This window comes from Centroberyx gerrardi, chromosome 5 (assembly GCF_048128805.1).
Source record: "Centroberyx gerrardi isolate f3 chromosome 5, fCenGer3.hap1.cur.20231027, whole genome shotgun sequence".
NCBI classification, from domain to species: domain Eukaryota; kingdom Metazoa; phylum Chordata; class Actinopteri; order Beryciformes; family Berycidae; genus Centroberyx; species Centroberyx gerrardi.
The window spans coordinates 35,205,342-35,277,430 of NC_136001.1; the positions used below are offsets into that span (position 1 = coordinate 35,205,342).

General features: G+C 42.4%; 1 protein-coding gene and 2 pseudogenes across 1 annotated transcript; 1 reads left to right on the forward strand and 2 right to left on the reverse strand.

Annotated features, from left to right (window-relative positions):
• The first annotated feature begins 12,249 nt into the window (after nt 1–12,249).
• Nucleotides 12,250–22,869, forward strand: LOC139931429 (myosin heavy chain, fast skeletal muscle-like; annotated as a pseudogene).
• A 9,942-nt stretch (nt 22,870–32,811) lies between these two features.
• LOC139931425 (general transcription factor II-I repeat domain-containing protein 2-like) lies at nt 32,812–33,985 on the reverse strand (annotated as a pseudogene).
• A 13,747-nt stretch (nt 33,986–47,732) lies between these two features.
• On the reverse strand, nt 47,733–60,405 carry LOC139931428 (myosin heavy chain, fast skeletal muscle-like). Its single transcript, XM_078283508.1, has 39 exons — nt 60,199–60,405; nt 59,969–60,112; nt 59,718–59,874; nt 59,594–59,621; nt 59,391–59,505; nt 59,187–59,279; nt 59,031–59,094; nt 58,851–58,949; nt 58,654–58,757; nt 58,386–58,524; nt 58,129–58,247; nt 57,577–57,726; nt 57,310–57,480; nt 56,918–57,218; nt 56,708–56,778; nt 56,503–56,590; nt 56,261–56,378; nt 56,058–56,181; nt 55,839–55,975; nt 55,501–55,756; nt 55,162–55,404; nt 54,901–55,077; nt 54,677–54,822; nt 54,502–54,592; nt 54,009–54,398; nt 53,785–53,911; nt 53,498–53,616; nt 53,214–53,410; nt 52,934–53,117; nt 52,670–52,835; nt 50,262–50,386; nt 49,797–50,105; nt 49,506–49,709; nt 49,273–49,398; nt 48,997–49,167; nt 48,364–48,468; nt 48,161–48,256; nt 47,935–48,066; nt 47,733–47,829 (listed from the first exon to the last, which is right to left on the reverse strand). The coding sequence occupies exons 1-39, from the start codon at nt 60,403–60,405 to the stop codon at nt 47,809–47,811; spliced, it is 5,814 nt and encodes a 1,937-aa protein (XP_078139634.1). The 3' UTR covers nt 47,733–47,808.
• Between the last annotated feature and the right edge of the window lie 11,684 nt (nt 60,406–72,089).

Below are 72,089 nucleotides of genomic sequence, written 5' to 3' on the forward strand. Positions count from 1 at the left end.
AGCCAGCAATCCTGATAAGCTGGAGGAAGTCGCAAGCCTGGTGAAGTCGTTGGCCCGCTCCCAAGCATGCAGAGATCAACAGATGGAGAAAGAGTCCACACGCCAAGAGCAGAGGTGGAGAAGCATGCAGCACCAGTTCCTCCAGATTCAAGCACAGATGAAAGAACTGAGAGAAGAACATGAGTATAGAACTGAGCGGCGTGACGGTGATGATGATGACGACAGGGAAGACCTGGGGGCGATGGCCAGCCAAGCCAGCCAGCAGAGTGAGCCACCACCACCACCGAGGGTGCCACACATCCACAGAGGCCCCAAGTTGATTCCACTCTCCCCTGATGATGACATTGAACACTATTTGACAACGTTTGAAAGAATGGCCATTGTCGGTCGTTGGCCAAAAGAGGAGTGGGCTATTCACCTTGTTCCCCTGCTCACAGGTAAGGCACGCAGTGCCTATGTTCTCATGGACATTTCTGATGCTGAAGACTATGAAAAGGTCAAAGAGGCTATTCTAGCTAAATATGAGATCACAGTAGACACCTACAGGAGAAGGTTTCGTTCACTGGGCATTAATCAGGGTGAAACCCCACGTGAACTGTATGTACGGTTGAAGGACACATTTAACAAATGGGTCAAACCAGAGAATGCCACGGTGAAAGACATTTCTGAGCTGCTGATTCTGGAGCAGTTTTTGAGGATGGTGGACCCGGAGCTGGAGGTCTGGATCCGTGAACGTGACCCGAAGTCTGCAGAAGATGCCGCCCGGCTTGCAGAGGTTTTCTTGTCCGCCAGAATCGGAAGCAGAAGAACCACCTTCGGCCATGACCGCTACTTCACCAGACGCAGTAAGTCCATTGGGGGTAAAAAGGGTGGTCAAGCTCAGGTTAGACCTCAGTCCAGTGCCAGGCAGTTCTCTCCTAGTAAACCCAACACCGGTAGAAAGTCCTAGGCAAGACACACGCTGCTATCAGTGTAATGAGATAGGTCACACTCAGTACACATGCCCTGCAACCAGACAGAGTAAACCTTCCTTGTTGTGTTCAGTCCCCAGACCCACTCACACAGTTCCTGTTCAGGAAGAGGTGCACACTGTACCAGTGTTAGTCAATGGTCAGCCGTGAGGAGGCCCTCTTAGACACTGGCAGTTTTCAGTCTGTGGTTCTGTCCAGCATAGTTCCGAGAGAACTGTGGAGTGAGACCACCACGGCCAACATTGGTTGTGTTCATGGTGATGTGAAAGTGTACCCCACAGCTGAGGTTTATCTTACTGTAGGTGGTCAGACTTATCTCCTGTCAGTAGCTTTAGTGCCCAGACTGCCATATTCAGTCATCCTTGGCAATGATGTCCCCACACTGCTAGACTTGATACAGCAGGCAAAAGGTAATAACCAGGTTACCAGTGAGGGAAATGTAGAGGGCACTGTTAAGGCACTAGTTGAGGTTGAGCAGCAGCAGCAGCAAGATCCCCAACCTGCAGTTACAACATGTAACATGGTCACAACTAGGGCTCAGAAGGCAAGAAATACTCTTGAGGAGTTACCTTTTTACCGTGCTGAGGTGGAGGTAGGTTCAGTCAAGCAGCCAAAGTCCAGAGCTCAGAGAAGGAGGGAAAAGGTTTTGGCTACGGCCAGGAAACCGTGTGAGGCAGCAGCAAAGCCCAGCCAGCCTTTAGACTTTCATATCCCCTCCGACATAGCAGCACTGCAGCAAGCCGATCCAACGCTAAAACCCTGGTTTGACAAGGTCTCAGAGGTTGAGGGTGAGAAGCAGGGCAAAGTAGACTGTGTAGCTGATGCTAGCTATGTGCTTAAGAGTGGTATTCTCTACCAGCGTCAGGGAAAGGTTGAAGCCTTAGCTTTGCCACAGAGCCTTACACAGAAGGTCATGGAGCTAGGTCACTCTATCCCTTGGGCAGGCCACCTAGCATTCCAAAAATCCCTCAACAGAATTGCCAGTAGGTTTGTTTGGCCAGGCATGTATACCCATGTTAAGGATTTTTGTGCTTCCTGTGTAACATGTCAGCTAACTTCACCTAGGGGAGTAGCCCGTGCCCAGCTTCAGCCGTTGCCAGTCATTGACACACCATTTGACAGGATAGGCATGGATGTAGTGGGGCCCCTTGAGAGAAGTTTCTCAGGCAATCGGTACATCTTGGTAATTTGTGATTATGCCACCCGTTACCCAGAAGCCTTCCCCCTCAGATCTATTAAGGCCAGACAGGTTGCCAATTGTCTTTTGCAACTGTTTTCAAGGGTAGGCATACCTAGAGAGGTCCTCACAGACTGTGGGACAAACTTCCTGTCCAAACTGCTGCAGCAAGTGTATCGGCTGTTAGGAGTCAGGGGCATTAAGACCACCCCATACCACCCCCAGACGGACAGGCTGGTGGAAAGGTTCAATCAGACTCTCAAGAACATGCTGCGGAAGTTTGTTTCCCACACAGGTTCTGATTGGGACCAATGGCTGCCATACCTGCTGTTTGCATACCGTGAGGTGCCACAGGCCTCAACAGGATTCTCTCCCTTCGAGCTTCTCTATGGTCGCCAGGTGAGGGGGCCACTGGACCTCCTGAAGGAGCACTGGGAGAATCCAGTTCCAGAGCAGGAGAATGTGGTTGCCTATGTGGTTAAAATGAGAGAGAGACTTGAACAGATGACGGCTCTTGCTCAGGAGCACATGAAGACTGTGCAAGCCAACCAGAAGACCTGGTATGACAGAAAGGCCAGGGACAGGTCTTTTCATCCAGGCCAGCAGGTGCTGCTGCTACTCCCAACCAGTGACAGTAAGCTGTTGGCCCAGTGGCAAGGGCCTTACCAAATCAGCAAGCGCCTGGGTAAGGTAACCTATGAACTGTACATGCCGGACAAATTGAAAAAACATCAGTGTTTTCATGTTAACCTGTTGAAGGAGTTTCAGGTGCCTTCACGGCCAGTCCAGCAGCAGCTCCTCATCCGTGCCCTTGACGGGGAGGAAGAGAGAGAGCAGTCGTTCCCCACCAACATCTCCGAGCCCAGTTCACTGGATGTGTCCCATCTCCAGCCTGTCCAGCAGGGGGAGATAAGAGCATTGCTGGATCCAGAGCTTTTCCAAGAAAAACCTGGCTTCACAACTCTGGTCCAGCACAAGGTCCATCTAAAGGAAGATGCCACTCCCCGCCGGAAGTGCTACAGGATCCCTGAACGTCTGGTGCCAAAGCTCAAGAAGGAGATTGAGTTGATGTTGCAGCTGGGGATAATTGAAACTTCAACCAGTGAGTGGTGCAGTCCCATCGTGTTGGTCCCCAAAAAGGATGGTTCGCTGAGGTTCTGCATTGATTTCAGGTACCTTAATGCAGTCTCGAAGTTTGACTGCTACCCAATGCCCCGCATCGATGAGTTGCTGGAGAGAGTGGGGAGGTCCACATTCATCACCACGCTTGACCTGAGCAAGGGGTACTGGCAGCTGGCCCTGGCACCTGAGGCCAAGGAGCTGACAGCATTCAGAAGACCCTATGGCTTGTATCAGTTCAAGGTGATGCCATTTGGTCTCCAGGGGGCGCCAGCAACTTTCCAACGGCTCATGGACCATGTGTTGAGGGAGGTGCCACAGTTTGCAGCCGCCTACTTGGATGATGTCGTCATTTTCAGCCAGACCTGGGAGGAACATGTTGCTCATCTTCGGCGGGTCCTCCACCTGATCAAGACAGCTGGGCTTACCATCAACCCACGCAAGTGTGCTTTTGCACAGAGACAGGTGGTGTATCTGGGCCATGTCGTCGGACAGGGGGTGGTCAAGCCTCGAGTGGGGAAGGTGGATGCCATCCACTCGTATCCTGTGCCCACGACCAAGAGGAAGGTGCGTGCCTTTCTGGGGCTGGTGGGATGGTACAGCAAGTTCATCTCCCACTGCTCCGACAGGGCAGCCGTCCTCACTGATCTCACCAAGGCCTCAGCTCCAAACAAAGTGAAGTGGAATGAAGAGTGTGACAGAGCCTTCAAGGATCTCAAGAGTGCCATCACAAGTGAGTCTGTTCTCCACAGTCCTGACTTCTCCTGACCATTTACACTGCAGACGGATGCCTCTGGTGTCGGCATTGGAGCAGTGCTTCTACAGGAGACGGAGGGGGAGAGACGTCCACTGCTGTTCCTGAGCCGCAAGCTCCTGGACCGGGAGACGAGGTACTCCACAGTGGAGAAGGAGTGCCTGGCCATGAAGTGGGCCATTGAGTCATTGAAGTACTACTTGTTGGGACGTCACTTCTTCCTTGAGACAGATCATCGGGCTCTGCAGTGGCTGAACAGGATGAAGAACTCCAACACAGGTCTCACAGGATGGTACCTGTCCCTGCAACCCTATGACTTCACTGTCCAGTACCGTGCAGGGAAAGCCAACCTGGTGGCAGACTGTCTCTCCCGGGTACATGAAAATTGAGGTACTGTACTCTTGGGAGAGGGGGGGAGGAAATGTAACGACGGGTCGCCGTTACTGGTTCCCCGAGTGAATAGTAAATACTATTGCTAGATTAAATAGGTTAATTGATGCACAGATTTGCAGATATTGGTACACAGGTTAAATAAACACACGTGGTATGGTAATAAATGTACTTATTTATTGATTGTTTGTATATTGCAGCTCGCATGAGTCGCGTGTTTCACAGCAGGGACGCTGGGCTGTTCCGCCTCGTCGTTCGCCTGTGAACATAAAATAAGGCGCATTGATTTGCAATTCAATTGTAGCGAGAAAGTTAAGGAGTATAATGCGACTCATGCGACGCTAAATAACAGTACAATGAAATGTATGGTCATGCACAAACTTACCTCTGCCTGTTCTCCTTCTCCCAGGGTGTTTGGGCAAAAGAATTCCCCGGGGACCCGCGCACCTATTATTAGTTCCGGGAGGGTTACAGCAAGCGGGGAAAGGGTAGAGGGGAGTTTGTTGAACTGTTTGAATGTATTTATTGATGTAGGTTATTTATTGGTATTTTTCGTATCTATTTTTGGGTATGTAAATATTTATTATAAATGTAAATATGTGTGGTAATAGTTTATGTAAATATTTATTGTCATTCATGTGTGTAGACATTTATGTGGGTTTAGATATCCCTGTGAATGGTATGTGCCAGCTCATTAGTAGAGCCAACACCCTTTATAAGGGAGGCAGTCTGTATGTGTCTGGTGGACTGGAAGGTGTATGCTGGCAGGTGTTGGGCAAGTGTGTTATTCACGGTGCAAGAAAAATAAATGTTTCTTGTTGGAACGCCAACCTGGTTTGATGCTCTCCTCATTTGCCTCCTTGACTGCTCGGGCAAACCTCACACTACTGTTGTGCCTAATCCTAGGCTGCTGACTTGACTGGGCTTCATTCTCACTGCTGGCAGTGGCTGTGGCTGGCTCTGAGTATTTTTTTTTTTCTTTTTAATGAAGAAGCTCTGTATATCTTGGCTTCTTTTCATTCTGGCTATTCTCTTAATATCTTAATATCCCTGGGGTTAGGGTTAATGTAGGTCTAATGCATTTCCTTTAATCAATCAATTCAATATAAAGCAATAGTTATAGCTAGCTAGCTATAATGTCCAGCAGGATCATTGTCATAATGGATTAGAATAGCTAACTGTATAGGCTAGCTCTACTGAACACAAACATCTGCAAAAATCTTGAAGACACCCTCAGTCTTCAATTAAGAAAACACATTTCATATTCCATGGCAGTGTCCAGATAACGGTAGCAAACAAAATGCAAACTGCTGGTTGGTTTGCAGTCAGGCTAGCAAGCTAGTACTACTGTGTAGTTTGCCTACATTTAGCGGCTGCTAAGTTTTCACGCATTCAGGCAGAAAGTCTACATTAAAAAATGAACATAAAAACATGAAATGACCATATCTCTTATTCTGCTTTCGCCTTCAATCGATTAGATGTCAGCTTTTGGCCATGATTCGTCGTCACCGGAGTCCTGAGTCCTGATGGCCAGCATGTGGATACAGCCGCAACTTGTGTGTCCCAGTCAGGTTCCAGTACTTTTCGTTTTCGAGACCTGCTTTTTTCTGGCTCATGGTCAAAATACTATAGTAGTTGGAAATGGAAAACTAGCCCCAATGATTGACCAGCGCTTGTCCCACCTTATTGAGTTGATGAACTTGACCAACTACCTATCAGATCTGGGGTGACCACTGGGATGGCCAATAAGATTTCAGAGGTGGCCGTGGCCACCCCAGGCCACCCCCTAAAATCGCCATTGCCCATATCATCTGCAGATTTAGCGCTTTTCATCAGACCGGCAGAATGTGTCTTTTTGCACTAAAATGGTTTCACTGGACCACCGCTCAATGCCAGATTATTCAAAATCAAGCTGCTTTCATGCAACACATTAAACTAAGGTTTATTTTTTACATTTTTTTATTTTAAGAGTGTAATATACTTGCAAATGCAACACTTTTATTTTCAATTTAATTTTCTCTTCTTGCAGCTGAGCCATGTCCTCCTCAGGATTTGTAAGATCCAGACCACCCAGAGAGCTGCTGCTGGATGGGACATCCTGCAGGACGAGAGGGAGGTCCTCTCAAGTGTGCGTGTCTGGAGATGTGCTGAAACAAGGGGTTGTTTTCAGTTTTAATTCGCCATCAAGAATTATAATTTCCATCCATTTTCTAGCCACTTATCCAGGTCAGGGTCGTGGTGGCAACAGGGCGAGCAGAGCAGCCCGGACATCCTTTTCCCCAGCAGCTTCCTCCAGCTCTCCCTGAGGGATCCCCAAGCACTCCCAGGCGTGCTGGAAGATCTAATCCCTCCAGCGTGTCCTGGGTCTACCCCAAGATCTCCTCCCAGTCGGTTTTGTGATTCCTAATCTCTTGTCAAAAACAAAACAAAATTCACCAAAAGCGTTAAAGCCTAGCTATTATGCTGCTCTGTGACCTTCAATAGTGCAATAGCGCAGCATCTTTGCCCTCTCCAATTCATGCAATGGTCACATTTGAGTGTCCCAGGTAGTTAAACACACAGTCTCCCATAGCACTAAGGGGTTTACGTGGCGGGCCACCAACAGAGAATACCCATCAGATGACAAAATAACCTTCTTTACAGAAAGCGTAACTGAAGTTAAGCTTACCTGTTTTTTCTGTTTCCCTGCAAAAGTTGGCTATCTCCACTCTGCATTTTGTCAGAATGGTGTACCTACATTTCTCACACTCAGGAGTTTTTTACTGCAAAATGAAAGGTGCTGTTTATCATATCAGAGATGGCTCTCCACGTTGTAGGGCTCCAGTGCTGATGGTCCGGGGCTCAGAGACAAGCTTGCCCATCCACACGTACTGCTTCCTGTCTGTCAGGAAGTCAGTGATCCACCTGCAGGTGGGCTCAGGCACGTTCAGCTGGGATAGTTTGTCCTGGAGAAGAGCTGGGGCGATGGTATTGAATGCGGAGCTGAAGTCCACAAACAGGATCCTGGCGTAGGTGCCGGGGGAGTCTAGGTGCTGGAGGATGAAGTGGAGTCCCATGTTGACTGCGTCGTCTACAGACCTGTTGGCTCTGTAGGCAAATTGCAGTGGGTCGAGGAGGGGGTCGGTGATGGCCTTGAGGTGGTCTTCATTACCACAGAGGTCAGGACTACTGGTCTGTAGTCATTAAGGCCTGTGATCCTCGGCTTTTTGGGAACGGGGATGATGGTTGATGTTTTGAAGCAGGCAGGTACCATGCATTTGTCGAGTGAGGTGTTAAAGATGTCCGTTAACACTGGAGACAGCTGGTCTGCACAGTGCTTCAGTGTGGAGGGTGAGACAGCGTCCGGTCCAGCTGCCTTTCCATTCTACCTTAGGTTCTTGAATGACATGGACATTGGCTTTGTGAACTGTGACTTAGTGTTAATGAGTGTGAAAAGGTGCTTATATTCCCATAAAATGAACGTCACTGTGTCCAAGGATAGGAGACTCGCCAAGTCTTGAGACACTTGGTCACATGAGGGCACTATTCTCTGCAAGCTCACATGAATAGTAAGGTTTCTCATCTTTGGACAATTTAGCACATTGTGCTTGGACCCTGTTCATGCCGCATGTGGCTATATTAACATGTTGTGTTTATAAAGGCTAGAACCCGAAAATGGATTGATATAAAGTAAAAATGGTAAAGTGACACAACTGTTCTCAGTGTTCTCTCAAAGTAATTGGCGAGTTATCTTGCAGAACACCAACCTTTCATGGGCCTATGTGTTTGGGAGTATTATTAAACCATAATAAAAACAGTGCCAGAGTTGACTGACAGTATTATTATTATACTTATGATGTCTACATTATAGCAAAAACAAGACATATCTAAACTTGGAAAACAAACAAAACTACACAATGTTGACAGTCATAAAATTGGTTTGTTATTTAATGTTGTCTTGTTTTGTCTGCAAATGCCTTGTCACAAAAGGAAAAAAACAAAACAAAACATACAACAACAAACATACATTCACTACACGGTTCTTCTCATATTGTAAAAACATGCTGAGACAAATTCTTAAGACCAACTCCAACTCATTACTCAGAGTTGGGGAGAGACATTGGATAACTAACTTTTAGCTCCTACTCTGAGCAGTGAGTGAATTTGTTCACACTCATACATTTAACGAGATTCCTTGGAGTAATGCTAAGATGTTTGCTAACTACGGGCCCAGGTCAGACTCTGGATCTCAATCCTGTAGAAAATATTGCCTATCTATCCCTTGCAAATTGACTGGACTTGAACTGTTTTGAAGAATAATGATAGAAAATTCAGATGTGTCAAATCTATTAATATAAGACCTGAATAAATATTTGAATAAATATTGTATTGCTCAGTTGTCTTCTTTCTCTCATAATGTCATTCATTATAATGAATGCATTTTTAAAGATGAAACATATTAAATGTGTCCCTAAATCTACTGTCAACCCTGTTACTTCAATGACATTCCCCTTCACAATAAAGGACTTTTTCACAAGTCATATGATTTTCAGTGACACCATTTTCATGGAGGACAAACAACAGTGAAAAGGCAAATAAGTTTCCCAGCTTTCCAGCTATCCCAATTTTTTTTTTTTTTTTTTTTAAATGTTCAACTGATAACAATCAAACACATGAACCCTGTTACTCTGTATTTCAAAGGATATACAATTAATTTTATTTGAAAAGTTATTTTAAAATAATTTTAAAAGTTATTTGATAAAAGCATGTAACCCCTCACTACATGCATGCCATGTGTTTCCATGTCCTTCATCACATGGGGAGTAATGACCAATATATGCTTGAAATGTCAACCTTGTTACCATCAACAAGGTTACTTTGCACAAGGTAACAGGGTTTCCATACAGTTACAGGATTGACATTTTGTTAGAAAATAGTCTGTAAACCATTTTATTAATTAAAATTTGTGAATAAATATCAAAGATTTAAGCCATATAGTCGTATGACTCAAACAGGTCAAAAAATATAAGCAAATATGATGTTAACCCTGAATCACACAAAAAATGGCAGCCTCACAAGTAATTCACATTTTGTACTCATGAATGCATGAATGGAGTTTGAATTGTGAAATGAGCCAAGACAATATATGTAATAGATTTACCTGTGAAAAGAAAATAAGTAACATACTTATTTGATTTACCTGTGAAAAGAAAATGAGTAATATACTGTACATACCTGCTATACCTGTGAAAAGAAAACGAGTGACATACTTACCTGATTTATGTGTGAAAAGTAAATCAGATACAAATTTACTTGTGAAAAGAAAATGAATAATATAATTGGCGGCCACCTACATAATTCATACATTAATTAATACATTAATCTACATATTCGTCAGTATTAATGTGCTCTGTTTCTGACTGGTTTGTTTTTATTGTTTAAATTAGGTCACAACTATTTTTCTTATTTCAAGAATGAAAACTAATTCCTTGACTTGCTACAAGGAAATGTTGTTTTACTGTGGCAGAACATTATTTTAAAATGCTGCTCCCCCTAATGAAATGTATGATTTGTCAGTTTTTATTGTTTGTGTTAGCTTCCAGATGGTTGTGCTCAAAAAGCTGCTGTTAAGCAGTTTAAACTGTTTAAATGAAGTTCAGCAAGGACTCACACTTTTTGAAGTTCATTATGTTATAAACATATTTTTGCACCCTTCTTCTGTCAGTTACTTGGGTCCCTGCTTTGGGAGTGAGAGTGAGAGTAATATATCAGTTGAAGGGTGATTCTTTTAAATTAACATCTTCTATCCCGTCAACCCTGTTACTGTCGTCAACCCTGTTACTTTGATATATCTTGTAATACTAATAATAATATCATAACCTCACCAGATGTGAACATATGTTAGGTAGGGGAAGAGGAGACCAATTATATATCCTAAAATAATGGGAAAATTCTTTCAATAATGGCATTTTTTTTTTAAAGGAAATCAACACTTTAAGCTGCTCAACACAAATGTAATGACTTCAATGAAGTAAAAAGGCATTTTATTAAATAACTATTGTTGAATAAGGGACAATTAATATATAATAAAATTGAAAACATAAAAAAAAAAATGTAGAAATTGAAATTACTTTCAAATAATTGTGTGACATAATTGCATGACAGTAACAAGGTTGACATATGCTATGGTCTGTCAAAAATTTGCTCAAAATCCACAGCAATTAGCTGCCTAAGTTGGACCAATATGTTTTTCTGCAAGTCAAACTTGTCCTCTTTCTGACAGAATGTTAAAGATGGAAAAAGGATGGAAAATGGATACTTTAAAAAAATAGACATCACTGTGTCCAAAAGGCACCCATTTCAAGGAATGACTCACAAGGATTTAAAATCAAGGTGTGTAGGTGAAGAAATCAGTTGAGACCATACTACAGTATAGGTTTGCCTTCATAAATGTCACATTCACACATTAAATACCTCATTAGACCTCATTATGCATGCTCTACTTTTGTTTACAGCATTTAACTTAAACTGTAGCACAGCAAAGCTTACCCTTGTTAATGGCGATGAAGGAAAGTAATATTATTTTCATTAGAAAATAGGTTGATAAAATCAAAACGTTCTAATGGAAAAGTAATCCAAACAAATTATAAATACATGCAACACAACACCCACTGTAGAGTTGCTAGTCCTCTATTGAATCTTATCCTCTGGCATGAAATCCTAAAAGTTTATAAGCACTACGCATGACAAAAAAGGCTTGCCAGTTATGGTTGCAATGTTGCAAGCACAAGTGTTAAAGTTTGACCTGATTTATTTATAGATGTGTCTTTTTAATTTGTCAAATCAAATTAATTCATACCACAAAAAAATGAATAGAATGGTCAAATTAAAATATTTATTTGCAATACTAAAATCTGAAATTGAGTTAAGAGTTGTATTCAGTGCAAACATTATACATGTAGAATTGTTTGTTATCAGTGTAACTGTTTAATGTTGAATCTGTTAGATTTTAGGCTTAACTGGTTCACATATGTTACAGTGTCAGTTAAGAGTTCACTTATAACACATGAAATATATGGACAGAAAATGATTTCTCATCTTGTATTACATGAGACAGTTAGATGGCACATTATTTTGCCATACAAGATGGGGGCCAATGAAGAGTCAAATTCAAATGAAAATGCATTAGAGCCTTTTGAAGACATCCCCATATTTAGTTTCTGCTTGGCCTGCAGAATGACATTAATATAAGGAGGCTCATGATGAGATGGACAGACTGCAGGGGATTTCAGAGACTACGAACTGCTGGTAAGTGAGACTGATGTTTCAGCTGCCATTAATAACAAAGAAGTTGTAGATGCTTAGTGCTTGACAAAATTGTTTAATTAATAGAGTTAACAGTTTAATGTTTATTCAGATAAAGGCATGATAATGTGAAATAGGATAAGGACATCATTGGGAAGAAAGAATATTGCAAATAAGTAAGCTAGGAGTCAAGGGTAAAAATCTGGTTGTGTGACTATAATTTAAATGTAGCAAATATAAATGAGTAATATTATACTAATCTGTATTTGGTTATAATATACTAATCTGTAATCTCTATACTACCTGTATCACTACTTGAAACTCAAAGAATAACTCATAAACATCACAAAAAACTCTTTGTTCATTTAGGGGTTGTGAAAAGTTACTCTGTGATTGGGTGGTAGAAAAAGGTGAGAGTTACCTTTTCTCTATTTAAACTACAGAATATAAAGAATCCTTGTATCATACAGTGTTCAGTCTCCAAAGCAAACAATGCACACATCAGATAAGAGGAAAGTTAATTTCTGTTTGTCAATCTACAGAAAGCCGCCAACATGAGTACTGACGCTGAGATGGCCGTTTATGGCAAGGCCGCCATTTATCTCCGTAAGCCAGAGAAGGAGAGGATTGAGGCTCAAACCGCACCCTTTGATGCCAAATCTGCTGCCTATGTGGCTGATGTTAAGGAGCTGTACCTTAAATGTACAATCCTGAAGAAAGACGGTGGCAAAGTCACCGTGAAAGTTCTTACCAACCAGGAGGTAGGTTGAAGTTTCATGAAACTCACAGCAGTGTAACTTACAGTTGGAATTTCAACACAAGCTGAAATTGTGTTTCAATATTTCAGGAGAGGACGGTTAAGGAGGATGATGTCACCCCTATGAACCCTCCCAAGTATGACAAAATTGAGGACATGGCCATGATGACCCATCTCAATGAAGCCGCTGTGCTGTATAACCTCAAAGAGCGTTATGCAGCATGGATGATCTACGTAAGCTCTTCTGCCTATGGAGTAAAGTATAATATTGCACATGGACTCATATACAACATACTGTGAGTGGTCATATCTCTCTCATCCCCTTCAGACCTACTCTGGGCTGTTCTGTGCAACTGTGAATCCCTACAAGTGGCTCCCAGTGTACGATGCTCAGGTTGTAGCTGCTTACAGAGGCAAAAAGCGCATGGAGGCTCCACCCCACCTCTTCTCTGTCTCTGACAATGCCTACCAGTTCATGGCTACTGGTATGTTCTTGTCAAGAAAATGTATAAACTATCAATAAACTCAATAACTTATGTTACATAGATAAGAAATATATTTCTTCATTTTTCCTTTTGCAGATAGGGAGAACCAGTCTGTCTTGATCACATAAGTTTTATATCTATTGCACCTCTGTAAGACCAATAGCATCAAACGAATTGAGTTAATTTCTCTGAATCTACATATCCATCCCTAGTGGAGAATCTGGTGCTGGAAAGACTGTGAACACCAAGCGTGTCATCCAGTACTTTGCAACAATCTCAGTGGGTGGTGGAGAAAAGAAGAAGGAGGCAACACCAGGAAAGATGCAGGTATATTATCATGAGGATTTTCTAAAAACATTGGAAACATTTCTGAAAAATGAAGACACAATAGAAATGTACTACTGAAATGAATATTAAAATGAAAAAAAAACATATTACAGGGGTCACTGGAGGACCAGATTATTGCAGCCAATCCCTTGCTGGAAGCCTATGGTAATGCCAAGACTGAGGAATGACAACTCCTCTCGTTTTGTAAGTATGGAGGGATTTCAAACTGTGAGAAATATCTTCAATTATATATTGCCTATGCAGAGGGATGGTAAACAATATGCTATTCCAAACAGGGTAAATTCATCAGAATCCATTTTGGCACAACTGGTAAACTGGCTAGTGCTGATATTGAGACATGTAAGTATCAACTTCACATATTAAATGGAATGACTGGCATTATCAGTGGTGTAGATTTTGATTCATGAACAATGCTTACAGATCTGCTGGAGAAGTCTAGAGTGACGTTCCAGCTTCCTGATGAGAGAGGCTACCACATCTTCTACCAGATGATGACCAACCACAAACCTGAGCTGATTGGTAAGATAAACATTGTGATACAATGTTAAAACAACCCACGTTGTTCACATGGTCCATAACCAGTCATTCCTTTAAACCTTTTTTGATCTCCAGAAATGACGCTCATCACCACCAACCCCTATGACTTCCCCATGTGCAGTATGGGTCAGATTACTGTGGCCAGCATTGATGACAAAGAAGAGTTGGTTGCCACTGATGTGAGAGATGTTCACTCTCATTTTCATTTTCTTAATCTCTTATACATTCAATATTCCATCACAATTACTCAGTAAAATGTATTTTCCATAGTGACTTTTACTCAGTGTCAATACCTCTATTGAATACAGACTGCTATTGATATTCTGGGCTTCACCAATGAGGAGAAGATGGGCATCTACAAGTTTACCGGTGCTGTGCTCCACCATGGTAACATGAAGTTCAAGCAGAAGCAGCGTGAAGAGCAGGCTGAGCCAGATGGCACAGAGGGTGAGGATTAACTTCATGGATGAGTTAAAAAACCTCTGGCGTTAAACGAATCAAATATGCATTTTCTATTATGTCACATTTTAGAAATCAGTCATATATCTAGTAAAAGTATTTTTGTGACATTTTCAGAGGCTGACAAGGTTTCTTACTTGTTGGGCCTGAACTCGGCTGACATGCTGAAGGCTCTGTGCTACCCCAGAGTGAAGGTCGGAAATGAGTATGTCACCAAGGGACAGACTGTGCAACAGGTTAGAAGATTATTCTGTTAATTTCATACACATCTCATAATTAAGTCACGAGCCAGTGCATGAATATGTTTAAGCTTCAATTTCAGGTAAATGATTGTGAATACCATGAAGGAGTCCTTTATTTGTCCCTCTATGAACAGTTATGAAAGACAGCGGAGGAGCGTAGATCAATATTTTTGATCAGGAATTGTACTTGAGTCCAGTTTTAGGTACTTTAATAATGCATAAACAAGAAGAAAAACAAATATAACTCCCATGATTAACTAAACAAATTGCTCCAAAATTCAGTGGAGAGAAGTTTCCCATTTCCTCATGAAGCTGAAGCTCATGGAGGAATTTCACAAATTACATTTATAGTTTGCATCTGAATGTCCTCTGTTAGCTGTTCCTGCATGTGTTGACTGATTTCAATTGATGGATCTCTACTTTATTAAATCTGTGAGAGGACCCTCTTTGTAACACTGTAGATTCTAATGATATTGATTCAAATGAAACTTTTCTCAGGTCCTGAACTCAGTGAGCGCCCTCGCTATGTCTATCTATGAAAGAATGTTCTTGTGGATGGTCATCCGCATCAACCAAATGCTGGACACCAAGCAGCCAAGGCAATACTTCATTGGTGTGCTGGACATTGCTGGTTTTGAAATCTTCGATGTAAGTATGCATTCATGGTAATGGATTGACTAGATCATTTTGGAACAAAGTTTGTGATATATTAGGTTAATCCTATTTCCACCGACAGTACAACAGCATGGAGCAGTTGTGTATCAACTTCACCAATGAGAAACTGCAACAGTTCTTCAACCACCACATGTTTGTCCTGGAGCAAGAGGAGTACAAGAAGGAGGGTATCATCTGGGAGTTCATTGACTTTGGCATGGACTTGGCTGCCTGTATTGAGCTCATTGAAAAGGTACACAATAATGTTGTGACTTAATGTTAGAATTCATGATATGCTACAACAGTGCCTCTTCATGATGTATCTCTTTGCACTTTTTATATAGCCCATGGGCATCTTCTCCATCCTTGAAGAGGAGTGCATGTTCCCAAAGGCCTCAGACACTACCTTCAAGAACAAGCTGTATGACCAGCACCTCGGTAAAAACAAAGCATTTGAGAAGCCCAAGCCAGCCAAAGGCAAGGCTGAGGCCCATTTCTCTCTGGTGCACTATGCTGGAACTGTGGACTACAATATCTGTGGCTGGCTGGACAAGAACAAGGATCCCCTGAACGACTCTGTTGTTCAGCTGTACCAGAAGTCTGGTGTTAAACTGTTGCCTGTCCTGTATCCCCCTGTTGTTGAAGGTACAGTATCACTTTATAACGCTTAGGATTATGGGAATTCATGTTTTTGTCTTTAAGATAAACAATATGCCTACTCAAAAAAGTCAGTTGAATGATAACTTTCCAGCTTGATCATAAGTAAACAACACTGAACCTATCAACTCATGATATTAATAAATCAAAATCAACAGAGACTGGCGGTGGCAAGAAGGGAGGCAAGAAGAAGGGTGGTTCCATGCAGACTGTGTCCTCACAGTTCAGGGTAAAATTTAAGAACAGCCTAAAGTGCCTGTTTGTAATTAAACTCAAATAAATGCAAAATGTTTCTTATTTTATGTTTTTGATGAAGAATATTTGGTTTTATCTTGTATCTACAGGAGAACTTGGGGAAGCTTATGACCAACTTGAGGAGCACTCATCCTCACTTTGTACGTTGCCTGATTCCCAATGAGTCAAAGACTCCAGGTACACTGACAGCTAACCAATGTTCTTAATATTGTCCATACAGTTTGCAGTCATTTAACACAGCTTGGCGGTAGTGGGTCTTTTACTTTGTCATAATAATTATGAAGTAACAACCTCTTCACAGGTCTGATGGAAAACTTCCTGGTTATCCACCAGCTGAGGTGTAACGGTGTGCTGGAGGGTATCAGAATCTGCAGGAAAGGTTTCCCCAGCAGAATCCTCTATGGTGACTTCAAGCAGAGGTATTACTTAATTTACCACAGAGTTTTCCTAACTTTGAAAAGAAGGTGCCAAATGTGACCATTAACTGTTTTGCAATAGGTACAAAGTACTGAATGCCAGCGTCATCCCTGAGGGTCAATTCATTGACAACAAGAAGGCCTCTGAGAAGCTGCTTGGGTCAATTGATGTGAATCATGAGGAGTATAAATTTGGACACACCAAGGTAAACAATTGAGTAAGAAAAAACTAAACTCCGTTTCATGGATGAAAATCAACTGTCCATAATATTTTTATATTCTCGTCAGGTGTTCTTCAAAGCTGGTCTACTAGGTACCCTTGAGGAGATGCGAGATGAGAAGCTTGCTTCTCTGGTCACCATGACTCAGGCTCTCTGCCGTGGCTACGTCATGAGGAAGGAGTTTGTGAAGATGATGGAAAGGAGGCAAGTGGAAATTCTAACCATATATTTAGGCTGAGTGCAGTGCCAAAATGACTTTGTACATAATAGTGATTTCCTTCCATAGGGAAGCCATTTACGGCATCCAGTACAACATCCGCTCATTCATGAATGTGAAACACTGGCCATGGATGAAGGTGTACTACAAGATTAAGCCCCTTCTGAAGAGTGCTGAAACTGAGAAGGAGCTACAGAACATGAAGGAAAACTATGAGAAGATGAAAACAGACCTGGCCACGGCCCTGGCTAAGAAGAAGGAACTGGAGGAGAAGATGGTGTCTCTTCTGCAGGAGAAGAATGATCTGCAGCTGCAAGTGGCATCTGTGAGTAAATGTCAACAGAAAGCTTTGTTGATTTCTCACATCTTTTCCAGAGCAAATGTTGAATTATTAATATATTTTCCCCTTTTCACTTTTGTTCTAACTAGGAATCAGAGAATCTGTCAGATGCTGAGGAGAGATGTGAGGGACTTATCAAGAGTAAGATCCAGATGGAGGCAAAACTCAAAGAGACAAGTGAGAGACTGGAGGATGAGGAGGAAGTCAACGCTGAGCTAACTGCCAAGAAGAGGAAACTGGAGGATGAATGCTCCGAGCTCAAGAAGGACATTGATGACCTGGAGCTTACCTTAGCCAAAGTGGAGAAGGAGAAGCATGCCACTGAGAACAAGGTTCATGGATAGGTTCAAGGTTCTCTGTCTAATACATCATCCAATATTTGAATAGTTACCCAATGATGACAAAATGTTTTTACATATTCAGGTGAAGAACCTGACTGAAGAGATGGCCTCTCAAGATGAGAGCATTGCTAAGCTGACAAAGGAGAAGAAAGCCCTCCAAGAGGCACATCAGCAGACTCTTGATGACCTGCAGGCAGAGGAAGACAAAGTCAACACTCTGACCAAGGCCAAGACCAAGCTTGAGCAGCAAGTGGATGATGTGAGTTCTTGAAGATGCTATTTGCTATTCAATAAGAATATATGCTTGCTGTTAACCTTTAGTAATTATAACCACGTGGTATTTTGCAGCTTGAAGGTTCTCTGGAGCAAGAGAAGAAGCTCCGCATGGACCTTGAGAGAGCAAAGAGGAAGCTCGAGGGCGATCTGAAACTGGCCCAGGAATCCGTCATGGATCTTGAGAATGACAAGCAGCAGTCTGACGAGAAAATCAAGAAGTAATGTGGACAGAATTCAAAAACTGTATGCACAAAATATGTTATTGCAACTAGTATCTTATGATGATGACATTTACTCAACAGGAAGGACTTTGAGATAAGCCAGCATCTCAGTAAGATTGAAGATGAACAATCCTTGGGTGCTCAGCTACAGAAGAAGATTAAAGAGCTCCAGGTGTGTAATATTTGATTTCAAATCTATGTCAAACTTATCATTGAGTTTTTATGCAATGTGTCAGTTGCATACATTTATTTAAAAATATTTCTTAACTTTCAAGGCTCGTATTGAGGAACTGGAGGAAGAGATCGAGGCTGAGCGTGCTGCTCGCGCCAAGGTTGAGAAGCTGAGAGCTGACCTCTCCAGGGAACTTGAAGAGATCAGTGAGAGACTTGAGGAGGCCGGTGGAGCCACTGCTGCTCAGATTGAGATGAACAAGAAGCGTGAAGCTGAGTTCCAGAAGCTGCGTCGTGACCTTGAGGAGTCCACCTTACAACATGAAGCCACTGCTGCTGCCCTCCGCAAGAAGCAGGCTGACAGTGTTGCAGAGCTGGGAGAACAGATCGACAACCTGCAGCGTGTCAAGCAGAAGCTGGAGAAGGAGAAGAGTGAATACAAGATGGAGATTGATGACCTGTCTAGCAATATGGAAGCTGTGGCAAAATCCAAGGTATAATGTTATTTTATATACATATGTACTGTATATTCACACTTGAGAAAAAACTTGCATTAGTGGAAGAATTACTGAACCTGTCTAATGTTGATAAACAGGGAAATCTCGAGAAGATGTGCCGCACCCTTGAGGACCAGTTCAGTGAACTTAAGGCTAAGAATGACGAGAATGTTCGCCAGATAAATGACATCAGCGCTCAGAGAGCAAGACTGATGACAGAGAATGGCAAGTCTTACTTTCATTGACTTGTTCATAAAAACTGTCACTGTACTTTTGAACTCAATCCATTATTAGACTCAAATTAGAAGCCATTTTTTTTTACTTTAATGCTGGGTCAGTTGGAAATGTATATATTTCAACAACAAAAAAAATCCATTTCCATCTAGGTGAGTTTAGTCGTCAGCTTGAGGAGAAAGAAGCCCTTGTCTCCCAGCTGACCAGAGGCAAGCAAGCCTTCACACAGCAGATTGAGGAGCTGAAGAGACAAATTGAGGAGGAAGTTAAGGTGAGTAAAATAGTCAGAGATTTCAAGATTTTTTAAGGATTGTATGTTCATATATTCACTGGTTTTTATTTTTATAATCTTTTCCAGGCCAAGAATGCCCTTGCCCACGGTGTGCAATCAGCCCGCCATGACTGTGATCTTCTGAGGGAGCAGTTTGAGGAGGAGCAGGAGGCCAAGGCAGAGCTGCAACGTGGAATGTCCAAGGCCAACAGTGAAGTGGCCCAATGGAGGAGCAAGTATGAAACTGATGCTATCCAGCGCACTGAGGAGCTTGAAGAGTCAAAGTGAGTCAATGAAGATTTTGTTTTTCCTAATGGTCTCTACAAAATACTTGTTAGAATAGTATACATGAATGATTACATTTGCAAATGCTTAACAGGAAAAAGCTTGCCCAGCGCCTTCAGGAAGCTGAGGAACAGATTGAGGCTGTGAACTCCAAGTGTGCGTCTCTGGAGAAAACCAAACAGAGGCTCCAGGGTGAGGTGGAGGACCTCATGATTGATGTGGAGAGAGCCAATTCTTTGGCTGCCAACCTTGACAAGAAGCAGAGGAACTTTGATAAGGTGCGTTGACACTGATTACCTTGTCACAGCCACTGGAAGTGTCAAAGTATAACCATTCCAAAATTGGGTAACATTGCTCATTTTAAATTACTATGCAGGTTCTGGCAGATTGGAAGCAGAAATACGAGGAGGGGCAGGCAGAGCTTGAGGGAGCTCAGAAAGAGGCTCGTTCTCTCAGCACTGAGCTGTTCAAGATGAAAAACTCTTATGAGGAAGCTCTGGATCAGCTGGAGACCCTGAAGCGTGAGAACAAGAACCTGCAACGTGAGTTCTCATCTGATAATGTTAGCAATAGTAATTGAAATTGAAAATAGTAATTGAAATATTGAAATATGTTCATGATTGTTAATATGTATATATCAGTTAGAATGAGACACATAGCCTTCATTCTTTGACTTAGCAATATTAAACATATATAACCTTCTGCAGAGGAAATCTCAGACCTGACTGAACAGATTGGCGAGACTGGAAAAAGCATCCATGAGCTGGAGAAGTCCAAGAAGCAGGTGGAGACAGAGAAGTCAGAGATCCAGACAGCTCTTGAGGAGGCTGAGGTGAAATTTCAACTGGAAAGCTTAGCATTAGAATTGCTAATGTATATGTTTTCCTTTGTCCATGAAATTTACATATCTTATTGAACAATAGAGACATGCCCAATATTACATTCAGAAGGCAACACGGACTATGTTTTAATATTTTTACATTTTAGGGAACTCTGGAACATGAGGAGTCCAAGATTCTGCGTGTCCAGCTGGAGCTCAACCAGGTCAAAGGTGAGGTTGACAGAAAGCTGGCAGAGAAAGATGAGGAGATGGAGCAGATCAAGAGGAACAGCCAGAGGGTGATTGACTCCATGCAGACTACTCTTGACTCTGAGGTCAGGAGCAGGAACGATGCCCTGAGAATCAAAAAGAAGATGGAGGGAGATCTGAATGAGATGGAGATTCAGCTGAGTCATGCTAACCGCCAGGCTTCTGAGGCCCAGAAGCAGCTGAGGAATGTCCAGGGACAACTGAAGGTACATCACATGACAACTGTACATGCCATTCTATGTGCAGCAACATTCTGATCTTTTTCTGTTTCTACAACACAATCTTAACATTAGGATGCCCAGCTGCACCTTGATGATGCTCTCAGAGCGCAGGAAGACCTCAAGGAGCAAGCTGCTATGGTCGAGCGTAGGAATGGTCTCATGGTGGCTGAAATTGAAGAGCTGAGGGTTGGTCTGGAACAGACAGAGAGAGGCCGTAAAGTGGCTGAGCAAGAGCTGGTGGATGCTAGTGAGCGTGTTGGATTGCTGCACTCTCAAGTAAACAAAATAATTTCTTCACTAATTCTATAATCAATACATTTTTAAATAATACGTGCACATCATTATAGTCATTGCTAAACTGAATTTTTCCTTCCTCTTCCTAGAATACAAGCCTTATGAACACAAAGAAGAAGCTGGAGGCTGACCTGGTCCAAGTCCAGAGTGAAGTAGATGACAGTGTTCAGGAAGCAAGGAATGCAGAGGAGAAGGCCAAGAAAGCCATCACTGATGTGGGTTTACATTTTATTTCATAGTCATCCAGATCTCATCCATACATCTGGAAGAACATGAATTCGTATGGCATTTCTAATTAACATAAATTATTCATTTTCTAGGCTGCTATGATGGCTGAAGAGCTGAAGAAAGAACAGGACACTAGCTCTCATCTGGAGAGGATGAAGAAGAACCTGGAGATCACAGTCAAGGACCTGCAGCACCGCCTGGATGAGGCTGAGAACTTGGCCATGAAGGGTGGCAAGAAACAGCTCCAGAAACTGGAGTCCAGGGTAAGATAAAACAAAATCGCTCAATGGTTTAGAATCTAAATACATCTCTGACTTGCTCTTACCATAATAACCCCTTGAAGACCCCTTAGATCATATGGGACCAGTCTGCTAACTATCCCCAGAGTTAAAACTTAGCATGGTGAGGCAGCATTTAGTTATTATGCTACACATAGCTGGAAGAAACTTCCAGAAGATCTCAGAAGTGCCCCGACTTTGACCACTTTTAAAACTTGGCTCAAAACTTTTATGTTCTGCACTGCCTATGCAACTTGACCTTTACTCTTTTTATGCATTTCATTTTTTTATTTATTCTCTCCTCTTATACACTTTTTTAAATATTTTTTTTATTTGTTTTTTATCTGTATTTCTAATCTAATGTTCTTATTTACCTCGTGTAAAGCACTTGAATTGCCTTTGTATACGAAATGTGCAATATAAATAAACTTGCCTTGCCTTACACAGATTACAGTAAATGACATTACAAAATATGCAGAATGAGTCTCATAGTTTATAATTCATTTCTGAAGGTGCGTGAGCTGGAGGCAGAGGTTGAAGCTGAACAGAGACGTGGAGGAGACGCTGTTAAAGGTGTCCGTAAATATGGGAGGAGAGTGAAGGAACTCACATACCAGGTATACCAAGCTTACTTTGTGACAGTGTTCCTATTGACTAAATGACCATATTAAAAGATATGCCAATTATTAATGGTCATTCATGTTTGTGTTCATACTTACATTAGACTGAAGAGGACAAGAAGAATGGCGTCCGGCTGCAGGCTCTGGTAGACAAGCTGCAACTGAAGGTGAAGGCCTACAAGAGGCAGGCTGAGGAAGCAGTAAGTTGAAATCATGTAAAAATGCTTCACCTATTTGCAAACGTTTTCACAATTTTTACTCTAGTCTTAGGATTTGCAATGAGAATTTATGATGGTTTCACAGGAGGAGCAGGCCAACACTCACCTGACAAAGTGCAGGAAGATTCAGCACGAGTTGGAGGAGGCTGAAGAGCGAGCTGATATTGCCGAGTCTCAGGTCAACAAACTGAGAGCTAAGAGCCGTGACTCTGGCAAGGTAAACATAAGTTTTTCATCAGTGCATGTTAATTCATTGAATATAAATGTTGAAATTACTAAAAAAAATTCTTTGGGTCTAAAAAGATGTTTATTTTTCACAGGGAAAAGAAGCAGCTGAATAAGTTCTCTCATTAAAAGCATCACAAGAAGTCATAACATATGATGACATTGTTGATTGCATACAATAAATGTTACCACAAATATTTCTCTTTTGTCTGTTATTTATTCAGTAACATTTTATAAAAGAAGTTGTATTTACATGAGTTAATGCATTAATTAATGGTGAACAAATGCTTAACTAAGGCATGAAAAATGTCTTCATGTTAACTAAGTAATTAACAAATGCATTTGTAAATGCAGTAATTTAACTGTTTGTGACCTATTTATGACTGACCTGTCTCAGTTTTGGAACTTCCTCTTCCATTAATAAACCGTTTACTAACATTAACAAAGCATGCCCAAAACTGTACTCATCACATCTCCCTTTAAAAGATCTTCATGCTTCATTAATGGTTTCCTGCTGATTAGTTGACATTGTTAACTCTTAAATAACCCATGTCACATTACCTGTTGTAAAATGACAGCTCTTCATGCTTTACCAATGGCTTATACAAGTCTGTGTGAAACATTACTTAAGGGTTCCCTGGCAATGATGCATCCAGTTGGTTTTTGAACTGGTTGGTTTTCGAACTCGAACGGCTTACTACAGTCAATAAGACATGAATTAAAGAAAGGGGCTCTTTATACTTTACAAAGGGTTACAAAAACATCTTTACAAATCATGGATGAGAGTCTAAAAGGTATTATTGTGGCGGACTCTATAGACATGATTCACCATAATCTGTGGTTTGGGTATGTTTAACACACACAGTTATACTGTGTGCTTCTCAGGGTTAAGGAGACACGGTCCCTTTAAGAAAGTCTGGTTTTCTGAGTCTGACGTCTGCTCGACGTATGTTGTGTTTTTGAGCACGAAGGAAATTGTCTTGCTCTGTGGTTAAAATAAATGACACACAAGTTGGTGTAGTCAACTAGAGAAGTTGTCCGTCTCAACTTTCCTGCCACTTCTACACTGGTGACCCCGCCGAGCTCTTCATGAACATGGTGACTACTGCAGTTTCCCTCAAACTACCGGAGTTCTGGGAATCGTCGGCCTCGGCCTGGTTCGCCCAGACGGAAGCGCAGTTCGCGCTTCGGGAGATCACCACGGACGCCACAAGGTACTTTTACGTGGTGTCGGCCCTCGGGAGTTCAACTGCATCCCGAGTGGTGAACCTCCTCAAAACTCCCCCGCTGCAGGATAAATATGAGACACTCAAAGCCCATCTGTTAAGAGCTTTTGAACTTTCCGACGCCGAGCGGGCTAGCCGGCTCTTCTCTCTGCAAGGCCTCGGCGACAGCAAGCCGTCTCAGCTCATGGACAGGATGCTGAATCTCCTGGGTGGGCACAAACACGATTTCCTCTTCATCCACCTGTTCCTGCGACAACTGCCTTCCCAGGTACGGGCTGCCCTGGCCAACAGCGCCATCACTGACTGCCGTGCTCTGGCCGAGGAGGCTGATAAATTTTTCCTGGCTGGTCAACAACACTGCGCGACCGCACTGCTTTCTGCCCCAGCTCAGTAGTGGCCCTGAGCGTCGGCCGAGCAGGCAGGCTGCTGTTCATCCAGGACACCATCTCCAGACGGCGTTTCCTGTGCGACACAGGCGTGCAGAGGAGTGTCCTGCCCGCATCGGGAGTGGACATCCTGGACACGGGCCCCCCATGGTAGCCGCTAACGGCAGCCCCATCCGTACCTACGGCACGAGGTACGTGGCGCTGTGTTTCGGCGGACAGCGGTTTCCCAACCGCAGACATGTTTACATCCACACATTGCCTCCACGATCTCTTTCTTTTTCCAACTTCTTCACTCACTAGCGTCACATCATGTGCAATCTCAGGCATGTTTTATGGCAGGTGAATCGTGCGTTTTACGGCATGTTGCGACTACGCCAGTTTATTACTCCGCGGGGGCTCCTTTTACCAAACTGATTGCTTTGGATCGGATCGGATTATAACGTTCACTGCCACCGATATCCGATCCAGCATTTTAGGCCAATATCGGCCCGATACCGATACCAAGTATCGGATCGGTGCATCCCTAATGTTAATATCCCTTGTGCCATAATCCAAGGTGAGCATTCATATAGACCCAATTCAGAGTTTAACAGAATGATATACTACCATACCAATGACTACCATAGAAAACATCAGGCTACACCGTCATAAATCTACAGAACCATAAAACAGGCAGCAACATTCACCAGCTACCTACTCTAGTTACAGGGTGAGTGTAGGCAAATCATTGGGGTTATCAAGTGGGCACTCTCCTTCCAGCATCCCAGAAATATTCAATGAGAGATACAACTGAGTCTAACTAAAAGAAGAGAAAGTAACTTAAGGTCAAGATTACAAGTAGCGAATGTGGCAAGGTGGAGGTAGGAGCAAAAAGAAAATAGCTAACCCAACGACGCCACCTAGGGACTTTCACCCCAGGAATTTTCTTGAGGAACCCTGGCTGATACCTCGATCATACACAGGCTAGTTCGTTAACTGAATGAAGACAGAGAGACGTGATTCCAAAAGAAATGCAAATTTATTAAATGATGACTGGAAGGGTCTGTGGAGAGGATCGGTTAGAAATGCAAAGAAAACTCAAGGTATGTTTTCTAAGTATGTATATGTACTAAGCACATGTGAAGGGTACTGTGAATTGACCAATCCCATCTGTTGTAGGTCCTGTCTGCCTTTGGGTGACCAGGATGATTAGCTACCCCTGGGGTCTGCTTAACCGAAGCATATTATGTCATGGTACTGGCTACTCAATTTAGTTAGTGGTAAGTAGGATATGATAAATACCTGAGGTAATTGTGGTTATTACAGTGTTATAGACCTATTACTAATGTGTCTTCTTTATTCTAGGTCTCTATCAGCTGCTGTTTTGCCTTGGCGGTCTTAAATGGTTGTTTTGCCTCTCAGTCTAAGATAAGGATTCTGTCTTGCCTGTTTTAACTGTCTGCCAGTTCTGATTGTAGGACTGTGCTTTTGTACTTTAGATTGAACCAACTGGTTGTTTTGTATTTATTCTTATGCTTTGTTTCCATTCCTTTAGTGGAGCTGAGTGCTGGCTTGTTGTAGAGGCTAGGCACTCTAGTGTGGTTCCCTTCACCATTTGTAGTGGTAAGAGCACTGGGACACTGTATTGTACACCTGTTTGCTGTGGTTGCCGTTTGCAGTGAGTACACGAGTGGTGGGTAAGTTATTGCACTCCTGGAACACGCCCTTGGTTAGTCTGCTTCTCCTTCGCTGGCCTCAGCCCACTCTCCCCCTTTTTTTTAGTTTCATAATTGCTTTTAAATACTGGAAGTGTTTTCTTAAAAGAATTACATTGTTAACACAACTAAATTATTGTAATAAACCTTTCGCTACTTTCCTTATAGAGATTTGATTTGTTTTCTTTGCATTTGCACAGACCCTTCCAGTCACCAAATATTTAATAAATTTGCATTTCTTTTGGAATCACGTCTCTCTGTCTTCATTCAGTTAATGAACTATCCTGTGTATGACCGAGGTATCAGCCAGGGTTCCTCAAGATAATTCCCGGGGTGAAAGTCCCTAGGTGGCGTTGATGGGTTAGCTATTTTCTTTTTGCTCCTACCTCCACCTTGCCACATTTGCTACTTGTTGTAATCTTGACCTTAAGTTACTTTCTCTTCTTTTAGTTAGACTCAGTTGTATCTCTCATTGTTCCTACCTCCACCTTGCCACATTCATGTGATCAACAACATTTCTCTCCATCTGCTTCCTTTCCTGTCAACATTCAGTGTGACAACAAAACAGATCCTTCTTATCTAGGCTAATGCTAGGCTTTCAAAATACAAGAGAAAACATCCCATACTTCAACCCACAGTAATGTAATAAGATCAGACAACAATAGTCGTCAAACTTATATGGATTTCATCCCAACCGCATTTGGCTTTACAGAGTTCTTGAAGGATTTGCTTTGCCTTGAATATGAATGGGGCAAGAAGACCGAGAGGATCATACACAGAGCTGACAATAGAGAGCATACTCCTCCTGGTAAGGGTCGAGTTTTTAATAGTGACATGAAAGCTGAATGTATCGCTCTCAATGTCCCAATACATCCCCAGTGCTCTTTCAACAGGTAGCTTCTCTCGATCAAGATCCAGGTTCTTTATCTGTTTAGCCTTGTCTTCGTCAGGGATGGAAGTCAGCACAGCCCGACTGTTACTGACCCATTTGGTCAGTTTGAATCCACCGAGGGAACACAAGTCTCTGAGGTCTTTAACAAGAGCTATGGCTTGTGTCTCTGTGGCCACTGTCTTGAGGCAGTCATCCACGTAGAAATTGGACTTGACTGTGTCAACTACCTCTTTATCAAATTTGTTGCAGTTGTCCTCTGCTGTCCTTTGCAATGCAAAGTTTGCACAGCTTGGAGAAGATATTGCACCAAAGAGATGGACCCTCATTCTGTATTCTTCCAGGTTCTTGCTTGTGTCACCACCTGGCCACCACAGGAATCTGAGTAAATTAGGGTCGTCACCACTGACCCGTACCTGGTGGAACATGCCCTCAATATCTGCCATTATGGCAACTCGGTCTTGACGGAACCTGAGCAAAACATCAATAAGTGAGTTAGTCAGGTCAGGACCTTGAAGGAGCTCACTGTTCAGTGATAAGCCTTTGTAAGATGATGAGCAGTCAAAAACTACACAGATGGTTCTTTTGCGTTTATGGTAGACGCCATGGTGGGGTGTGTACCATACTCCATTTTCCTGTTGTAGCTCCTCTGGTTGCACCTTCTCTGCATAGCCTTTCATGAAAATATCATTCATGAAGTCTTTGTATTCTGTAGCATAAACCTGATCCTTCTTGAATTTTCTTTTCAAGTTTAATGTCCGTTGTTTTGCCATTGGGTAGTTGTTTGGCAGGATGATGTTCCGGTCACGAAGAGGCAAAGGTAGGTGGTAATGACTGTCTTTGAGAGTTACAGAATTTGATGCAATGTCCATAAATTTTCAATCCTCAACAGACATCTGGCATTCCTCTTCATAGTCTTTCTCAGGAAAGTCATGTCTGTTGTCTTTTGACTATGTCGTGGCTTACTAACAATTGTCTGTATTGTTTTACTAGAAGTTCCTCGAGATGAACAACTGAGATGCGGTTTGCCGATGCCACAGGACGTCCATATTCATCCATCGCAGAAAGTGAATTGAGTGGACTATTAACCACCCACCCTAGTAGCTTTCTCACTGCGTAGGGGCCATTTCCCTGGCTTTGTACTCTGAATGCAGTCGGGTGGTCTTGGCTCCTGGATCAAAATCCTTTGGAGTGGTGTTTTAGGGATGGCTCCTAGCTCAGCAAACATAATTGGAGATGGTTCTGGATTCAAAAAGCTACCAGATTTTCCTTGATGGCTTTCCAAGTAATCATTCATGCCATCTCCTTGTATTTGTGAATGAGACATGGATTGGTTCTCAAACTTCTCCAGAACTTTCAATTTGGCATCAGATGCAGCTAAGTCCATTTCCAAATCCATTCTTTCAAGTTTAGTTTGGATTTGAACTTTCTCCATTGCATGTCGTTCAATTAAAGCAGCTTTCTCCAGTTCCAGTGCGTGCTTTTCCTTTAAAGCCTCTGCGCGGGCTAATAGTGCTGCTCTTTCAGCATGGAATTTAAGGCGTGTTGATGACACAGAGGAAGATGCAGCTGATCTACTTTTTGAACACTTGGAGGAACATGAACTCTGTGATGCATTGGAAATGCTGTCCTTGGGTTCAATCAGCATCTGAGGGTCCTTTTGAGAGTTTTTCCATAATTGAAACTCCTCTAAGAAGTCTATAAAAATAGACATTTTTGGTTCATACCAATCAATTCTCTCATTTTCCTTAGCCCCCTCAGATAAGTACATTTGAACAGAATTATGAATCTCTTTAAAATCATCAAGTAACATTTCAAAACCTGCTACACCTTCATTCACCCTTTCAACATTTCCACCTTGCACAAGCAAAGCTTTGATTTCATTCATTTTGCGAGTACAAGCACCAAGTTTCCCTCTGCGGGATGCACTGAGTGATTTTAGTTTATCTTCTGCCATGGCAGTATCAATTAGCAATCTATCATCAATATCATCAGCCATTGTCCCTTTAAACCTTCAGTTTCTCAGTTCAGTGAATTGTGTTAAACAATCTCTGATTTGTCTCATTTCATTCCTTTAACATCCATATTTCTTTGTTGCTTAGCATATCATATCACACATTTAAACCCCCTTTACTGCGTGGACACTTTACATGCATGTAAATACATAACCCCAGTCAATGTTCATAGTTTCAATATTCCATGTTCCGATATTCAGAGCACAACATCCTTTGTTTTGTTTGTTAAACTCTGCCATATCAGTCATTTCAACAGTTTATAGTCTTAATCCATTTTCGTTTTCATAACTCCATAAGCAAGATATCACCTTCCGATCTCAGTTCATGAGATGTCCTAATTAGTCAGCACTTTCTTCGTCTGATCAAACGATTGCAAAGAACACAGTCATTCCTAAGTTTGCCAGTACAGCGGCAGTCTACTCATGACCCGACGAATCATGGAAGTATGGAAGTAGTGCCGCCTCCTCTGGTTCAAATCCTTCCCGGGAACCGGAATCGACTGTGTCAAAGCAGCATCAATAATCCCTGGTGATCTTGCGCTTGTCCTTGTCTAGCAGAGTTTTCAGCATCCACGGGGCTTCCAGTATAGCAAGTGCGAAGTCTTTTGACTATGTCGTGGCTTACTAACAATTGTCTATATCCACTGTAAAACGGGAAGTTGTATGTTTCTGACTCTTCTTGCTTTCAAAAACTTCGCCAATGCAGTTCCAAACTTGTTGCAAAAGACATATTTATTTTCCGTCTCCATATAGGTGTTGAAAACATCAATAAATAAAACAAACATGACCAAACAAAAAGCAAGCGGAAAACAGGTCAAAAGACTTTACCGCTTTCCCGTCTGAACTAAGCCCACCTGTTCCCACTTTGTCCTGCCTAAATAGAGACATACGTCCCATCCGGTCTATACTGCAGTCACAATACATAAAAATGAGCAGCAGAGGGCAGACTTCTATCTACAAATAATATAACAGTAAGCATTAAGTTGTCAACATATTCATTCATTTCATCAACATCAATTTTCAATGCTGAAGAACCTTTAAGGGTCTCTTAAAAAACCTGACCTGTAGTAAAACAGGACGTAATTCACTCTATGTTATCTATTTTCTACTGTTGTACAACATAAAATCAATTTCTAATTCAAATAAATGTATTACTGTAAATCCTCTAATAGTGGCCTGTAGTCAATTAAAAGCAGGGTCTCCGATAATGGCCGGGGGCGTGGTCGACACGAACAAATAAAGGCCGGCCTCAAATACAGGCTGGGGAAAAAAACAAAGGAAACAATACTAGGTCAAAACCTAGTATATGGCTAGACCGTGTCCGTCTCCTCTCTCCACCGCTGTCCTCTCCACCGCGCCCACGGCCCACATTGATCCTCCCGATCCAAGCCCCGGACCCCCGCCGAAATCTCGGCGCCCGGCTATCGGCACTGGAACCGTGCCCCCGGGAAACTCTGGGGGCGCGCCGAAACCTCCATGCTTGTCTGTGTCTCTCTCTCCGCCGACAGAACAGAGGGCTGTCAGGTGGACTGAGCTCGCGCATATGCATCGAAATAAACGCCGATATGATATAACTGTATAGATTCTATTCTTAGCTTCAGTTAGCTTCAGCTTACATGCAAACAACGGTGGATACCGGTAAACTCCTGGTGCCAGTTTGTAACTGTAGTTTGTAGTAACGTACAAGTGCCACACGATGGCTCGGCCGGCGGAAGTCTCTGGAGCATGCCATCGTCGATTACCGTAATTATCGTAATGCATTGTAGTAACAAAAAAACGTCTACCTAATGAACCCCAACAGAAGCAGATCAGAAAACAAGGAGGCTTCATACTAAAATATGAGCAAATATACTTATCAAACAGAGGGAATTAGAAATAAAGGCCTGTCTCTAATATAAGCCTGCTTCCAATAAAGGCCTGGTACCCTCTGCAGTTGAGGTAAATAAAGGCCCGGGCCAATATTAGAGGATTTACGGTAATTGCAGTTTCTCGCCCTTGACACTTGAACACAACATAATATATTTCAATTGAGTTGCAATACATTTGAATGGAGTTACGATGTTAGCTCCGTCAAATGCGCATTTTTCGGAAACGGAGCTTGAACGCACCATAATGCAACTCAATGCAACCTTGAATTCTATCAATGTCTAAGCATTAAACAACACACTTTTTACACAATTCAACTTAAACCAAGTTATATCGATCATATTGTTCACCATTAGGTTAACAGTGGCTTTAAACAACAAAAAGAGTAACTTTAAATAAACTACACTGTTTTTACCGAGTAGACACAGCTAGCAACAAGGCAAGGTTAACGTTAGCTTACCAAGTGACGTCGAAGGAATTTTCAGAAGAATCGTCACATCAAGAAACACACCAACAGGTTTAAAACTTCCAGAGACTGTTTTTCACACACTATAATATGTACAGTGCGTCAGGATTCAACAACTACGTTTATAGCTGTAATTTCATTTAATTTATGTCAACTTTCTCTAGCTGTCGTTCGTAACACGTTTCTGTGTCCACCTCGGTGAAAAGTTCTGATAGAATGAGGCAGAGCCGCGGGGGCAATACCTTTCAACCAATCAAAGGCCACATTGCCACATGAATTAAATATGATTGGATGTCAAGGTCCTTACATTTTAGAACATGTTTTAGTACTCATAAATTCAAGTTTTTAACACTTTAGTCCTTTTTAACAAACCTAACGAAAATATAATGAAATGAACTTACAGAAATTAAATGTATTTTAATCCAATATGAATTTGTCCAATTTATTTTTCACAATGAATAATTCTCCTCATCTCTGTATTATTCTATTTATTTATTCAGGGTATCTAATATACGCTATAGTATGTATATGGTAATTTGTGACTGGGTTACACTACACTAAGCGATTTTCCGACCACTAGAGGGTGACAGAAACCGCAACACATTTTGTAAACGCACAGCAAAACTGCAGGGCGACGGAAGCCCTTAAAGCAGGGGTGGGCAACATTTTTTTCCAGAGGGCCATACTGACTTAGATAAAGTAAGTGAAGGGCCACACATTGGACAATTGAATTGAAACATGAAACACATAGTACTGAATTATGTTAAACTACATGAATTTGGTAGACATGACAGATTGCTTTACAATAGGCTATTTGCCAGCCCAGAAGGCCTAGGTCCTTGTTTCAAAAAACAAGAACTTTCTGTTAGAAAATGTTGACTTTTTTACAGCTGTATGTGTCAATCTGGTGTACTCTGAGGTTACAATGAAAAGATTTACTTAAATAAAACAATACACTTAAATGCAGTATCAACTTTTAAATTAGCCTACATCTTGCCAATTGTCTGATATGCACCACTGCATAGGTCACTGATGAAACACATTGCATTATGTTATAAATATGGACTCAAGGCAGACTGTTTTACAATTATCAAAATTTTATATTTACCATTAGAGTACATACCTGCATCAATGAATGAAGAAAATATTAATATTCACAGACACTAATTATGAACAAATACATGGTCATATTCATGAATATATACATTAATTAACTTTACTCAAATCACTTTCTGTTTTGTTAGTACTTGTGTAACTGTGTGAGACTGTTTTTACTTGTGTAGCTAACTCAAACTTTAATACCATTGCAGTACATACCTGCATCACTGAATGAAGAAAAGATTAGGCTAATATTTACTATTTATGAACAAACACATTGTCTTATACATGAATACATTAATTCATTTTCTGTTCTGTTTTACTTGTGTAACTGTAACCTATGAGAATGAATTATAACTGTGAGATATTTATGAATGACAGTGTGTCATGAAAAGCATTGCCTACCCATGTAATTTAGCCTAATGGGAACAATTGAGACGGTCACCTCTCTTTGCAAGACCATCAAAGTCTGGTGTCATGTCTGATGTTGAAATACGCAGCACAGAGGACATATGTTTATCCGTCAGCCGTGATCTGTAACGTGACTTGTTGTAGTTCATCACAGAAAAAGTTTGTTCGCACACATAAGTGGAGCCAAACAAAACAAGCATCCTCTGTGCATGCCTGCACAGGTTCGGAAACTGTGTTTCCTTCAGTGAGCCGTAGAAGTTGTCCAGTGTGGATGTAGTGAACTTTTGTTTGAGAGCAGGGTCGCACTGGATGTCAATCAGTTCTAGTTGCACATCCGGGGGCGCTTTCTCGCTGCCGAATGAAAGGGGAGAGGACACCAGCTCCAGTTCTCGTTCAATCTTAGCAAAGTCGGAGAAATGCCGGTTGAACTCGGTGTGGAGGTCTGTGAGAGTAGTGGTGTATCTGTCGGTGTGGCAGGGTGGCACATCCAGGGTAGCCAGTGTTGGGAAATGTGTGAAGCACTTGTTGGTCATTTGTCGGGAAAACAGGGTCAGCTTGGCTTTGAACGCTTGCACGTATGAATACAGCTCATGCACGAACACATTCTTCCCCTGCAACTTCAGATTGAGGTCGTTCAGATGGCCCATTACATCCACCCCGAATGCCAAGTCACACACCCAATCCGGGTCTTGCTACTCTGCAAACTCGTCAGCTTTACCGACAGTCACCAGAAACGTCCCTCTCTCCTCTCAACTCCCACACACGGCGAAACACCTTCCCCAGGCTCAGCCAGCGAACATTCGAGCGGTACAGCACGTCTGTGTGTTCTGTGTCACTTTCCTCCAGTAGCTGGATGAACTGGCGATGGTTAAGCCCTCTGGCCTGGATAAAGTTCACGACTTTCACCACCGTTTTAGCGACATGATCAAGTTGCAACACAGATTTACACAGGGATTCCTGGTGAATGACGCAGTGTAGGAAGATCAAATCTGAGTTGGGGTTGTCCTCTCTTACCCGGTCCTGTATCCTCCACAGGAGCCCGACGTTCTTCCCGGTGAGGTTCGGAGATCCATCAGTGGTCACGTTCAGCAATTTAGTCCATGGCAAGTTCAGTCTCTCCAAACATCCTGACACCCTGTCGTAGAGGTCCGATCCCCTTGTTGTCCTCCTCATCGACTCCATGGCAAGAAATTCCTCCACTATTTCAAACCTGTCGTTGATCCTCGAATGAAAATAAGTAGCTGGGCGGTATCTTTGATATCCGTGCTCTCATCCAGCGCGATGGAAAAATATGTGAAGTCAGCTGCCCTTTTTGACAATTCAGCAGACAACTCTTCATCAATTACTTCCACACACCGAGTGACTGTGCGATGAGACAGACTGACGTTTTCGAACTGAGCTATGTTGTCAGGGCACAGTATGCTAGCCGCCTCTACCATACAGTCTTTCAAAAATTCACCATCAGAGAAAGGCTTGCTCTTTTTCGCGAGCTTGTGTGACAGCATGTAGCTAACTTTCGTTGCCGATTCTTGGATGGTCGACTGCTTTGTAAAAATATTCTGCCTGGCAATTAAGTTGGAAGACAATTTCAGGGCTTTTTCTTCTCTTTAGCGCGATGACAAGTTTGTGGCATAGTTAGCATGCTTGGTCGAAAAATGTCTCTTGATGTTGTATTCCTTGAACACCGCGATACTCTCTTGGCATATCAAACATACTGCCTTTGAACCGACACTTGTAACGAAATATTTAGATGTCCACTCTTGGTTAAAAACGCGACATTCAGAGTCAACTTTTCTCTTTTTTGAAGCATTCATCATCACAACCGCTAACATTACTAACCTGTCACTTGAGGTGAGCAAGAGTCAACTTGAGGCCTTTAGTGTTAGTCCAATCTGAATGTAGACAGCGCCCTCTGTTGGAATCGAGTTAAATAGCAGTACAGACTCATTGTAGTCATTCGTTTCGAGATTTATTAACATAATGCTGCCTTTTATCGATTTTTTGGGGGTCGTTTTGTTTTCCTTTGAGGACGTTGCGGGCCGGATTGAGATGGTCCACGGGCCGGTTCCGGCCCTGGGGCCGTATTTTGCCCATGTCTGCCTTAAAGGGTAACTTCGGTATTTTTCAACCTGGACCCTATTTCCCCATCTTTTTGTGTCTAAGTGACTAAAGGGTTTTTTGAAAATTTTTGAAATTGGTACAGTATTGAGCGAGATCACTTCAGCCGGCAGCTGCGAAACAAGCTGCAATGTAATCCGATGGGGCAAATCGCACCGTCAATGTACGTCCACTAAAAGTGCTTGTTTTTGCCACTGACAGGCTCAGATTGTTATTATAAGTGTCTGACAACATTATGGAAAGGACCCTACAGAGAAATGAAACGTTTTTCTTTACCTTTCGCTTGATCCGGTCTGTGTGTAACCAAGTCTCGCTCAAGTCTCGCGAGAGTTGAGTTGTTGCAGGAAGTTACACGCAATCTCGCTCAATACTGGACCAATTTCAAAAATTGTTGTCCCCATTAGTTACTTAGACACAAAAAGTTGGGAAAATAGGGTCCAGGTTGAAAAATACCGAAGTTACCCTTTAAGGACAAACTAATGGCTAAAATAAACGTACATACAGAGAAATGTCACCATTAGCAGTCTCGCTTTGCCAGATTTTTTGATGTCCCACAATGACAACTGAAGAGGCAGGTAGCAAGTTTACTACTTGAAAACGTTTACTCGCTTGCTTCATCGATTCCGCCATTACCAGAATGTTTTTCAGGGATGGGAGGGGCGAGCGAGGAGAGAAGCTCGTTTTAAAAAAAGGAAAATCTACAACTCGGGCCAAACATGACAACAAGCCTTAGGAAAGAGGTGAAAACAACAACACAGCTGGCCCGCTTGTGGGGCTGTTTGTCATTACGTCTCACGGAAATCTCCACATAGCACACGCTAGTTTCATGATTGGTTATAGGGTCTGAAATCGCTTATTGCAGGTTTAAATATCAGAATTTTACTAAATTTTGACTTTTTAAAGGGGTGAAAAGTGGAGGGGCAAAAAGACAATTTTGCCCCAATTTCCAAGGGGCAGTAGCATGATATTCAGTCTGAATGGCCATTTGTTACCACTCCATTATTCAGTCTGAGATTGCCGCCACATGTTAGCCGTTTGTGTGGGGTGTTGATTTTCCCCTAACCAATCACTAGTGACTGACGTATCTGGCCACTCTGACATTATTTTCAGTGACACTGATGCTGGCCGTTTTTACTAATTTTACCAAGAATGTCAGTTGTTTTTGACAAAAGTATAATCTTTGCAAAGAATATGTTGGTTAAGGGGTGATTTCAACAAACATTATGCCAAAACACCAATGAAAAACCATTGCAGGAACGGTTCAAACTTTAGTCCTGCCCACAAAGGTGCTGATTGGCCCGATCATTTTTCCGAGCTAGAAATCACCGTTGAATAGAGCAACACCAGACTCTCTGAATCGCTTGACAAAATCTGAAGAGTGGGTGGGACGCAATTCAGGAGTCTGGAACCAGGCTAAAGTGGAGGGGCATCTGCCTAACTTGCTTAATGGTGTAGGCGCCAGTGCATATCAGTTGTTATGTTTGCCAGGGTTGATATCAGCACTGTTGGCCTGACACACAGTGCTTGATACAGCCGGTGGGGATAAACGCCAAGGAAGAGGAGGGGGAAGGCGTTGTGGTGCTGTCTTGCTACGGGGACAGATGGACGAGAGGGACGAGCTGGAGGAAGAGTGTGGAATGTGGAAGAGTGCAAAATAGGAAGGAGCGGGCAATGGGTCGGGGGTTGAGTTTGATACCAGCATCAACAAGTTCTTCCATTTTGTCGGTGAACCCCAGATGAGCGCCGGTGGGAGTAAGGAGGGGGAAAAGCGAGGGCAAAGGGGGAGAGTGACCAGGAGGTCTGAAGAGACTGGGGCCGACAGTTGTTGTCCAAAGGCTCTGGCAGGTCACATAGAATATCTTGGCTCTGAGAGTGCTGCTGATCTGTTTGTTGTGGCTAGACAGGAGGCAACTCAGACTGGTTGGCCTTGGGCTGCTGATATCGCGACTGCAGTGCATTAGGGTGGGGTGCGGTGGAGTAGTGATGATTCCCCATTAGTAGTTTCACCCCTAATCTGGCCATCAGGTTTGAAAAGGTTTTTACGCCCCCAGAACAGATTGAAATGATCAATAAAGCTTAGTCCTTTTGAACTGCAGGTTGTGGAAAGCCATGAGTTCAGCGCTAGGAGTCTGCTTAACTTGTTGATTCCTCTGTCCACTGTTGATAGGGGACCACTGATAAATGACTGACTCTTTAGTTGGCTATGTCTGTCAAACAATTTTATAAAGTCCAGCATTAGCAGCTCTGACTGCCCTCATTTGTCCCCACATGAACAATGATTTGATTTATTCTTGGGTGATCAGACAGTGTCTGGGGGGTTTTATCATTGATGTCACTAACCATTGCGCCCGTTTTTAACATCTTACCGCTAATGTCTCTAATAGCAGAGTCTCCCACAATAAGAGTGGACAGCCCGCCTGATCCGTTGGGGGACCACAGTTTAGTCCTTTGACTGAGTGAGCTTTTTTGACCTTACTTCCTCTGCACACCATAATTCATCCTTGTTCTCTCTTGTGCAACTGGTCAGCAGTGCCCTCTGTTTCCAATTCCAAGATTTTGTAACAAACCTGTTCTCCACTCGCAAGGTTGAAGGTGACTGCAGTCACTGATTTTTTTGCATCTTTAGTTGGCCGTCTGCTGGTGCAGGTGCCCGGTGTTGAATGAGCTGGCTTCCTTAGCTGTGTTCCATGCTGGACTACAGCTCTGCTTTTATCCTTAGGCTTTGCACCAAACTTGTGCCAGCAGTTAGTATTCTCTTTAGCCTCAGAGGGCTTTCTTTGTACTGGCTCAGTTTTACCAAGCTTTGGAAAAGTTATAGTATTATTTATACTAGGGTTAGGGTTAACTAGTTCTTCATTTCGAGCCTGCTTAGCTGTACTAGGTTGTATCAGCTCACCAGTAGGAGACATTTGGGGCCTGATGGGTCTATTCAGACTGACAAAAAGAGACTGGGAAAAATGAGTTCGCCGGCCTGTTTCAATCCGCTCATTGTAGTGACTCCAGGACCCAGACCAGAGACAACGTAGATGTAAGGCGGTCTTGGTGCTCTTGTCTTATATTTTTCTTTTGTATTGTGCAGTACGCCGTAATTCTCAATTAAGTTCCTTGCAGGACACTGTAGTTCTCAAATTCATTTTGCACTACACTGCAAGGTAAGCTGTTGTAAAGGATTGTACCTGGATTGTTTTAATTAAAGCCTTGACACCAGTATGTCCATTAAAACACAAGGACCCAAAGATCGCACTCTTCCATTTATTGATGCAATGATGATAGTAGTTGCGTTTAGAAGGTGGAAGGATGTATGGATGATTTTATCTGCAACACAGCAAATACAACATAAATAACCATCATTTAACAAAGAAATAGTAATGTTCCTATTACTATTCAAACAAAGGGTTTAAACTTACATTTCAGCAATGCATCCAAGTTCTATTAATCATCATTAGTTAAGGTAGGGAGGTAAACCTAAAGAAACAAACAAGCATCATTGATTAACACTAAGTCACAGAATAATGGATATTTATAATCAACATTACACTATCAATTAACAAACTTACTTCTGACAGAGCTGCACCAAACACACTGCATTCACACTGGACAATGGTAAGAGGTTCGGCTAATTAACACCAGGTGTATTTGAAGACTTGATGGTCCGCCTACCAAGCCAGGGATAGGTGGTAAGGCCTGTCTGTCAGGGCCTGCCTACCAAGCCACGGATAGGAGGCCTCTCTGTCAGGCTTGTGATTTCTAACAGCTGTGTTAAATGATGATCTGCAACATTTATTAAAATATCAGAACTAAAACAACCCATCCACTTTATCTGTTCATGCCGTTTTGTTGTTGAAGATGTTTGGTTAGATATGGATGCCGGTTTGAGCAGCAGATTGATTTATCTATGCCGAAAAAAGAAAGTCATTGTTGTTGCCATGATTTTGGCAAGCGTGTAGTAGCACTTGTCAATGTAAACGATGCAGGGTGCCGAGGTAGTTTAATTTCTACTTAATTATTTATTTGTGTATTATAATATCTAGAAGGCTGTACATGATTTTATTTTAATGGAAGAATTACTGAAAGAATCATCTTATTTTGCAAGTAACCTGCAAGTTCCCGTCCCGTGCAATTGGTGATGTCAGCACCTGTGCTTTCATCATACAGTAGCAGGAGTTGGCCGGGCTTGATGTGCTGGGACGGCTTGTACACAACCCAATGCTGTAAAGTCTGGCCCCATGTGGCGTGGGGCTGTAATCCTTTGCTTGGAAGACCTAGGCATGGGAAGGGGACTAACAGGTCAACTCCACCCCCGACTGCTTGGGCCAATCACCCACCCAGCTGTAAACAAGATTACTGAAACCGAAACCAGAAGCAATTATTTTCACTTGAATCAAGTGACCCTAGTAAGGGACGTATGAGATCCTTGGGCCAACCCCCTAGGGAAGCCCAAGGGAGGAAAAGCCTGTTCCAGTTCAAGTCCAAGACCAGACTGGGATGCTGGAATGTGAGAACTCTATATCAGGCAGGGAAGCTAGCGCAACTAGCCAAGGAGATGAGAAGATACAATGTCAGTGTAATAGGAGTTAGCGAATGTAGATGGAACACCTTTGGGGAAATCACCACAGCCACAGGAGAGAGGTTTCTGTATTTGGGGAAGGAGAGAGAAGAGGATCCACATATGCAGGGTGTTGGCTTAATTCTCTCCAAAGTCGCTGCCAGAAGCCTTCTTGAGTGGGAACTAGTTTCAGAAAGGATCATCACTGCTAGATTTGCATCCAAGGGTCAAAATATCACCATCATCCAGTGCTACGCACCAACAAACTTGGCCGAAACGGAAGAGAAGGAGAAGTTCTACCAACAACTGCAAGCATCAACGCAGAAGACCCCAAGGAGAGACATCCAGATAGTCATGGGAGACATGAATGCCAAGGTGGGGAGGGACAACAAGAACTAGAAGGGTACCATGGGGACAGAAGGGCTTGGGGAAATGAACGAGAATGGAACTCTCTTTGCGGACTTCTGTGCCTTCAGTGAACTGGTAATTGGAGGGAGCTTATTCCCACACAAGCCCACACACAAAGCCACATGGATCTCTCCCGATCTAAACACAGAGAACCAGATTGACCATAGCAGACATTGACTCCGACCACCACCTGCTGATAGGAGAGTTTAGACTAAAGCTAGCTGCTAAGACAAGGGCACGTAGTCGGGCACAGAGAAGGTTCGACATCAGAAAGCTAAGGGATCCACAGGTCAAGCAGGATGCAGGGCTCACACTGAAAAACAGATTTCTTGTATTAGCAGGAGCAGAAGAGGTTGAGGAAGAATGGGGGAACTGCAAGAAGGCCTTCACAGAAACATGCGAACATGTTTTGGGGTATACTAAAAGGGAAAGAAAAGACTGGATCTCGGATGACACCTGGCAATCCATAGAGGAAAGAAGGGACCTCAAGCACAAGTACAACAGGGAGTCCAACACTGCAAAGAAAGAACAACTGAGGCAAGAATACCAACAAAAGAGCAGGATGGTGAAGAAGAAGACAAGAAGGGATAAGAGAAGACATGTTAATGAGCTAGCATGTGAGGCAGAAGTGGCAGTTAGAGAGCAGAACATGAAAGAACTTTACAAGATCACGAGACAACTGGCGGGGAAGAACAGGACCACCAGCTGACCAGTGGAAGACAAACAGGGCCAAAGTCCAACAGCTGGACCGCTGGAGGGAACACTTCGAAGAACTCCTGAACAGACCTCCCACAGAAATAACACCAGAGATCAACATGGAATTAACTGAAACCCTAAAGGTCAACTGTGGGAGGATGTCAAAGGATGAAATCACAAGAGCCATCAAAAAGTTGAAGGTGGGCAAAGCACCAGGAGCTGACAACATTACCCCTGACATTCTGAAAGCTGACACAAAAGCAACCACTGAGATTCCCTACCACCTCCTTAACAAGATCTGGGACACGGAAGTAATCCCGAGAGAATGGAAGACGGGCTTAATGGTCACCATTCCTAAAAGAGGAAACCTCAGTGAGTGCAACAACTGGAGAGGCATAATGCTACTGTCCATCCCCAGCAAAGTTTTCTGTAGAATAATTTTAGACAGGATACAATCGGCCCTGGACAAGCAGTTAAGGAAAGAGCAAGCTGGAAGGAAGGATAAATCATGCACAGACCATATTGCCACACTTAGAATCATTGTGGAACAGTGTATAGAAAGGCAAGCCCCCCTTTATATTAATTTTGTGGACTTTGAAAAAGCCTTTGACAGCCTGGACAGGGAAACGTTGTGGAAACTCCTAGGTCACTATGGTCTACCCTCTAAAATCATAAATTTAATAAAGAACATGTACCAAGATTTCAATGGCCATGTCATCTGCAGGGGCAAGCTGTCAGACACCTTTGCCATCACAGCAGGAGTACGGCAAGGTTGTCTCCTTTCTCCTTTGATTTTCCTGGTCGCAATTGACTGGATCATGAGGAGAACAACCGAAAAAAAAAAACGGACAGGAATCCAGTGGACCTTGTTCACCCAGCTCGAGGACTTGGATTTTGCAGACGACCTAGCACTAGTCTCCAAAAACCACACACACATGCAGCAGAAGACAGATAGACTACAGGATAGCAGTGAGCAGCTTGGACTTAAGATCAATACGGGAAAAACTAAGACCATGAGAATATACCCGAAAATACTCGATCCCATCACACTCAGGGGGGAGGCCATAGAGGACGTGGAGCATTTCACCTACTTAAGGAGCAACATCAGCAGGGTTGGAGGAGCAGACAAGGACATAGAGCTACGCATTGGTAAAGCACAGCAGGCATTCAAGATACTACGGCCAATCTGGTTATCAAACCAGCTCTCCAACAACACCAAGCTACGTATCTTCAATACCAACGTGAAGACTGTCCTGCTCTATGGTTCTGAGTCGTGGAAAACCACCAAGGCACTCACAAGCAAGATACAGGTGTTTGTCAACAAATCCCTACACTACATCCTAAAACTATGGTGGCCCATCAAAATCACAAATGAGGAACTGTGGAGGAATACCAACCAGGAAGACATAGCTACCACAATCAAAAGAAGAAAATGGAAATGGATAGTCCACACCCTTAGGAAGGACACAAATAACATCACAAGACAAGCCCTGGACTACAATCCACAGGGAAAGAGGAAACAGGGTAGGCCAAGAAACACCTGGAGACGTTCCACGCTTCAAGACTTGGAGGAAATCAAAGTAAGCTGGCAGGAAGCAAAAGCCTGGGCCCAGAAGAGAGTGAGATGGCGAGCTCTGGTGGACGCCCTATGCCCCTAAATGGGGTAAAGAGGTTCAAGTCAAGTAAGTCAACCTGCAAGTTCTAAAAAATCAATTTGGCACTATCCTGCAAGGTTGCTGTGCCTGATGATGACTGATACAAAAGAGTTCATGACAAGAAAATAAAAGTCTCACCAGATTCAAAGAACCACGACTCTGTTTCTCTCCTGCAAGACACTCCTTAACTCCTTAATCCTTAACACAACACAGAGACTAACTTCAACTGGGTGTGCGGGAGAGGCGCCTGCTTACTAGGGGGCACAGATATAGAAAAAATATCCATCCTCTTATATGCAGATGGCATTGTCTTAATTTCTGAAACTGAAGATGTCATGGTCCCTGCCTAGCCTTGTTTGTGTGTGGGCGTGGTCTCCCTTCCCTGTTCTCCTGGCTCCCAGCTCAGCTCGTTCTGCGCACCAGTCGGGTATCAGCTCATCACCAGTCTGCTCACCTGCCTCTCATCATTTCATCAGCCCACAGTATATCTACCCCGGCTCTCCATCCACTCATCGCCAGATTGTTCCGCCTAAGTCGTGGTAGACACTCTCTCGGTCACGCTGTAGCTATCATATCAAAGTGTGTTCTTGTGTTCCTTCGTGCCTGTCATCTCATCATGTTTCTCCTGTGTCCAGGATTTCTCTGTGTGTCTCGCCGCCTGCCTGTTTCCCTGCTCGTCTCCCTGCCTGCCCACCTAAACCACCGTGGATCATCATCCGTCTGCCTGTCTCCCTGTGTGTTTCCCTGCCTGCCTGTTTGAACCACTATGGATCATCACCCGTCTGCCTGTCTCCCTGTGTGTCTCCCTGTCTGCCTGCCACGCTTCCCTCGTCCCATGCCAAGTCCTGCACCTTCCCTGCAAATAAACCTTTTTCCTTGCCAGCACCGCCTTGTCTGTGTCCTGCATTTGGGTCCTCATCACACGATCCCTAACAGAAGAAGAATTACAGGAGATGCTAGACCTTGTCCATAGCTGGTGTCAGGATTGGAAACTGAACATAAATGTTGACAAAACAAAGGTGGGGCATTTTAGAAACCCATCAGTTCCCTAGACTTTGTTCAGATTTTCATGTGGCCCTTCACCAATGGAAGTCATTAAGGAGTATACATATTTGGGGCTGATCTTAACAGAGTTTTTAAACTATGACGAAACTGTTAAGCATCTGGCAATGCATGCAGATAGAGCTCTGGGTGCTTTCATAGCCAAATGTAAATCTTCCTTTTACATGTTTTACCAAACTGTTTGAATCTCTGGTTTTATCCATTCTGACGTATACTGCTGCTGTCTGGGGTTACAAAAGCTATTCTTGTGTCAATGCTGTCTTTAACAGAGCATGTAGATTTTATCTAGGAGTTGGTAAATACACCCCAACTGCTGCCATACACGGTGGTATGGGTTGGAAAACTCTATGGCAACGCCAGTGGTCATGTATTTTTAAGAATTGGCAGAGGCTTTGTAGCATGCCTGACAGTCGACTCTGTAAACGTGTTTCTGTGGGCTTCCCAGCTGACTAATGTAAAAAACGTATATGTGGCCTGGTAATGAATGATGCAACCGGACACAGAGCAAAACTCTTTTCTGGGTCTTTTATTCCCCAAGCAAATCATACCCCGCTATCTAAACAGCCCAAAAACACTCTCTACCCATTGTTCACCTGGCTACATTCTCCCCTGCTACAAGTCAACGTCCTCGGTGACTTCCTACACATCTACCACTCTCTTAAGTTTTCGGGTACAGAGAACCATCTGGACTAATAGACACCGCATTGCACACTGACCTAGGTAAGTGAAACGGGTTTTTGTTCATCCCAGCTGTTGTTCTCTGACTTCTGCGCAGAGGGGGAATGGGTGTGTCTACCCTGACATTCCCCTCCTTTCTCTTCCTTGGGGCGGGCACAGACCTCACCTCCGATTCATCAGCAGGTAAGCCGATACTCTCCGACATGGGATGAGGGCAGGGCAATGGTTCCGCCTCCAGGTCATCATCAGGTATGTCACTTATCTCCCGCCCAAGTGCATCCTCACTCTTCTCCACGCTCTCAGCTACATCACCCGAATGGCTTTCTGACTCGTCAGTCATCAGAACACTCTCTACCCATTGTTCACCTGGCTACATATATGTACACTGTGAGAACTTTTTTTTAGCTCTTTGCATATGTCCCACCTTGCCCGCGCAGATATAGTTTATTCAAGAAATGTCTAAAAGAATTTTGACATTGCAGTGTCAGAGAGTGATGAACAGAAATGGTTTCAGTTAATAAATAAACCTGAGGGTAAGAAACTGCGCAGCTATTGCCTATTTAAAAGTGCTTTTAAACAGAGCCATATGCACAAAGTATCTTATCAAGGCAGCAAAGTGCCTTTGCTAGATTCAGATGTGGAGTTATTATTTTTTTTAACTTTCAAGCCATGTTGCAAATTGTAATAAGTACAATGAAATAAATACATTTTTAAATAAATTGTGTGTAATTTTAGCTGGTAAACATTGTATCAAGGAATGTGCCAAAGCCTGCCACCTCATCCTTAACAGAAGACAGTCATTCATGAGTGTGTAAATTTTATAATGCAATACTAAGATTGTTCTATAATATGACCTCTATTTTGTTTGTGTGTGCGTGTGTATGTATGTATATGTGTATCTATGTTTTTGTATGAATGTATGTACTTATATGTGTGTATATTTTTGTATATATATACTGTGTGTATATATATATATATACATATAAAATATATAATATATAATAAACTTTATTTGTATAGCACCTTTCTAAAAGAGTTTACAAAGTGCTTTACAGAAAACAAGAACTAAAAGACAGAAGACAGACAGTAACACAAGAGACAGACCATAATGGATAGCACTGAGTAAAAACACAAGATTTCAAAACAGGATAAAACAATTACATGAAGGCCAATCTGTAGAAGTCAGTCCATCCAGGATTTCGCTGAGTTTTTTTGTGATTATTGCGGCCAAAAATGCTTGATTTTGCTGCGGCTTTTCTCAAAAATTGCGATACAATTTTTGAGGTTTTATGTGCTCTTTTTGCGGTAAAATTGCGGGAATTGGGAAGAATTGCAAGCAAAGGAAAAAAATGTTTCTCTCTCTCTCTCACGCACGCACACACACACACACACACACACACACACAGCCTCCCCCTATTCTCTCCCACTCTCCGTTTAAGCTATTAACTCTTCCAAGAGCTTGAATTTTGCACTCACCTCGATTCTTGCAGCACTCATTTTGTTTTGTTTTGCACGGTCTATGGCAGTAATTTTTGTTGGCAGGTGAGCTTTGTTCATCTTCCACCTGAATGCGCGCTGCGATGACGTAAGTTACCACGACACCGAATGCGACAACTGGTCCAAATCACAAGCGGTCTGTTGATTTGGCCATTTCATGTGGAAAAGTTGCAGCAATTTTGCAAAACTGCAAGCTCTCGCAAATATTGCGGAGATTTCTTGAATTTGCATTAATTATTACGATTGCAAAATCGCAAGTTCCTGGAGGGACTGAGAAGTGTGTCTTGAGAAATGATTTGAAAGAAGACAGATTTTGCTAACCTAATTTCCTCTGGCAGGCTGCTCCACAGTGTAGGGGCTCTAATGGCAAATGCCCGATCACCTTTAGTTTTCAGTCTAGACTGAGGAACAGTCAGCAGAGCTCTGCCTGAAGATCTCAAGCTGCGCCCTGGCTCGTAAGGGGTTAGCATATCTGAACTGTAGGTAGGCGCTAGGCCTAAACGAGCTTTAAAAGTGATCAGAAGGATCTTGAAATCAATTTGAAAAATGACTGGTGGTCAATGGTAACCAGTGGAGGGACACAAGGATTGGAGTGATGTGATCCCTACGTTTGGCACCTGTTAAAACTCTGGCAGCTGCATTCTGTATGAGCTGGAGGTGTGAGAGGGAGTTCTGACTGAGGCAGGAGTAGAGGGAGTTGCAGTAGTCAACACGGGAGAAGATGAAGGCATGAATGACCTTCTCTAGATCAGTAGGAGATAAGAATGGTTTGATTTTGTATATGTTTCTCAATTGAAAACAGGACTGCATTACCCTCTTCACCTGCTCATCAAAGGTCAGGTTGGAATCAAAATATAACCCTAAATTTCTGGCCACTGGCTTCACGTTTGCAGAAAGGCTACAAAGTTTATTTGAGATTAAAGTATTAGCAGTAGGTGGACCGAAAACTAAGATTTCTGTTTTGTTGTCATTGAGCTGTAAGAAATTTTGAGACATCCAGGACTTTATGTCAGCGAGACAGTTGTGAAGGATGTCGAGGCGGTCAGGGTCATTAGGTTTGAGGGGGAGGTATATCTGGGAATCATCAGCATAACAGTGGAAAGAGACGTTGTGTTTGCAGATGATGTGACCAAGTGGGAGCATATACAAGGAGAATAAGATGGGGCCTAAAATTGAACCTTGCGGAACCCCGCAGGAGGAATGTGATGAGGATGACAAATAATTACCTATGGTGACAGAGAAAGTTCTATTGGTGAGATAGGAGCTAAACCAGAGAAGTGCTGTGTCAGTAATACTAACCCAGTGCCGTAGGTGGTCGATCAAGGTTGAATGATTTACTGTATCAAAGACAGCGGTTAGGTCTAAGAAAATCATAATAGTACAGTTACCTGCATTGGCAGCTAGCAGGAGGTCATTAGTTACCTTGAGCAGTGCAGTCTCTGTGCTGTGAAGTGGTCTAAAACCTGACTGAAATTTCTCAAATATGTTATTGTAGTTCAAAAAGGGCAGCACCTGAGTCAAAACAACCTTCTCTAGAATTTTTTTGAAAGAAAGGGCAGTTTTGAAATAGGCCTGTAGTTGTTAGGGATTGTAGGATCTAGGTTGGGTTTCTTCCGGAGGGGCTGGACTATTGCATGTGTAGTGAGTGACACTGTGTGCCTGGGAGGGAGGTAGAAGAGAGTGGGTGAGTGATTGCACCAGTGATGAGGAGGCAAGTGACTGCACCTGTGGGGGGGAGTGTTTTAGAGAACGGAGTAGTATTGAAAGGAGCAGATTGAGCGGGCGCTCGTGTCTCTGGAGAGCGGAGCTCGGTGAACGTTACGGGGCGGTAGCCCAGCCGAGCGACTCGTATTGCACTCATTACTGGAGGGTGGCTGCCGTTTGCACGCCGTTTAGGGCTGCCGACGGTGAAGATAGGTAGCGGGTCGTAGGGCGAGGTTCCTGTATGAGGCAGGGCTGGGATAAGGTAGCGGGGATATAGGAGTGCCTTTGTCCGCTCTCCAGCCTGTTGTCGAGGCTCTCCTGCAGCACGTGGAGACGCCTCACTGCGCTGGACCGGCAGTTTCCCCCACAGCAGACTCTGACTGAAGCTGGACCAGCGCCAAAGCTCAGACCCCAGGGGAGGGTCTCGCACCCCGGGAAAGTTAAGTGGTTTTAAAAAGACTTATTTACTTGGTGGTGTTTGTCTTGTCGCATGTAGTTCAGTGTTAAATGTTATTGATTTTAAAAGAGCAGCTAGAGGCAATGAATAAATACAAGACAAATATTTGTGGTAACATTTATTGTATGTAATCAACAGCGTTGTCATATTTTATGACTTCTTCCAATGCTTCTAATGAAAGAATTTATTCAGCTGCTTCTTTTCCCTGTGAAATATAAACAGTTTTAGACAAACCCAAAGAAGATTTTTCAGTAATTCCAAAGTTAATATTCAATGAATTAACATGCACTGATGAAAAATGTGTGTTTACCTTGCCAGAGTCACGGCTCTTAGCTCTCAGCTTGTTGACCTGAGACTCGGCAATATCAGCTCGCTCTTCAGCCTCCTCCAACTCGTGCTGAATCTTCCTGCACTTTGTCAGGTGAGTGTTGGCCTGCTCCTCCTGTGAAACCATCATAAATTCTCATTGCAAATCCTAAGACTAGAGTAAAAAATGTGAAAACGTTTGCAAATAGATGAAGCATTTTTACACTTACCGCTTCCTCAGCCTGCCTCTTGTAGGCCTTCACCTTCAGTTGCAGCTTGTCTACCAGAGCCTGCAGCCGGGCGCCATTCTTCTTGTCCTCTTCAGTCTAATGTAAGTATGAACACAAACATGAATGACCATTAATAATTGGCATATCTTTTAATATGGTCATTTAGTCAATAGGAACATTGTCACAAAGTAAGCTTGGTATACCTGGTATGTGAGTTCCTTCACTCTCCTCTCATATTTACGGACACCTTTAACAGCGTCTCCTCCACGTCTCTGTTCAGCTTCAATCTCTGCCTCCAGCTCACGCACCTTCAGAAATGAATTATAAACTATGAGACTCATTCTGCATATTTTGTAATGTCATTTACTGTAATCTGTGTAAGGCAAGGCAAGTTTATTTATATTGCACATTTCGTACACAAAGGCAATTCAAGTGCTTTACACGAGGTAAATAAGAACATTAGATTAGAAATACAGATAAAAAACAAATACAAAAAAAATATTTAAAAAAGTGTATGAGGAGAGAATAAATAAAAAAATGAAATGCATAAAAAGAGGTAAAGGTCAAGTTGCATAGGCAGTGCAGAACATAAAAGTTTTGAGCCAAGTTTTAAAAGTGGTCAAAGTCGGGGCACTTCTGAGATCTTCTGGAAGTTTCTTCCAGCTATGTGTAGCATAATAACTAAATGCTGCCTCACCATGCTAAGTTTTAACTCTGGGGATAGTTAGCAGACTGGTCCCATATGATCTAAGGGGTCTTCAAGGGGTTATTATGGTAAGAGCAAGTCAGAGATGTATTTAGATTCTAAACCATTGAGCGATTTTGTTTTATCTTACCCTGGACTCCAGTTTCTGGAGCTGTTTCTTGCCACCCTTCATGGCCAAGTTCTCAGCCTCATCCAGGCGGTGCTGCAGGTCCTTGACTGTGATCTCCAGGTTCTTCTTCATCCTCTCCAGATGAGAGCTAGTGTCCTGTTCTTTCTTCAGCTCTTCAGCCATCATAGCAGCCTAGAAAATGAATAATTTATGTTAATTAGAAATGCCATACGAATTCATGTTCTTCCAGATGTATGGATGAGATCTGGATGACTATGAAATAAAATGTAAACCCACATCAGTGATGGCTTTCTTGGCCTTCTCCTCTGCATTCCTTGCTTCCTGAACACTGTCATCTACTTCACTCTGGACTTGGACCAGGTCAGCCTCCAGCTTCTTCTTTGTGTTCATAAGGCTTGTATTCTAGGAAGAGGAAGGAAAAATTCAGTTTAGCAATGACTATAATGATGTGCACGTATTATTTAAAAATGTATTGATTATAGAATTAGTGAAGAAATTATTTTGTTTACTTGAGAGTGCAGCAATCCAACACGCTCACTAGCATCCACCAGCTCTTGCTCAGCCACTTTACGGCCTCTCTCTGTCTGTTCCAGACCAACCCTCAGCTCTTCAATTTCAGCCACCATGAGACCATTCCTACGCTCAACCATAGCAGCTTGCTCCTTGAGGTCTTCCTGCGCTCTGAGAGCATCATCAAGGTGCAGCTGGGCATCCTAATGTTAAGATTGTGTTGTAGAAACAGACAAAGATCAGAATTTTGCTGCACATAGAATGGCATGTACAGTTGTCATGTGATGTACCTTCAGTTGTCCCTGGACATTCCTCAGCTGCTTCTGGGCCTCAGAAGCCTGGCGGTTAGCATGGCTCAGCTGAATCTCCATCTCATTCAGATCTCCCTCCATCTTCTTTTTGATTCTCAGGGCATCGTTCCTGCTCCTGACCTCAGAGTCAAGAGTAGTCTGCATGGAGTCAATCACCCTCTGGCTGTTCCTCTTGATCTGCTCCATCTCCTCATCTTTCTCTGCCAGCTTTCTGTCAACCTCACCTTTGACCTGGTTGAGCTCCAGCTGGACACGCAGAATCTTGGACTCCTCATGTTCCAGAGTTCCCTAAAATGTAACAAATATTAAAACATAGCCCATTTTTCCATCTGAATGTAATATTGGGCATGTCTCTATTGTTCAATAAGACATGTCAATTTTACGGACAAAGGAAAACATATACATTAGCAATTCTAATGTTAAGCTTTCCAGTTGAAATTTCACCTCAGCCTCCTCAAGAGCTGTCTGGATCTCTGACTTCTCTGTCTCCACCTGCTTCTTGGACTTCTCCAGCTCATGGATGCTTTTTCCAGTCTCACCAATCTGTTCAGTCAGGTCTGAGATTTCCTCTGCAGAAGGTTGTATATGTATAATATTGCCAAAGTCAAAGAATGAAGGCTATGTATCTCATTCTAACTGATAGACAGTTAGTTAAAGCCGCTAGGTGTAGAATTTGTATCTGATTATATCATCCTCCAATTAATTTTGATACCATAAAAGTTTGTCAGTAGAAAAATGAGACCATTGTGTAGAAAATTTTTGGTTTGGTCTATGTGTTGCTTTCAGTCTGTTCATTCTCTGTGTCCGTGGGTACGAACTGGCGCAAAGTGCTGTAAGTCCAAAGGAGGCGTCTCAACCACACCAGGAAGACAACAGTGTGAATGCAGGCTAGTTGCTTAGATTGAACAGCATGAAGCTAATCAATATGGCAGATGGTGGTAACATGGAAGACAGAACTCTAACTGCTGGACCCTCTGTAACAAAACAAAACAAGAAGCCTATAACAGAAGAGGCTAAAAGAGCTAAGAAGGTGAGGGAGGGGAGCGTGAGACCCGGAGCTCCCGGTAGCCCCACGGATCGATCAGCTTGAAGTACCCCTTTCCCGGCCCCCCGGAACATGGCAGATCGGACCCAGCGGTCACCAAACCCTGTGAGCCCCACGGACCCATCGGCGCCGAGCATTAGCTCTATATGAGGCTACGGCTGATTATCAAAACCAAGAATGCCAAGTCAATACTTGTGTTCTTGTGGAGAACGTTCTTCCCAAGTTGTCTTGGGGAGAACAATCTTCTCGTGAAAGTCAGCACAGAGAAGCTTCCTTGCAATTTGAAATGGACTGTGTGCTTCACATCGCGTGTGTGATTAATTAAGACACACAGCTTCCACCTGTTAACCGGCTCTGTACTGCAGACTGCAGCGCTGCTTGCCGTTGTCGCAATGAATCTTGGGGCTTTCAGTTCGTTCTCGTCGGTCAAGTCACCATCCGATGCTTCCTCGATATTTGGAGGCTGGCAAGGAAACTTCCGGGGTTTCTATCCGTCCTCCGTCCTGTCGATCTTTTCTTTTGGAATCGTACTTCGGCGGTTAGATATTACGTAAAACGTGTCATGGAGGACATGAGAATGCACAAGAATGCGTATTGATAATCAGCCTACAAGAGCTAAGAAGGAGAGTGACAAAGCATGGGGTCAGACCAGAGTTAACCGGCCAGGCGTTCACTCATCGGAGAGCTCCAGGAGCTGAAGGGGTTTAAGACAGACATACAGCTGGCTTTCTTTCTCCTACACATGTAAGTGAAATACCAATAAGGGTATCAAATTGTGTTACCGAAGCTTTTAACTATATTTTAGGACCAGTGTGGGTTATATCTGCGGTTATGTGTAATGGCATAGTTTGTTTATGTAGTCAGCTAACTGTACAGTATGTAACCTAATCTAGCAAATTAGCTTCACTTGTCAGTACAAAGTCGGCTGCCGACAGAGAGTGGGGCTACAGAAGGGAAGGAAACTATCATAGCGACTTACATTAGTGAGCAGACCATGGCGTTCCTCCTGTCCGTAGTGTGTGGGTTGTAATCACGTCGTTCAGTCTGCATTTGCCGTCTGTTTCCGATATCCTGTGTCGGGTTCGTGTGTCTGGCCTTCTCCCAGCTTGATCGGCCGTAATCGCCACATTTAATACAACTCCATCTCCGATTATCTTGATTTGTTTTTAGTCTAGTTCGTTAGTGGTAGGATTTTCCATTAGCTGTAGCTCGTAGCATCAGAATAGTAAATGTTGGATAGGCTATGTTCACAGACAGCGATCTCCCAAACATCTGTTAACTCGAATTGTCACAATAGCAAACTACTTCATAGTACAATGCTGTGATTAGGAATAACTAGTCCCTACCTGGGGATGCGCGCGCCACAACTACGTGCAGACTTCCGGAGATGCACGCGCCACAACTCCGCGCAGACTTGCCAGAAAGGCGCATAAACAGCGTAAATTTGTGAAAATGGAAAAATGAGCTCCGTCAGTCCCTGCCTATGCCAATGCTCAATGGCCATGTGCAGTTTGAGATTGATTGGCCAACCCGTTGAGGAGCAAAATGGATGCGGACGGACAGAGATTTCCTCATTTATAGTAGGATATAGAAACTAATGCTTGAGCTACAGTTATCTGCAGCAGTACTTTGTTTACATATTCCAGCTGTATGGAGCTGGGTATCGCAAATGCCACTAAGAGTGTCTTTTTTAGGCACTACCACTAGAGGTCGACAAAATCAACAATTTTAAAATCCTACACATAGGGGCTTTAACAATCATGAACATATTTCAAATTACTATTGCTAACATCAGATGAGAACTCACGTTGCAGGTTCTTGTTCTCCCGCTTCAGGGTCTCCAGTTGATCCAGAGCTTCCTCATAAGAGTTTTTCATCTTGAACAGTTCAGTGCTGAGAGAACGAGCCTCTTTCTGAGCTCCCTCAAGCTCTGCCTGACCCTCCTCGTATTTCTGCTTCCAATCTGCCAGAACCTGCATAGTAATTTAAAATGAGCAATGTTACCCAATTTTGGAATGGTTATACTTTGACACTTCCAGTGGTTTTGACAAGGTAATCAGTGTCAACACACCTTATCAAAGTTCCTCTGCTTCTTGTCAAGGTTGGCAGCCAAAGAATTGGCTCTCTCCACATCAATCATGAGGTCCTCCACCTCGCCCTGGAGCCTCTGTTTGGTTTTCTCCAGAGACGCACACTTGGAGTTCACAGCCTCAATCTGTTCCTCAGCTTCCTGAAGGCGCTGGGCAAGCTTTTTCCTGTTAAGCATTTTCCAAATGTAATCATTCATGTATACTATTCTAACAAGTATTTTGGGGGGACCGTTAGGAAAAACAAAATCTTCATTGACTCACTTTGACTCTTCAAGCTCCTCAGTGCGCTGGATAGCATCAGTTTCATACTTGCTCCTCCATTGGGCCACTTCACTGTTGGCCTTGGACATTCCACGTTGCAGCTCTGCCTTGGCCTCCTGCTCCTCCTCAAACTGCTCCCTCAGAAGATCACAGTCATGGCGGGCTGATTGCACACCATGGGCAAGGGCATTCTTGGCCTGGAAAAGATTATTAAAATAAAAACCAGTGAATATATGAACATGCAATCCTTAAAAAATCATGAAATCTTTGACAATTTTCCTCACCTTAACTTCCTCCTCAATTTGTCTCTTTAGCTCCTCAATCTGCTGTGTGAAGGCTTGCTTGCCTCTGGTCAGCTGGGAGACAAGGGCTTCTTTCTCCTCAAGCTGACGACCAAACTCACCTAGATGGAAATGGATTTTTTTATTTGAAATATATACACTTCTAACTGGCCCAGCATTAAAGTAAAAAAAATAAAATGGCTTCTAATTATAGATTGAGTCTAATTATGGATTGAGTTCAAAAGTACATTGGTATATTTTATGAACAAGTCAATGAAAGTAAGACTTGCCATTCTCTGTCATCAGTCTTGCTCTCTGAGCGCTGATGTCATTTATCTGGCGAACATTCTCGTCATTCTTAGCCTTAAGTTCACTGAACTGGTCCTCAAGGGTGCGGCACATCTTCTCGAGATTTCCCTGTTTATCAACATTAGACAGGTTCAATAATTCTTCCACTAATACTACGTTTTTTCTCAAGTGTGTATATACATATGTATATGAAATAACGTTATACCTTGGCCTTTGCCACAGCTTCCATGTTGCTGGAGAGGTCATCAATCTCCATCTTGTATTCACTCTTCTCCTTCTCCAGCTTCTGCTTGACACGCTGCAGGTTGTCGATCTGTTCTCCCAGCTCTGCAACACTGTCAGCCTGCTTCTTGCGGAGAGCAGCAGCAGTGGCTTCATGCTGTAAGGTGGACTCCTCAAGGTCACGACGCAGCTTCTGGAACTCAGCTTCACGCTTCTTGTTCATCTCAATCTGAGCAGCAGTGGCTCCACCGGCCTCCTCAAGTCTCTCACTGATCTCTTCAAGTTCCCTGGAGAGGTCAGCTCTCTGCTTCTCAACCTTGGCGCGAGCAGCACGCTCAGCCTCGATCTCTTCCTCCAGTTCCTCAATACGAGCCTTGAAAGTTAAGAAATATTGTTAAATGAATGTATGCAACTGACACATTGCATAAAAACTCAATGATAAGTCTGACATAGATTTGAAATCAAACATTACACACCTGGAGCTCTTTAATCTTCTTCTGTAGCTGAGCACCCAAGGATTGTTCATCTTCAATCTTACTGAGATGCTGGCTTATCTCAAAGTCCTTCCTGTTGAGTAAATGTCATCATCATAAGATACTGGTTGCAATAACATATTTTGTGCATACAGTTTTCAAATTCTGTCCACATTACTTCTTGATTTTCTCGTCAGACTGCTGCTTGTCATTCTCAAGATCCATGACGGATTCCTGGGCCAGTTTCAGATCGCCCTCGAGCTTCCTCTTTGCTCTCTCAAGGTCCATGCGGAGCTTCTTCTCTTGCTCCAGAGAACCTTCAAGCTGCAAAATACCACGTGTTTATAATTACAGCAAGCATATATTCTTATTGAATAGCAAACAGCATGTTCATGAACTCACATCATCCACTTGCTGCTCAAGCTTGGTCTTGGCCTTGGTCAGAGTGTTGACTTTGTCTTCCTCTGCCTGCAGGTCATCAAGAGTCTGCTGATGTGCCTCTTGGAGGGCTTTCTTCTCCTTTGTCAGCTTAGCAATGCTCTCATCTTGAGAGGCCATCTCTTCAGTCAGGTTCTTCACCTGAATATGTAAAAACATATTGTCATAATTGGGTAATTATTCAAATATTGGATGATATATTAGACAGAGTGAATATCCATGAACCTTGTTCTCAGTGGCATGCTTCTCCTTCTCCACTTTGGCTAAGGTAAGCTCCAGGTCATCAATGTCCTTCTTGAGCTCAGAGCATTCATCCTCCAGTTTCCTCTTCTTGGCAGTTAGCTCAGCATTGACTTCCTCCTCATCCTCCAGTCTCTCACTTGTCTCTTTGAGTTTTGCCTCCATCTGGATCTTACTCTTGATAAGTCCCTCACATCTCTCCTCAGCATCTGACAGATTCTCTGATTCCTAGTTAGAACAAAAGTGAAAAGGGGAAAATATTTCAACATTTGCTCTGGAAAAGATGTGAGAAATCAACAAAGCTTTCTGTTGACATCTACTCACAGATGCCACTTGCAGCTGCAGATCATTCTTCTCCTGCAGAAGAGACACCATCTTCTCCTCCAGTTCCTTCTTCTTAGCCAGGGCCGTGGCCAGGTCTGTTTTCATCTTCTCATAGTTTTCCTTCATGTTCTGTAGCTCCTTCTCAGTTTCAGCACTCTGCAGAAGGGGCTTAATCTTGTAGTACACCTTCATCCATGGCCAGTGTTTCACATTCATGAATGAGCGGATATTGTACTGGATGCTGTAAATGGCTTCCCTATGGAAGGAAATCACTGTTATGTACAAAGTCATTTTGGCACTGCATTCAGCCTAAATATATGGTTAGAATTTCCACTTGCCTCCTTTCCATCATCTTCACAAACTCCTTCCTCATGACGTAGCCACGGCAGAGAGCCTGAGTCATGGTGACCAGAGCAGCAAGCTTCTCATCTCGCATCTCCTCAAGGGTACCTAGTAGACCAGCTTTGAAGAACACCTGACGAGAACATAAAAATATTATGGACAATTGATTTTCATCCATGAAACAGAGTTTAGTTTTTTTTTACTCAATTGTTTACCTTGGTGTGTCCAAATTTATACTCCTCATGATTCACATCAATTGACCCAAGCAGCTTCTCAGAGGCCTTCTTGTTGTCAATGAATTGACCCTCAGGGATGACACTGGCATTCAGTACTTTGTACCTATTGCAAAACAGTTAATGGTCACATTCGGGACCTTCTTTTCAAAGTTAGGAAAACTCTGTGGTAAATTAGGTAATACCTCTGCTTGAAGTCAGCATAGAGGATTCTGCTGGGGAAACCTTTCCTGCAGATTCTGATACCCTCCAGCACACCGTTACACCTCAGCTGGTGGATAACCAGGAAGTTTTCCATCAGACCTGTGAAGAAGTTGTTACTTCATAATTATTAATGACAAAGTAAAAGACTCACTACCCCTAAGCTGTGTTAATGACTGCAACATGTACAGACAATATTAAGAACATTGGTTAGCTGTCAGTGTACCTGGAGTCTTTGACTCATTGGGAATCAGGCAACGTACAAAGTGAGGATGAGTGCTCCTCAAGTTGGTCATAAGCTTGCCCAAGTTCTCCTGTAAATACAAGATAAAACCAAACATTCTTCATGAAAAGCATAAAATAAAAATAAAAACTTGCATTTATTTGAGTTTAATTACGAACAGGCACTTAAGGCTGTTCTTAAAATTTACCCTGAACTGTGAGGACACAGTCTGCATGGAACCACCCTTCTTCTTGCCTCCCTTCTTGCCACCGCCGGTCTCTGTTGATTTGTTGATTTATTAATATCAAGACTTTATCATTCAACTGACTTTTTTGAGTAGGCATATTGTTTATCTTAAAGACAAAAACATTCATTAATTCCCATAATCCTAATAAGCGTTAAAAAAGTGATACTGTACCTTCAACAACAGGGGGATACAGGGTAGGCAGCAGCTTAACACCAGACTTCTGGTACAGCTGAATAACAGAGTCGTTCAGGGGATCCTTGTTCTTGTCCAGCCAGCCACAGATATTGTAGTCCACAGTTCCAGCATAGTGCACCAGAGAGAAATGGGCCTCAGCCTTGCCTTTGGTTGGCTTGGGCTTCTCAAATGCTTTGTTTTTACCGAGGTGCTGGTCATACAGCTTGTTCTTGAAGGTAGTGTCTGAGGCCTTTGGGAACATGCACTCCTCTTCAAGGATGGAGAAGATGCCCATGGGCTGTATAAAAAGTGCAAAGAGATACATCATGAAGTGGCACTGTTGTAGCATATCATGAATTCTAACATAAAGTCACAACATTATTGTGTACCTTTTCAATGAGCTCAATGCACGCAGCCAAGTCCATGCCAAAGTCAATGAACTCCCAGATGATACCCTCCTTCTTGTACTCCTCTTGCTCCAGGACAAACATGTGGTGGTTGAAGAACTGTTGCAGTTTCTCATTGGTGAAGTTGATACACAACTGCTCCATGCTGTTGAACTGTAGGTGGAAATAGGATTAACCTAATATATCGCAAACAAAAAACTTCTGTTACAAAATTATCTTCTCAATCCATTACCATGAATGCATACTTACATCAAAGATTTCAAAACCAGCAATGTCCAGCACACCAATGAAGAATTGCCTTGGCTGCTTGGTGTCCAGCATTTGGTTGATGCGGATGACCATCCACAAGAACATTCTTTCATAGATAGACTTAGCCAGGGCGCTCACTGAGTTCAGGACCTGAAGAAAAGTTTTGTTTGAATCAATATCATTAGAATCCACAGTGTCACAAAGAGGGTCCTCTCACAGATTTAATAAAGTAGAGATCCTTCAACTGAAATTTAGACACTGGATTACTTGATTTTTTTGCCTACACGACAAATATTATGTCTAGCAGTGCAATTTTAACTGAAATAGAACTAATGATACGGCAATCAACACATGCAGTGACAGGTAACAGAGGACATTCAGATGCAAACTATCTATTCCAGATAAATGTAATTCATGAAATTCCTCCATTACAACAGAAATACTTTCTACATACTTCAGCTTCATAAGGAACTTAACCACATTCATGTACTGGCCCTTAATTTAATTATGAGATTGTATGAAATGAATTAAACAACAGAATAATCTGCTGACCTGTTGCACAGTCTGTCCCTTGGTGACATACTCATTTCCGACCTTCACTCTGGGGTAACACAGAGCCTTCAGCATGTCAGCCGAGTTCAGGCCCAACAAGTAAGAAATCTTGTCAGCCTCTGAAAATGTCACAAAAATACATTTACTATATATATACGATATATGACTGATTTCTAAAATGTGACATAATAGAAAATGCATATTTGATTCATTTCACGCCAGAGATTTTTTAACTCATCCATGAAGTTAATCCTCACCCTCTGTGCCATCTGGCTCAGCCTGCTCTTCACGCTGCTTCTGCTTGAACTTCATGTTACCATGGTGGAGCACAGCACCGGTAAACTTGTAGATGCCCATCTTCTCCTCATTGGTGAAGCCCAGAATATCAATAGCAGTCTGTATTCAATAGAGATATTGACACTGAGTAAAAGTCACTATGGAAAATACATTTTACTGAGTAATTGTGATGGAATATTGAATGTATAATAGATTAAGAAAATGAAAATGAGAGTGAACATCACTCACATCAGTGGCAACCAACTCTTCTTTGTCATCAATGCTGGCCACAGTAATCTGACCCTGACTGCACATGGGGAAGTCATAGGGGTTGGTGGTGATGAGCGTCATTTCTGGAGATCAAAAAAGGTTTAAAGGAATGACTGGTTATGGACCATGTGAACAACGTGGGTTGTTTTAACATTGTATCGCAATGTTAATCTTACCAATCAGCTCAGGTTTGTGGTTGGTCATCATCTGGTAGAAGATGTGGTAGCCTCTCTCATCAGGAAGCTGGAACGACACTCTAGACTTCTCCAGCAGATCTGTAAGCATTGTTCATGAATCAAAATCTACACCACTGATAATGCCAGTCATTCCATTTAATATGTGAAATTGATACTTACATGTCTCAATATCAGCACTAGCCAGTTTACCAGTTGTGCCAAAATGAATTCTGATGAATTTACCCTGTTTGGAATAGCATATTGTTTAACATCCCTCTGCATAGGCAATATATAATTGAAGATATTTCTCACAGTTTGAAATCCCTCCATACTTACAAAACGAGAGGAGTTGTCATTCCTCACAGTCTTGGCATTACCATAGGCTTCCAGCAAGGGATTGGCTGCAATAATCTGGTCCTCCAGTGACCCCTGTAATACGTTTTTTTTATTTTAACATTCATTTCAGTAGTACATTTCTATTATGTCTTCATTTTTCAGAAATGTTTCCAATGTTTTTATAAAATCCTCATGATAATATACCTGCATCTTTCCTGATGTTGCCTCCTTCTTCTTTTCTCCACCACCCACTGAGATTGTTGCAAAGTACTGGATGACACGCTTGGTGTTCACAGTCTTTCCAGCACCAGATTCTCCACTGGGGATGGATATGTAGATTCAGAGAAATTAACTCAATTTGTTTGATTCTATTGGTCTTACAGAGGTGCAATAGATATAAAACTTACGTGATCAAGACAGACTGGTTCTCCCTATCTGCAAAAGGAAAAATGAAGAAATATATTTCTTATCTATGTAACATAAGTTATTGAGTTTATTGAGAGTTTATACATTTTCTTGACAAGAACATACCAGTAGCCATGAACTGGTAGGCATTATCAGAGACAGAGAAGATGTGGGGTGGAGCCTCCATGCGCTTTTTGCCTCTGTAAGCAGATACAACCTCAGCATCGTACACTGGGAGCCACTTGTAGGGATTCACAGTTGCACAGAACAGCCCAGAGTAGGTCTGAAGGGGATGAGAGAGATATGACCACTCACAGTATGTTGTATATGAGTCCATGTGCAATATTATACTTTACTCCATAGGCAGAAGAGCTTACGTAGATCATCCATGCTGCATAACGCTCTTTGAGGTTATACAGCACAGCGGCTTCATTGAGATGGGTCATCATGGCCATGTCCTCAATTTTGTCATACTTGGGAGGGTTCATAGGGGTGACATCATCCTCCTTAACCGTCCTCTCCTGAAATATTGAAACACAATTTCAGCTTGTGTTGAAATTCCAACTGTAAATTGCACTGCTGTGAGTTTCATGAAACTTCAACCTACCTCCTGGTTGGCAAGAACTTTCACGGTGACTTTGCCACCGTCTTTCTTCAGGATTGTACATTTAAGGTACAGCTCCTTAACATCAGCCACATAGGCAGCAGATTTGGCATCAAAGGGTGCGGTTTGAGCCTCAATCCTCTCCTTCTCTGGCTTACGGAGATAAATGGCGGCCTTGCCATAAACGGCCATCTCCGCGTCAGTACTCATGTTGGCGGCTTTCTGTAGATTGCCAAACAGAAATTAACTTTCCTCTTATCTGATGTGTGCATTGTTTGCTTTGGAGACTGAACACTGTATGATACAAGGATTCTTTATATTCTGTGGTTTAAATAGAGAAAAGGTAACTCTCACCTTTTTCTACCACCCAATCACAGAGTAACTTTTCACAACCCCTAAATGAACAAAGAGTTTTTTGTGATGTTTATGAGTTATCCATTGAGTTGTGATACAGGTAGTATAGAGATTACAGATTAGTATATTATAACCAAATACAGATTAGTATAATATTACTCATTAACATTTGCTACATTTAAATTATAGTCACACAACCAGATTTTTACCCTTGACTCATAGCTGTATTCACATTGAAGAGCTTTTCCCATCTCACATTATCATGCCATTAATAAATATTAAACTTGTTATTAATTAAACATGTGTGTCAAGCACTAAAGCATCTCAATACAACTTCTTTGCCAAGAATGACAGCTCAAACATCAGTCTCACTTACCACCAGTTCGTAGTCTCTGAAATCCCCTGCAGTCTGTCCATCTCATCATGAGCCTTCTTATATTAATGTCATTCTGCAGGCCAAGCAGAAACTAAATATGGGGATGTCTTCAAAAGGCTCTAATGCATTTTCATTTGCATTTGACTCTTCATTGGCCCCCATCTTGTAGTGCAAAATAATTTGCCATCTAACTGTCTCATGTAATACAAGATGAGAAATCATTTTCTGTCCATATATTTCATGTGTTATAAGTGAACTCTTAGTTGACACTGTAACATATGTGAACCAGTTAAGCCTAAAATCTAACAGATTCAACATAGGAAACAATCCTATATGTATAATGTTTGCACTGATTACAATACATCAGATTTACCAACATCTCTTAACTCAATTTAAGATTTTATTCAGTATTGCAAATAAATATTTAAATTTGACCTACTACTTAATTTGTAATTTGTTTCAATACACACTGTGGTATGAATTAATTTGATTTGACAAATTAAAAAGACACATCTAAAAATAAATCAGGTCAAGCTTTAACACTTGTGCTTGCAACATTGCAACCATAACTGGCAAGCCTTTTTTGGTATGCGTAGTGCTTATAAACTTTTAGGACTTCATGCCAGAGGATAAGATTCAATAGAGTAGCAGCAACCGTACAGTGGGTGTTGTGTTGCATGTATTTATAATTTGTTTGGAATACTTTTCCATTACTACATGTTCTGAGTTCATCAACCTCTTTTATGTTCTAATGAAACTCATTTTATTTTCACTCATCATTAATGAGGGTAAGCTTTACTAAGTTCTAAAAATAGCAAAGCTCAAGCTTGTTTTGCTACAGTTTAAGTTAAAAATTCTGTAAACAAAGAGTATACATAATGAGGTCTAATGAGGTATTTAATGTGTGAATGTGACATTTATGAAGGCAAACCTATACTGTAGTATGGTCTCAACTGATTTCTTCACCTACACACCTTGATTTTAAATCCTTGTGAGTCATTCCTCGAAATTGGTGCCTTTTGGACACAGTGATGTCTATTTTTTAAAGTATCCATTTTCCATCTTTTTAACATTTTCTCAGAAAGACGACGCATGTGACTTGCATAAAAACGTATTGGTCCAAATTAGGCAGCTAAATGCTGTGGAGTTTGAGCAAATTTTTGACAGACCTTAGCATATGTCAACCCTGTTACTGTCACACAATTGTTTGAAAGTGATTTCAATGCATGTTTCTAAAACTTTTTAATACTTTTTTAATGTTTTCAATTAACTGTCCCTCATTCTACCATAATCTGTAAAACAATAGCACTTTAATGAAATGGCTTTTTTCTTCATTAAAGTCATTAAATTTGCGTTGAGCAGCATCAACTGTTGCTTTCCTTTCAAAAAATACCATTATTGACAGAATTTCCCCATTATTTTAGAATGAGGAAATTCTGTCAATCAAATACTCAAACAATAGGGGAAGAGGAAACCAATTATTTTCCTCTTCCCTACACATACAAATTAATATTTGCATCCCATTTGGTGAGCTTATCACATTATTATCAAAATATATTGAAGTAACAGGGTTGACAACAGTAATAGGGTTGACAGGATAGAAGCTGTTAGTTCAAAATAATCACCCATTACAGTAATACTGAAGAATATGTAGATTAAAAAAAATGTGGCTGCCAGGTATATCAGGTAAGTACATTACACATTTTCTTTTCTCAGGTAAATCAGGTAAATATATTAATCATTTTCTTTTCCCAGGTAAATCAGCTAAGTGTACTAGTATTACACTCTTAAATTAAAAGCTTAAAAAAATTAATTTGAGCTTAATGTGTTTATTTTAATCAAAACTGAGATTTCTGGGCTGATATGCCATGCGAGAATAAATTGTAGCATGTCTTAAATGAAGGTTGGCAAAGTGCTGGTTGAGCAGCCTTCCTTCTCCATCTATATGTAACAGATGACAAAAGGTTACAGGTTCAACAATTGAGGGCAAGACAGTATTCCAGGTGCAAAATGATGATTATTATTATTTTTTTTGACTATTTAATTGAAAGGAATGCATGCTTTAAAAGAATGCTGAAAGGAAATTGGGTTAGCAAAATATAATATTTTACAATAGTTTTAAAAGACTAAAAAGACAAAAGACTGGCAGATGTCACTTCACTGGACAATGTATGTGCCACAATAAAAAAGGTGAGGGCAGGGTCACATGCCCTGCTATCTGTCAACACACCATGTGACAGAAGCACGAGCACACAAGCATGCAGTAGTGGAGAACACGGCAATATCAAACTTAGTGATCTGTTCAAACAGTGAGCTCAGTTACGCTTACCACACCACAACATGCAGTGAGGGAACTTCTGGACCTGTACCGTCCTGCGACACAGGGCCCCCCACTCAAAATCAAAGAAATAAAAATGTGGCAGTAAAACCTATGCATACGAAAGAGGTACAATGTATTATGGCAGATGAAGGTGACAAATAGCCGGACAAGGACAATATCGATAAAACAATCAATTTTCACAAACTCAACAGAACTATAATCATAAACTAGAAAAGGCTACATTTTCTGAAGAAAATTTGTGTGCTTGCTTCTGCTTGAAAAGGTAGACAGTTGAAGTAATTTGAAGAAGTTTCAGTGTCTTTAAAATTTGAATATGGATCTTAAGCAATTTATTTGACAGCCAAAAGTCCTGTAGTTATCAATACAGGGAAGGATAGGTACTAATGTTTTTAAAGGTTGTAGTAGTATGGGCTGTAGTAAAAGCAGCAGTTGTAATATCAGTAGTAGAAGTAATATAATTAGCAGTAGTAGTAGTATTTGGACTATCAGTATTAGAAACAGGAGAAGTAGGAATAGCAGTAGTCGTAGCAGTAGTAATAGTTGTAGCACCAGTAGTAGTACAACAGTAATAGTCGTAGTAGTTTCAGTGTTTGAAGTAGTTGAATTAGTAGTTTAAAATGGTAGCTGTATTAGTAACAGTACAAGTAGCAATAGTAGTAGTAGTAGTAGTATTTGGACTATCAGTATTAGAAACAGTAGAAGTAGCAATAGTAGTAGTAGTAATAGTAGTAGTAGCAGCAGTAGTAGTAATGAAAGCATTTGTCAATCTAGTAGTTGTATAATAACAATAGCAGCAGTAGAAGCTGCAGTAGTAGTGATAGTTATGGTAGTAGTACTTGCAGTAGTATTTGCAGTAGTAACTCTTACAGTAGTATGTAGTTGAAATAGTACTAGCACAGGTAGCAGCGGTAGTGGTAAGAGTAATAGTGGTAATACCATTAGTAATTTTAGTTGTTGTAGAAGGAGTAACACAATTAGTAGTAGTAATAGTGGTATTGTTTGCAGTAGTAGTAGAAGTAACCGTAGAAGTAGTAGTAGCGGCAGTAGTAGTAGTAGTAGCAGCAGTAGTAGCAGTAGTAGTAGTAGCACTAGTAGCAGTAGTAGTAGTAGTAGTAGCAGTATTAGAAGTAGTAGTAGCAGTATTAGAAGTATTAGCAGTAGTAGTAGTAGCAGCAGCAGTAGTATGATACTGTAGTAGTAGTAGCAGTATTAGAAGTAGTAGTATAGCAGCAGTAGTAGTAGTAGCAGTAGTAGTAATAGTAGTAGTGGTAGCAGTATTAGAAGTAGAAGTAGTAGCAGTAGTAGTAGTAGCAGTATTAGAAGTAGTAGTAGCAGTAGTAGTAGTAGTAGTAGCAGTAGTAGTAGTGGCAGCAGCAGCAGTAGTAGTAGTAGTAGTAGCAGCAGTACTAGTAGTAGTAGTAGTAGTAGTAGTAGCACTAGTAGCAGTAGTAGTAGTAATAGTTTTAGCAGTAGTAATGGAAGTAGAATAATTGTAGATTTAATGGTAACTAAATCTCTGTGTGTGTGTCTCTCTCTCTCTCTCTCTCTCTCTCTCTCTCTCTCTCTCTCTCTCTCTCTCTCTCTCTCTCTCTCTCTCTCTCTCTCTGTATGTAGGGTGAATGTGGGAACTACCACAGTTTAAAAACTTGAATATTTAGTAAAAATCACAGCCTCTAGAGTGCCTAGTGTGTGATGACATCATCCACTCTAGCAGGCTGAACATTCCTCCATTCATTTCTATGGGGAAAAATATCATGTTTAAACATAAATTCACTATATTTACATTGTGTGTGACAGAAGAAGTAGCTGAACATTTTGATGTAAGGTAGGTATATGTATGTAGTGTTAAAATTGTGGAAATTATCATTGTTCAAAAATGTGTAAACAGACAAAGTTGTTGATGAGAGGCAAAACTACTGTCCAACTCAGTTTTGCACTAGTATTGAACAAACGTTCATAATTCAAAAACTCTATGACTTAGATATTTACATTGTGAGTGGCAGAAGAAGTAGCTGAACACTTTGATGTGTAATTTGTGTATGTAGGGTGAAAAATGTTGGAACTACCACAGTTTAAAAACTTTGAATATTTAGTAAAAATCACAGCCTCTAGAGTGCCTAGAGTGTGTGATGACATCATCCACTCTAGCAGGCTGAACATTCCTCCATTCATTTCTATGGGGACAAATATCATGTTTAAACATAAATTGTGAAAAAACCTTAAATCCGAACGCATAGAAAAGTAATAGCATGCAAATCCTGAACATGCTGAACATTTGAGAGTTGAAACGGCGTCGATAGCTCAAACGGTTCAAGCCACATTAAAGTTTAAAAAAGTGTCCGGAAGAAAAATAATAAGTATGACGGATAACAATAGGCCAAAAGCACCCCAATAAGAACAGCAAATGAGAACAAAAACCAATAGGCAGAACGAAAGAGCAAAGACTGGTGTGAAACAAACTTAAGGGTCACTGAAGCCATCAAACTTTATACTGCAGTCTCAAGAGGAGACCTGTCACTGAAGCTACTTATCTGAGGGAGGACAGAACTAATATTGGGCAAATGCTATGGCAATGCTACAAACCACCATGTTTGCTGCAGAATACCTCCAAACTGCGACTGTATGGGACTCCGGGAACTTTGAATAGGACCTGTCATTGGGGCCACTTAAATGAAGGGAAATGGTAGAATTGGGCAACTGTTAGACCAATGCTACAAACAAGGACCATAGGTGCTACTAGGGCTGCAACTAACGATTATTTTCATTGTCGATTAATCTGTCGATTATTTTCTGGATTAATTGATTAGTTGTTTAGTCTATAAAATGTCAGAAAATGGTGAAAAATGTTGATCAATGTTTCCCAAAGCCCAGGATGACGTCCTCAAATGTCTTGTTTTGTCCACAACCCAAAGATATTCAGTTTACTGTCATAGAGGAGTAGAGAAACCAGAAAATATTCACATTTAAGAAGCTGGAATCAGAGAATTTTGACTTATTTTTCTTAAAAAATTACTCAAACCGATTAATCGATTATCAAAATAGTTGGCGATTAATTTAATAGTTGACAACTAATCGATTAATCGTTGCACCTCTAGGTGCTACAACTCAACATACCTCCAAACTGCAGTTGTGCTTGACTCAAGGAGCTGCAAAGGAGCCTAGATGCTTTCCTGCCCGTCTGTCTTTCCTGTCTTGCCACTACGGCTCAGCAGAGTTGCCAAAAAGGTTTGCACAAACCCTTGGACTTTATAAAGGAAGTGACATTTTCCTGACAATAGGAAGGACTGCCAATCTGATTGGAGAACCACTCAAGAGTAAGAAAGAGAGAGGGAGAGGATACAGCACTGGGGCGCGCATCATCATCACTATCATCACTGCCATTATCTCCATCACTGTCATCGTCACGGTCAGGATTTACATTGTCCTTAGGTAGAGGGATCTGCTGTCGCTTGTAGATGTTGTGCAATATTGTGCAAGCCATTATTATACAGCATACAATCCTGCGAAGGTGACGGACCTCTCCATTGAGCACATGGAATCTCTTTTCCACTGGCCTATTCTACCACGCTCCTTGTAATCTTGTGAGCCTTCAGATTAAAAAATGTACATGTAATTATGGTCAGATATGATATAGACTGTAGCATATAAAACAAATATTTGGCCTATCGTCTCACCACACTGTGTGCCAGGAAGAGTCTTTAAAAAGGGGTCAATAGCCACCTTTTCTGAGGGTGGGTGACATCCAGGGAGTGCAATGTTGCGTTCTTACAGCATATTGAAGCCACTGTCACTCAGCACTCTTGAGTCATGTGTAGACCCCAGCTAGTCGGCAACAACATCAAGCATGTTGTAGTCAGCATCAAAGACCACTTTGTGTTAATACTGTGGGACTGCTTTCTATTGATGTACAGTATGTGTCCTCATCTACATGTGGTAATGATTTTAATGTGGGTGCAGTCAAAGATGCTAACTACTCCTGGGAAGCCAGATAGTGGCATGACAGCAGCTTGATTTTGAATAATCTGGCGTTGAGTGATGGGAAAAGCGATAAATTTGCGGCTGATATGGGGTGCTGTTAATGCCATAAAGGTTTGCTGGGTTGCTCTGCTGATAGTAGGCTGTGATGAACCCAAATCGTTGCTGTTACATTGTTGCATTTTTCCGGTGGCCAAGATGTAATGTGGCAAGAACTTTCATCTCGGCTGAAAGAGCACAAGATCCTGGGGACACGGTATCACGCACAAGACCTACATTGCACAAGACCTGCATTACCGACATTGCCTTAACAAACACGTAGATGACCTAAGTCAATGTCCAGGTATATTTTTAACCCACAGTAATTATTTTATACTTTGGTCCCCCATGCAAATAACGTTGAGCATCCCTGTTACAACATCTATTGTTAGCATATGCATCTGTGTACTACTCTCTGCTCTTTACTTTTCATTTGCCCACTCCCAATGAGGAAGTAATGTCTGTAGCCATGGAGCCAGACTCTCACGGGCTTGTAAACACTGGGGGTGAGCGACTGGCCGGTCAAAATGACTATCCAGTACAGACATGGTGTTTTTTTCCACTATGATTGTCACCCAATCATTTTGGCCTTACATCTGTGCTCGGACAGCGTGAACTCACTGAACCCACTGAGGGAGCATTTGGCAGGAGATGGATCTGTTTTGCTAGCAGGCTATAGGCTATGGGCGACAGACTTACAAAACCTTCACAGACTTGCACTATAATGACAATATACAAGTCGGACTCAATCAGCCCCTTTCCACCTTGTAAAACATGACTGCCATGTGTGACACCTTCCTTCGTGACCCTTAAATTACATTACATGCAAACAGCAAGGGTGTAGCATCTCTCTGAGTGTTATTCTAGTTGTATTACATACTTCTGCTGTGGTGTATTGGCTTGATGAGACTGTGCTTCTCTGGCGGTACGCCTGCATTTTTCTGGTCAGTCTACAACTGGCACTCCAAAAGAATGAAGAATGAAGGCGCACCGCCAGAGAAACACAGTCTTGTCAAGCCAGAGTAAATAGTCTAGTAGTGCATCCAACTCAGAAGCAATCCAGCCTGGATCAACACATTTTTGGGGGTGGCACCAACTGGGCCACCGGCTGCGCAAGGACGGACCATAACCATTGATAAAAAGCAATGACGCACAAGGAGAGGGAGGAGAAAAGTCAGGAAAAACCACACGCAGGACAGCGCTACAGCACAAGTAGAATTGGTGTTTAACCTGTCATCCAAGGTATTGACTGACACAGAAAGAACTGCAGTGCATTAGTATTGATAGAATACTAGCAAGCCATAGGGGTGGTGATATAGAAAATGTGTTGCCGAAAAGTGAAGCTAGATGGATCTTTACTAAATTGGACTGCCTTTTTCCAAATGGGATAAACCAATGAAATGGAATACTATAGGGGGTTTTCCTTTATGTGTGTTCATGGGTGGTAGTGGTATGGGTGGTGTGCCCTATAGCTATTGCCTGATCAGGATCACCTCAGTCACATGAGTGAAGTGCACTATTAAGGCTTGGAGTAGACCAATTTCATTACACTGATGATGGCTTTCTGCTGAAATGTCTGTCACTCCATGCAAAATCAAGTGATGTTATGCCTTAGGCAGGCAGCACACCCATTTCTCAGTGTCATGGTTGTAGTGATGCTCACCCTCCTCAGCTGTAGGTAAAAGAGTGGCAGGGTTTAGAGTATTGCATCTAACAATGTTGATGTCTGAAGAGAGGAATGAAATTTCCCAGTCAGTGAACCTAGCCTCTGACATATGCTTTGTTCTGCCCCTAGTGAGAATGGAATGAAGTGCAGGAAGTGTGAGAGGATGGCCCATATCTAATGGGGTGGAGGCTGTGGTGACTAAGGAGGCAGCGACAACTGAGGACAAGCAGGCGGGCATAGCAGCTGCAACATGATCTAACTTTTGTGTGTAGTAGGCCAAGGGATGCTGCCTGTCTCTGTGTGCCTGTGAGAGAACAGTGACTGAAAAAACAACTTTCTCAAATGAGCCACAGGGGATAGAGTTATCTGGTCAGTGGGATTTAGGTTACCAGCAAGATATGTTTCAAGGGGAGCAGCGAGGACAACATAATCAGGAATCCACTGCCAACAGTATCCTGCCAGACCTAAAAACTGCTTGATGCCTCTAACAGTGTTGGGCTGTGGAGCACTTGCAATGGCAGTGACATGCTGAGGTGTCATATGACATTCCCCATGTGAAATTATGTCCCCCAAATAAGTAACTTGTGGTAGAGCCAATAGTAGCTTATATTTAGAAACCTTGTGACCTTTGTCAGCCAGAGCAGTAAGCAATGTTTGCAAATCTGCAAGGTGTGTTTCACGATGAAATGATGCCAAAAGTAAATCATGAACATACTAAACCCAAACAGAACCGTTAAGCTGCACATCAGCCAAATCATCTTTCAAAGCTTGTGAAAATAGAGAAGGAAATTCAGTATACCCCTGAGGTAGCCTGGTCCAAGTGTGCTGCCTGCCTTTGTAGATAAATGCAAAAATGTTCTGAGAGTCTTTATGTACTGACACAGAAAAGATAGGCAAACATAGGTCTACAACAGAGAAAACATTGGCATCTGGTGGGATAGCAGAAAAGTAGTAATGTTTGGACTTGACACTACAGGAACTGTCAATCTTTCCCCTCATCCTCCTCTCTGCCACTGCCTCCAGACTGTCCAGCTTGAGCCCCACGACGGAGCTAGCCTTCTTCACCAGCTTATTCAGTTTGCTGGCTTCTCGTGCCTTGATGCCGCCTCCCCAGCACACCACAGCAAAGAACAGTGCACTGGCTACTACAGACTGGTAGAACATCTGCAGCAGCCTGTTGTACACGTTGAAGGACCTGAGTCTACTTAGGAAGTACAGCCTGCTCTGTCCTTTCCTGTAGAGCCTCAGTGTTGTCCGACCAGTCCAGTTTATAGTTGTGCTGCACTCCTAGGAACCGATAAGAGTTCACCATCTCTACTTCCTCTCCCTGGATGGTGACAGGGGTTGGGGGCACCAGCTCCTTGGTCTTTCTGATGTTGAGCTGGAGGTGGTTGTTGTCGCACCATCCAACTAAGTTGTGATGCAGCCAACAATGGACGAGAACTTCTGTAGGTGGCACATTCTGGAGTTGAAGCAGAAGTCCGAGGTGTAGAGGGTGAATGGGATACAACCATATGGTTTGCCGCTGTCATGACAATATTTGTATCCCCTGAGGATGATTTTTTCTTTAGCGTATTCACATCAACTTGATGTCATTGAACGTAATAACTACATAATGTCTGGTGTGAATTTGTTTCCTATTGCTGGCCAGTACAACGACAAGTGTAAGACATTTCATGGAATAACATTACAGTAGCTATCAAAGTAGCCAGCTACCTACAGCTTACTAGACAACTTCAAACCACCGGCACCAGTGAACGTCAGGTTAAAAATTGATCAAATAAACCATACAGTTACCATATAATGACAAAACAATAACACGCACTCACAAAGCGAGACACTCCGGCAGGAGTTAGATATCATTTTTATGGGATACAAATTTGTCCACTTTGGCTAGCCAGCACGACAACATAGCCAACACAACCCCATACACAATCAAGGTGAGAAAGTACAAACAACACACTCAAATTTAAACCTACCAGTCAGAGACATCCTGCTGTAACCGTGTCTGTAAAACTTCGGCAGCTGCCTCCTCTTGTTCGGTTGTCAGATTCTGGCTCAAACATGTATGGTCTTACATGTTCTGTCACAGAGTATTGTTCTGCAGCGGCTGCCATGTTGGTTTTGGAGATTTCCGCACGCTCCACCCTCACCCAGCCGATCAGGCGGCCAATCAGAGCAGCGCCTCATTATCATAGCATAGTTAAACAGAGGAGAAACTGAGAGGCTGGAGAGGCACCGCAGAGGCGGGATTTGTGTGTTTTTTTGCAACATAATTCAAAACCTTGTTTTAAAGACCACAGGGAAATGTTTTAAACTGCTAAAAAGAGTATAATATGGGACCTTTAAAAACCTAGTGATACACATACAGTATTGTGTAGTGGTGATAGGTATTGCTGGTGTCTGATATCAATATAATTTAGAGTTAGCTTCAATGAGAATTAAGAACGGGGCACCAGATAACAGACAGCATCAACAGGTCTCATCTGAAGGAGCGAGTTCTCGGCATGTTTGAATTTAAACCCACATAGCAGTAAAGGGGCAACAGTGTAACTATCTGGAAAACTGACTTAAATTAATCCCTGAATAACCGAATGGTTACTATAACTATAGGGAGCCATAATAAAGTGTGTGATATGTGTGTGAAGAGTGAATGTAATGGAATAGCTATGTGTGATGTATGATATGATGCCCAGCGGACAATGATCAGTACATACGACACCAGCGGAGGTCCGGAGGGAGATGAAGCACGTTGAGGCCGGGAGTCTGTGAGGAGTCTCAGCTGGACGAGGTGCTGGAGGTTGAAGATCCGACGTCTGTTGAGTTGATCTCAGCAGACCGCAACAGAGTGAAGCACGCAGGCTGGAGCACGCAGGCTGCTGGACAGGGCTGTGGGTCTCTCAAGGCTAACGCCGACCCACTCTGGAGGTTCCGATGATTCTTTAGAGTTAAACTCAGCAGGATAGCTGATAGTGAGGTTGTAGCAGGCAGGACACACAGACACACGTGCTGGCGTGTGTGTGTGTATTTGTCAGGCAGACAGGCAAGGCAGCAAGACTCTCTTCACTGTTTCAGATGAAACAGGCTTTCCACTTGGCTTGTGATGATAATGCAGTTGAGTCTGTCTTTGGAGACAAACTTTG

Bases quoted from the DNA above. Each gene is read 5' to 3' on its own strand.
- LOC139931428 (XM_078283508.1), bottom strand. From the start codon at position 60,405: ATGAGTACTGACGCGGAGATGGCCGTTTATGGCAAGGCCGCCATTTAT. The intron at 53,411-53,497 runs GTGAGGAAAATT...AATCTTTTCCAG, and splicing joins AAATTGAGGAGGAAGTTAAG to GCCAAGAATGCCCTTGCCCA. The intron at 48,257-48,363 runs GTATACCAAGCT...TACTTACATTAG, and splicing joins TGAAGGAACTCACATACCAG to ACTGAAGAGGACAAGAAGAA.